At 50.7% G+C, this 60,948-nt stretch overlaps 1 protein-coding gene across 2 annotated transcripts; it reads left to right on the top strand.

Annotated features, from left to right (window-relative positions):
- The first annotated feature begins 5,986 nt into the window (after positions 1-5,986).
- Positions 5,987-50,955, top strand: CACNG5 (calcium voltage-gated channel auxiliary subunit gamma 5). Of its 2 annotated transcripts, XM_044745784.2 has the most exons (7): positions 6,028-6,172; positions 39,736-39,811; positions 41,879-42,111; positions 43,525-43,611; positions 44,533-44,673; positions 47,832-47,977; positions 48,265-50,955. In XM_044745784.2, exons 3-7 carry the CDS (start codon positions 41,916-41,918, stop codon positions 48,520-48,522), a joined length of 828 nt encoding a protein of 275 aa, XP_044601719.1. In that variant the 5' UTR covers positions 6,028-6,172; positions 39,736-39,811; positions 41,879-41,915; the 3' UTR covers positions 48,523-50,955. The 2 variants fall into 2 exon arrangements, with proteins under 2 accessions (XP_044601720.1, XP_044601719.1); XM_044745785.2 differs by lacking the exon at positions 39,736-39,811 and having other exon boundaries at positions 5,987-6,172.
- Positions 50,956-60,948: the final 9,993 nt, after the last annotated feature.

Genomic DNA, 60,948 nt, shown 5'->3' with positions numbered 1-60,948 from the left:
GAACAAACTTGCTGGGCTTACAGCCACAGGTCACTCTCCTCATGGGTGGAACCTCTGGAAGTTCTCTAAGGAACTGTGCATATGCCCCCTGACCTATTTACACCTTAGCCCCTGTGAATTCATGCTAATGGTGGCATGGATTAACTTATCAGATGAGATTGATGTCTCCCTGAGGCCTAAAGGCACAAGTCACCAAGCGGAGAATTTTTATAGGGTTTAGTAGAGAACAAGGAAAAGTCTAAGGCTATGAGGCTGTAATCACCTTTTGCAAAGATCCCCTGCTCCCGCATTCCTAAGCTCTACAGGGAGCTGTCCAGGTGCTGACCTGTTTGAGGACCATCTTCCCGGGCCACCTTCAGACCTTGTTGTCCCGCCAACATCTCTTTCTTCCCTATCCCTGCTGTATGCAGCCCCATCCAGGGCCTTCATTTCAATGTCATTTCCTTTGACACCCTGCAACTTTCTCAGCGGTCACAATGCAGAGGAGCCTTCATTTTATCGATGGGCTCCCCTGCTCTTGGAACTGTTGTATAAGCAATAATCTAGTTGCCAAGGGGACAAATTATGAGAGCAGAGGCTGAACAGCTGGTCTTAGGGGACAGGGAGGGTAGCTTGGAGAAAGGCCAGTTGGGCGTACAAGCGGCTGCTCGGTCACCCGGCGGGGACATGAACGGCTGTTTGAACACTCCCCGGTTTCACAGTCCACTGCATCAAAAGGAGGAGAGAGCACATTCTAATTGAAGAAAAGAAATCAGTTCTTAGCAAGCCACATATGGAGCCCTGAAAACACACTTAGTGGCTGTGGGCAGGAGAGGGGTGCTAGCTGGGGGCATGGAAAACAGCTCAGACTGAACTGAGATGGAACAAGAAGGGGCGTAGAGAGGTCTGAATGAGTGGGGGAGGGGTGAGACAGAGCCAGTGTCTCTGTCGACCCCTCTCCCATCAGCAAAGTCAACTCCAGGAGGGAGAGAGGCGAACCCACAGGACTGAATCCGCGGGGAAGGAAGAGCAGGTGGATAAGCAGCCCACCTGGAGGTTTGGCACAGCCCCCTTCTCGGTCCCCACCAACCTGCTAGAGGAAGCACTATTTGGTGACCCAGCCTCCCCCTTGAGGAAGAACAGAGAATCGGTCTTTTTTCTTGAACCCCAGTATTCCTCGAGCCCTGAATACCTGTGGCCAGTGACCCTGTCACTGGAGCCTTCCCTGTCTGCCCAGTCATCTGAATGTGTGGCCCCCAGCAGCTCCCTGGCTGCTCTGCTGAGACCAGATCCTGCGTGCCTAGGCCCTGACAGCCAGCCTAAAGGTTCTGGCTGCTGTGCCCACTCCCGGTGTGAGTGGTGCCAACGAGCATGGGGCCTGAACACGCCATTCTCCCTTGAGCACTATAATTTGGCCATTTCTAGGGCAAATTACTTCTTTAAGTCTCCAGTTCCTCATCTGGAAATAGGGGCTAGTAACATCCTAGCTCATAGGGTCCTTGTGAGAACCAAATGTGTTAGCACAGGGAAAGCACTTAGCAGGGGGTGGCATGTAATTGATATTAGATATTATTGTTATTAGCCAACCCTCCATCGGGGCAACTCTATATTGAGCTCAGTTCTCTCTGCTCTGGCCTTGCCCAGTTCTGCCCGTGGCCCCGAAGTCTTCACTGGGCCCTCTTCCCTCCCTCCTGACCCCCTGACACACACACATATACACACCCCACATGTCTTGAGGTCATGCCCATTTCAAACTTCATCTGGATCTGTTGAGAACCTCTGATTGCCTCCATCCCAACACCATCGAAGCTGCCTTCATCTATCTGTTACTGCTCATCCCTCCCTCAGTGTTGATGACCACCTAGACCTGGAGTTTAGGGGTCCCCAGCCCATCTCCTCACTGCACTGAGAGTGTAGCCCATATGCTTCTAAATGAGTGAGTCCGGGTGTCCTAGAAGCTGTAAGGAAGGGAAGGAGGGCTGAATCAGGGTCGACTGCATTCTATAGCAGTAACAAAAGACCCTCCAAGTTTAGTGGCTTCACTCAACCAACTTTTTGTTTTTGCATCTGCTATGTGTCTGTCAGAGGTCAGCAAGGAAGTTCTACTCCTTGTAATCACTTGGAGATGCAGAGTGACAGAAGCTGCATCTTGACTCATGTCTCCACAGTCCCAAAGCCAGGGGAAGTAGGATGGCAAAGCACTCAGTGGCTCCTAGGCGTCCATCTGGAAGTGACACATGTCACTTCTGCTCATATTTCATTGGCCAAAGCTGGTCCTCTGGACAAGCCTGACTTCGAGGGGCCAATGAGGGAAACTTCTTCCACAGGGAGGGCACTGATCACCAAAAAACACAGTCTCCTACTGTGGGGTACACGTCATGTGTCCCTCCAGGGCAGCCAGCCCCCACGTCCACCTCCAAGGGGCCTGGCTGGACCCTTCCTCCTCTGAGACATAACCAGGCATTTTCCTTGACATGAACACAAGGCATATTTGCAAGGCTGAATGTGCTCACGCGTCTGTACGTCTCTAATTAAGACCTAATGCACAAAGCCGTTAGATTTGCTCTGATTGGCCCAGGATTCAGAAAAAGCTGAGGTTTTATGAAACTCCTCAACCGAGGCAGAATGCATGAATTATTGAAAGGATAGAAAAAGAGACCCGGGGAGGAAGGGCTGTTCCATTATTCATCTGGCCCAGTGTCCCCAGGTCCCCCAGCACAGCTGCTGGCTTTGACACCTACAGCATTTTCCCACTGTGTCTACAGCGAACGTTTCAAATACCCATATTGGCAGCCTCCAAGCAGGGCTTGTGCCCACGCCATCCACTACCTGTCTCGTTATGGAAAGCCCTCCGCCAGGAACTGCAGGCTAAGGATGCTGGCGTTCAGTGCCACCTGCCTCGCCTTCAGGCCTCCAGGCCTGAGATCCAGATGCCTTTAAAGAAGCAGAAGGCCTTTCCCTCTGGCCCCATGCATCTCTTCAGTTTTACCTTCCTCTACTCTCCACCCACAGCCCGGGCCATTTGCTCTTCCCAGAATGTAATTTCATATTCTCTGACCTTTGCCCCCCACCTGAAACCCCCCTCCCATGCCTTCCATCTGCCTGCTGACCTTCTATTCATCTTGAAGACCAGGTGAGAGAAACGGAAGCTCACTTCTGTCAAGAGCCCATGTGTTAGATGTTTGTGCAAACAAGATCTCAGCAAAGTGTCACAGTAACCCAGTGAGGTGCGTGTTATCACCAGCACCAGCCACATAATTTGTGGGATTCAGTGCAAAATGAAAAGGTTCAAAAATGATTAAGAATTTAAGATGGCAAAAGCAGATCATTAAACCAAGCACAGAGCCTCTCTAAGAGGAGGTTCTGTGTGACAGCATAAGTCACATACCCAAGAAGTCAGCCCAGGTTATAGAGAAGTAAAGAGAAACTCAGAGAGGTCAAGTAACTTGTCCAAGGTCACACAGCTAGTTAGGGGCCCAATCAGGTTGAAGACCCCATTTCCTCTAATCGGAATCCCTTTTCTCTCAGCCACCCACCTTGTGAGGCCTCCCCACTTGCCTCAGGCAGAATGACTAAGAGGAGGCTGTGAGCATCCCTGGAAGCTGGTTTTTCTTTCAAAGGGTGCCTTCTGCAGGCAATGGGTCTGTCACTTCACCATGGGCACTGCAAGATGACCTGGAGAGCAGTGTCACACAGATCAAAGAGAGGACCAATTTGAGGAGCAAGTGGACATTCTAACATGCCTCAGTCAACTTACGAGGGAGGACAGCCACTGCCTCAGCCTCCCCCACCCTCGGGCAGTCGGCTTACCTTCCCCCAACATACTCTCCAGTTGTCTGAAGACATGACTGCTGCCCAGCAGAGGTGACCCTGCAGGACACAGGTCGCAGGGCAACCTCTGTGGCCTTTGCTGGGAACATCACACGCAGACCTTGAGAAAGGCACAGGTCCTGGCTGCCATGCTCACTTTTCCTCTTTTCACATGGCTGATCCAGCTCTGCCGGTGGTATGCCTGGTGGGTTTCCCCTTGATTTGACAGCTCTAGCCTTGGGGAAATGCATCCTGCTCACATTCGATCCTTCAGCAACTACGAACTCTGCACCTACTGTGTGCCAGGCCTTCTGCCTTAAGGAGCTCACAGCAGCTGGGGAGACTGACAGGAAACTCCCCGTTGCTATACTGGTGAGAGCCAGACAGAGGCTCCTGGGCCCGGATGAGAGAGGGAGAAATTCGTTATCGGGTCAGAGGCAGCGAATGAGTAAGGCTTGAAGGATTTATAAGAGTTTTCCAAGCAGAGAAGAGAGCAAGCCAGGCAGAAGGAACTAGCACAGTGGGAAGATGCTGAGGGTTGAGAGTTTGACAGATGTGGGAGTCCATCCCAGGTGAGAGTTGTGAACACCCATCAAAGGGGTAAGCAGCCTCTCCATCAGGGAATCCTGGGAAGTGGGGAGGAGCATTCCTGGGTAAGGTAGGAGAAGAGAGAGAAAGCTGGGAATTTTATAAGCTTAAATGCTGTGAATAGAAACCTCCTGTACCCTTTCCAAAAACCTCAGCTGTTCCAACTCTACACAGCCCCGTTCACACGTGACAACGTTCTCCCGTGAGGCCCAGGTCAGGAGGTCTTAGCGGCGCAGCGGCTTCTGCCGGGGGCTGCTGCATTACGGTTTTCAACAAATGTGCTCATCGCTGACGTCGCATTATTTGGCAACCTACTTCTGCCCCCAAACATCTGCATCCTCCAGGTCTTCGAGCACGTCCTGGTCTGCAGGGACTTCAGAGACAGTCTAGTGCAGGCTCCCACGGCCTGGCGGCCAGCTTCCGTCCTGTAGGCTCATCCTAGCAGGGCAGCCCTCCCGGCTCACAGCAGAGGACAGAAGCTGCTGGTCCACAGCAAGCCACACAAGCATGCTGGGCTAGGGTCGGGGTCAGGGGGCCGTTAGAGAGAAAGGAGGATGGGCAAGTATTCAGGCCAGAAAGAGCTGCCCATTGGGTTCCACCTCCAACCTGGCTGGACAGGCCACCCTGACTCCAGCTGCAGCCTTCAGATTAGTCACTGACTCACAAATATTTATTGAGCACTTACTGGGTATCCAGGGCTCAGAGAATAAAGGAGACAAACTGAAGACAGAGGAAATTTAAAATCTTAGTTGCTATCATTTATTGCACACATATTTCCATTTTATAGTTTAGATGGACGAACAATTTGCTTAATGCCATGCAGAAAGAAAGCAGATCGAGGCTTTAAAAGCACAGAGGCAGGTCGGCCATGTGGCCTAGGGATTAAGTTCACCGGCTCTGCTTTGGCCGCCAGGGGTTCTAGGCTCAGATCCCCAGCATGGACCTACACAAGCCACGTTGTGGTGGTGTCCCACATACAAAATAGAGGAAGGTTGGCACAGATGTTAGCTCAGGGCCAATCTTCCTCAAGCAAAAAGAGGACAATTGGCCAATGATAATAGCTCAGAGCGAATCTTCCCTATGGGGGAAAAAAAGCGCAGATCCGGGAGCCAGACAGACCCGAGCTGCAATCCCGGCTCTGCCATTTTCCACTTCTGCGTCCTCAGGCATATCACGTCGTCACTCTGAGCCTCCGATTTTTCATCTGTAAAATGGGATCGTTGTGAGGGTTAAATGACTTCATACATGCAAAGCGCTCTGAACAGCGCCTGGTGCACAGGTTGTGGTCTGTGAATACTAGCTGGCGTTGTCCTTGCGTGGTTGGTCGTTGCTGGTATTATTATTATTAAGCCGCAACAGCAACATCAGCTGGAATTTGCAGGTAAGTCTGACCCAAGGCAGGGAGGTCTCAGCCAAGCCCTCCAGGGCCTCCGAAAGCCCCCCCTCCCCCCCCCCCCGCCAACGCCCGGCTTTCCACCTGCACGCCCCCCGAGGGGGCTTCCCCGAGATGGGCTCGCCTCCCGGGGAGGAACCCAGCGGCCGCAGGGTCCCAAAGCCCGCCGTCGGCGCGCCGCGCGGGGGCGGGGAGGCCCCGCCCGCGGCCCCGCCCCCCGCTTGCCCCTCCCTCTGGAGTTCGGGGCTGGAGCGGCTGCGGCGGCCACGGGCAGGGGCGCGGAGCGGGTCGGCCGGACGCGACGGGGCGGGCACCCGGGGAGCCTCGTGCGGAGCCTGCCGCCCCGCGCGCCGAGTGGGCGAGCGACGTTCGAGCAGGTCGGGGCTGCGGCTGCTCAGCGAGGTAAGAGCCGGGAAGACCGGAGAGACCGGCTCGCCCCTCCTGGGTGGGGGACGATCTCCCGCTGGAGCCCGGGCTGCCGCGCCGGGCTGCCCCCCACGATCGCGCAGCCGGGGCAGTGGCCACATTGCCCGCTGCGTGCGCCATCCTGGTCCGGCGCGGGGAAGGAAGAGGCAGCTTGGGGGGGGGGGATGGGGAGGGTCTCGGGCAAGTGCTCGGGAGATGCTGACGCCCCTCTTTGCGGACGCTGCTGGTCAGTTCATGTTGCCCGCTCCAAAGCGGGGGGCAGACTCCCACGACGGACTTGAATGGGCTGCCAGAAATTATCCGGATAATGCGGGAGGGAAAGCCCACCACCACCTGTTGAGCTGGGCTGTCCGTGTACGCGGGTCGAATTCCTCACTTATCACAGTCTTTGGGATACGCCTGTCCGCCTGCCCCGGGACTCCTCCCGCCTGGCCGCGGGGGACGGCGAGGATGCCAGATCTGGCTGGGTCCCTGCCAGGTGCCGCGGAGCAGAGATGGACACGCAGGGGAGAAGGGGCTGGCGGCGATAGGGGACCCGCAGCAAGATGCTGAATGTGAGACAGCAACCCCCCGGGCACACCAAAAAATTTCCCCCATCACTCCAGAGCCCTTCATTTTAATTACTTGGTCTGTCTCTTTACCTTCATCCTGATTTGGCAGTTGATGAAGATGCAGTTTGTTAGAAAATTTTAAGTGAAGTCAAATGATCACATCCTGGGACTGAAAGGTACTCAAGAGAATTCCCCGGGAACCTGGCTGGGGAGGAAAGAGGCTCATATTCACCCCTCCTCTGCTGACCACGGTGCCCACTCACAGAACTGGGGCCATGTGCTCTCGTCTGCCCGGTAGAACCTACCGGGCATATCAGTGTCCCCTCATATGGCTGAGCGAGCTCTTGTTCAGAGAAGGGAAGAGATTCGCCCACTTTGCACTGGATTATCGGCAATTGGATAAGACCCAGGACAGAGTCCCCAAGTGGGAGCCTGTTTGACAGATGTCACTCTCCAGCTGTCACCAGTGCTGGCTCTTGCTCTATAGCCATCCCAGGGAACCCAAGATGGGATCTCCCGTCCGGGCCACCCCTGGCCCACTCCTTCGTCTCACAGACCCCAGGGTTTGATGGATTAACAGCCTGGATTACACTGGGGGTGAGGGTGGGGGGACTTTGTCCTGGATGTGATATCCTGGTTTCAGGACATCTCAGGACCACAGGCATCTTGGTGACAGGTTGGTTGCACCTTTCTGCTGACACCACAGCAGCCCCCACTCCCGGAGTCTCCTGCTGGCCTGAGAAGCCGTAGCTATGCCCCGCTTCTCTGCTCATTTGGCAGCTAGAGGTAGAGGGGGCATCCCGTCTGAGGACCAGGTCCCCAGGTGCCTAGAGAGGGTGAAATTTGTAGCTGTGCTTGAGACACCCCGCCCCAGACTTCTGCCTCCCTCCCGAGGGGCGGGGTGGAGCCAAGGCTGCCCTGTCCACACATGTCCAGTTTGTAAGAAGCCTGGAGTCCTGGTGGGCTGCACCCACGGCCCTGCCGGCCGGCAGCAGGCTGTGAGAGCTCGGCCGTTCTCAGGCTGTGCTTTGGGGTTCCATGACTTGGGGCTAGGGTGAGGGGAGGAAACGGGGGGAGGTTAGCCAAATTGTTCACACTTGGCTGGCGGAGGTGGGCCCTGTGTCGTGGTGGACAACATGGGCGCCAACCCCTGCTGGGTCATTGATTAACAATGCGACATTGGCCAAGTCACAGAACAGCTTGGAGGCTCAGTTTTCCCATCTGTAGAGTGGGGCTGGGGGTGTTGTGTAAAGCAAGGACACACATCAGTGGAGGTGTTCAGGGTTGGCTGTCTCTGCTTCCTCCTGCCCCCAGCCTGACTCTCAGACACTGGACTCTGGACTCGAGGGGAGTGACCGTGCAGTTCGGATCCCTCCTGCCTTCCTTAGGGCCGGGGAGTGGTGTGAGTTTTTTTTAACAAAGTAGCTCACAGATCGAGCTCAGATTCCCAGAAAGTGGGGATGGAGGAGTTGGAACCCAGTGTCCACCAAGCGCTGCCTCTGGGGGAGCTGGCGCTTCTGCCTCAGGCTTCTAGCCATGTGCTGGGCCTGCCCACACAGCCTCCTGGCTCGGTCCCAGGTCATCACTGGGCATGCGCCTGCTCTTTCATTTCATCCTGGGTTTGGTGTCAGCCTTACTCCCTGGCAGAATGGGGGCCAGCTACATATGACTTCAGGGACACCAGGAAAACCCCTGCTCGCCAAATATCATCCCAGTCCCCCAAACCTAGCTGTCTGCTGCCTAATATTCCACCGTTAGAGACTCATTCCTTTGGCTCATGGCCTAGTACCCAGTTATGCCAGCTAGTAAACATTAGCATCAATGACTAGTTTAAAAGCTTTCAGGACCTGTGTGCGAGGGGAGAGGGAGAAGACAGAAGAAGAGAGGGGAGGAAAGAGCAGGTGGGGAGAGAGGGGGAGGGGAGAGGGTACTCTGCCAGCCTCGGGGTTCTGCAGAGAAGGGCTGGGGAGATGGGGCGAGAGCAGGCAGGGGAAGTTGTGAGCCTCAAGTGGGATTTCTCTGTGAGACTGGGGGTGGCGGCCTGCTGAGCGGGCAGGTGATAGATAGAGGACTCAGTCCCCTGGCTGGGGCGAAGCCCCGGCAGCCGGTTCCAGAGGTGAAATAGGCCTGATGCCAAAGCATCCTTCCTTTTCACACTGCTCTCCCTCCCCTTGGAGCATGGCCACACGGTGTTAATGTATTCTATAGGCGGTGTTCCCTGCATGTGGAGAGCCTGGGCTGGTCGCTCTGGCTGTTTCAAACTGTCAGTCGTAATTTGTTAGGTCAGCAAAAGGCCACGGCTGAGCTCGGCAAGGGCGGGTTCCAACACCTGTGCCTCCCTCAACATCCCCCATCCCTCCTATGGCCCTTTCTGGAAAAGAGCAAGAGCAGCATAATTCGCTCAGACCTGTGAGTCTCCTGGCTGCGGGGCTTGGTGGGATGACCCTAAAAGGCTGGGGGACATGGTTCCTTGCCCAGCTGGGCACGAAGTCCTGAGTTTTCCAGGGTAGGGGCAAGTGTTGGGGGGCTCTGGGGTGAGAACTGATCCCCTGCCGAGGGGGCCCAGGGACAGGCTGGCTGTGTGGAGGGGCAGGCTGGCATCACGCCAGCTCTCAGAGGGCCTGAAACATGGACCGGTCCTGGCTCGTGATGGCCCAGCAGTGAGCAGTTTGCAGCCCATTCTGGGCGCTGCTTGGGCAGACCTCAGACCAGAGAGAAGTTAGGGGTCACCCATATGACCTGTTGGCCGTGAACTCCAAATGACATTCTTTTTCCTTTATTATTGAGACATCATTGACGTAGAACATTATACTAGTTTTGATAACCATGTTCAAAGATTGTTCTCAACTGTGTCTGTTCCTAAATAATACTAATGATGACGACAGTGGTGATCGCAGCTTTTCATTCTTCATCACAATCATTTAGGGAGCACCTTCTGTGTACATGCTGGCTATTGTTGTAAATAATGGGGACACAACTGTGGCACTGGTGGCATTTGGGACCAGATTATTCTTTGGGGGAGGGGCTGTCCCGTGCATTGTATGATGTTTAGCAGCATCCCTGGCCTCTCCCTAGTAAAGGCCAGTAGCGTCCCTCCTCCATTATGACAGCCAAAAATGTCTCCAGACATAGCCCAATGTCCCCAGAGGGCCAAGTCACCCACTGTTGAGAACCACTGGGGACACAGCTGTGAACAAAAGAAACGAAATTCAATCCTGTTCCCTTAGGAGCAAGCATTCTAAAGAGGGAGAGAACAGTAAATATGCTAAAAGAGGAAAATATATAATAGGCTGCACGGCGAAAATGCTAGAAAGACAAGGCAGGGTTGGAGGTTTAGAGAGTTGGGGTGGCGGTGGGGGTTGCCATTTTCAAAGGGGGCTCAGAAAAGGCCTCCCTGGCCTGTGACATTTGAGCAGAGGCTGGAGGGAGGGAGGGAGCCAGCAGAGATCTGGGAAGGGCTTCCAGGCAGCGGGAAGAGAAAGTTAAGGAACAAGGAGGACCGGCAGTGGCTGGGTGGGGGCAGGGCCTCGAGGCCACTGTCAGGACTTCAGCTGCCTCGCTGGGTTTAAAGGAGCACCAGGGAGCGCTCACTACCTGCTGGGGGCAGACACCATGCCAAGTGGTTTCCCACGCATATTCACAGTAGTCCTGTAAGGTGGTATTTCCTTACCTCGTGTTCCAAGGCCCAGGAGGGTTAAGTGACTTAGACGGTACAACTGGGACATGAACTTGAGAAGTCCACGCTCTGTATTATCTTACACCCACGCAGAAGTGAGTCCAAATCCCAGCTCAGTCACTTACTCACTCTGTGTGGCCTTGGACTAATCACAGATCTCTCTGAGCCTCGGTTTTGTGGCGTTTTTGTCAGGAGTGGTGTCTTGTCCTTCGTCCCCTCGTGCTGCCTGTGCCATCTCTCGTGCTCCCTCCCTCTCTGTGCCCACGTGCCAGCAAGAAGCCAGAGGGCAGGCAGCTCCCTCCATCTCTCCCAGCCACGGGCTCTTGTTCTGGATTTGTGCGTCTGTTCGCTGAGCTGCAGCAACGCCATCTGGTGAGGTCAAGGCCAGCCTCTCGGGAGGTCAAGGGAAGCTAAATGCTCCTCTCGCCCTCCGTCTCCCTCTTCCTCTCCCAGAGCTGAGGAGGAACCACCCTTTCCTGGTCACCGTCTCCCAGGCCCTTCGGGGCCAAGCTCGCCCGGTTCCTCCAAGGATGCTGGCTGGCCTGGCTTCTCCTGGGAGCTCAGCTGAACTGAAGCCACAGATCCGCTGTGAGCTTGGGCGGGGACTAGGGCAGCTGACATAGTGTCTGTTCTCAAGACTCTGGGACCCCAGAACCCCTAAGACTCTAAGTGAGAGGCTCTCAATTAACCCATTAGCAGGTTCTTGCTTTTCAAGTGACACATGTCAGAAATAGGTTCCTAACTGGAAAAGTGAGTTTAAAAATCACTCCAGATGATTGAGAAAAGAGAAACACTATGGTGTCCACAGAAGGCCTCCCACTTAATGGCCACTGTCAAAGGTCTTTCCCCCTCCACATGCAGGGATGTCTTCCCTGGGGACGGACTGCAGGGGTGGGGAGACCCCACCGGGAGTCCGTGGGGGGCAGGGTGTGTCGGTGTGTGCTCTGGGGGGTGTGAGGCCCCTCTCAGGAGGCATGTGTGTCTGCCCTGCAGTGTGTGGCTGTGTCCTGTTTCGTACCTGGGCAAGTGGCTATCAGAGGTGGCTCGGTCCTCCCCTGGTCTGTGGTTTCTGGGGATGCTGGGGTGTCTGAGGTCCTCTGACTTTGCTGGGCAGTTCTCATCCATGAGTGCACCCCGCACCCCACTGCTGGAATCTTTGATGCCCCTGGAGACCATGGCCAGTGTGTGGCCAGCCTTTTCTGCAGCTGCCCGGAGGAGCATCCTGCCCAGCTGTCTCCCAGCTGCTCAAGTCAGCAGAGTCGCGGAGAACAGCAGCATTGCTTCCTGCCCACGAGTCTTGTCGGGGGCTGAAGCAGGTAGAGCCCTAGGCTGGGGATGGGCGTCAGGAGACCAGGGTTCGAGTCCAGTTACTCTTACTGTGTGGCCTTAGGCAAGTCCCCACTCCTCTCTGGGCTGCTAGTTCCCATCTGTTAAAGAGTAAGATGGGAGAGAGGATTCGTTTTCTCCATACGTGTTCTGGAACACCTGCTGTGTGCAAGGGGTCAGGGATGCTTCAGAGAATAAAACAGCCACTCCCTCCAGAAGCTTCCAGCCACAACCCCTGAAGGCCTCCCAGCTCTGGAGCTCAGTGGGGCCGTGACTCTGAGGATAAACCTGGACACAGACACTGTTAAGCGGCAGGAGCTGTGGAGGGATGCAGAGCAATCAGAGGCTGTCTCTACTCAAAAAGCAAAGGCCAGGAGAGGGCGACACTTCCCTGGTGTGCTTTAGGGGGGCCCTCTATGCCCCTGACCCCCCACCCCACTGCCACCGCCTGCCATGCCCGCTCCCCATTGCCAGGTGGGTTAAGCTGGTGGTCTAGAGAGGACAGCTGTGAAATATGAAAGTGATTCCAGGGGTCGGGGAGTGGCTTACCACCGCAGCCAGCGGGGCGTGAGATGGCTCCCCGTCACTGCCGAGGGACCCTGACCAAGTTGCCTGCTCTCTGTCAGCGTTCCGCACTGGTAAAATGGAGATAATAATCATGTGGTTGGGAGGGTTTTCTGGTGGGTGTTTTTGTTTGTTTTGGATTTTTTCGGTTGCAAATAAAAGAAACCCGAGTTTCAGAGAGACTGAGAAACTGCCCACGGTCACCCAGTGAATAACTAGCTGAGCTGAGATTTGAACCCACGTCTCTCAGGGGCCGAAACCTGGGAGCTCCTTCTGCTCAGAGTAGCTGGAGCTGAAGGAGGAATTGATTAGAGAGGCCTCAGGCATGTCGGAGCCCAAGGATGGGCCTTGCAGTGCCCAGAACCTGGCATCAGGAGCTGGCGAGGGGGCAGCACCCAGGGTTCTCAGAGCCCCTCCAGGCCCAGGGCCCCCTGGTTGTGTCCTCTGCAGACCACGGGCCACCGGAGCCCCAGGCCACAGGTTTGACCTTAAAAAGAGCCTGAGTGCCCCAGGAGGAGTCTGATTGGGCCCACTTAGGTCAGGTGGCCACCTCTGGACCAGTCAGCTGTGTGTCGCTATAGCGACCTCTCTGGGGCAGAGAGGGCAGTGCTTGGAGAAGGGCAGGGGCCCTGGGCGAACAGACAAGCCACAGGGCAAGGAGAGGACCCAACAGCGGGTAGAGTATTTTCCAAAGTACTGTCTTCAGTCCCACAAGTCAGGCAAATGGAAAGAGGCTGATGTAGGGACATTTCCAGAAGATGGTAGCTAGCAATAGCTTCCACCACTTCGGTGGCATCTGGTTTATCCCTGGCACTTACTGCTCTATTTCATTAAATCCTCACAATGGTCTTGGGCAGCATTATCCCCACTTTACAGATGAGGAAACCAAGGCTCAGAGACATAAAGTAACTTGCCTAAAATCATGTGGTTGATAAGTGGCAAAGGAGTAGCCCTGGTGTGCTCACTTGGTGTTGTCATCCACCGGGGGGCTCCCCACCTCCCCGGAGCTCAAGCCCAGGCTGCCTGGACCGCAGCCCAGCAGGGATGCTGCAGGAGGCATCCTGCTCCGGGAGTCCGGACATCCAGGAGCCCTTCCCGGAGGGAGACAGTGTGCCACAGAGTCAGACCCGTGCCCGAGGCCCGAAGCCGCAGCAGCTGGCACAGGGCATGGAGGTTGAGTGGAGGGTGCTGCTCTTGCCTGGAAAGGAGCCAGCTCCCGGCCCGGCGCAGGTGGGAGGAGGGAGGAATCCCTGCCAGAAGCCAGTGTTGGAATCGCTCTCCCAGCGGGGGTTCTCAGGCAAACAAACGTACAACAGCTGCGCCAGGGGTTCTCTCTGCAGCTTGGCGAGGGGCATGGCCTGGCAGGAAGGAAGATCCTGACTCGGTGAGAGAGCCTAGGTCGGGGGAAAGACACCCACATGCCTGGGGTCCTGAGATGAGCAGACCTGTGCTGTCCTGCCAGGGACAGCCCCCTCAGGAGCCCAGGTCTGAGTGGTTCTCCCGTTAAGAGGGGGCATCCAGAATGACAGCACAAGTAAAAGCAGAAGCTAATGTTGATCGTGTGCTTATCACGTGCAGTCTTGTGTCAGCTTCCTGCCGTCTAGTCCTTGTGAGATGCAACCTAGTGTCATGTCCGTTTTGCGGACCGGGAATCAGGCTCACTGGTAAGCATGGACATGCGGACACAAAGCCAGGCTCTTGTCACTAGTCCCCTGTCCCCCACACTGGGCAGTGGACAGACTGGAGCTCGACCCTTCCGTGTGACCTTGGGCAAGTTATTTTACCTCTGTGAGCCTCAGTTCCTTAATTCTAAAATGAAGGGGAGAGCAGTCACCACGCAGGGTTGGTGCGATGATAAAATTGGAAGGGAGGCAACAGACATCAAGCAGCATCAAACAAGAGGGGCTCAATACATGGCAGCCGCTTGCTTTGTCTTCTTGGCCCTGTGGACACAGAGCCCATCACACCCTCTCGGTGACCTCCGAAAGAGGTTCTGCTAAAGTCTGTGGCTGGGAAAGAACGAAGCCAATGGCTCCTTGTAGGGCACCGTGTGGGTGGCCCGGCCCCAAAGCCACGGTCAAGTGTAAAGGGAGTGGAGATAATGGCATTAGCTCCTACGCATACCTCTGCTCTGGGTCTCCCGTGCTCAGTGCTCTACTGACCTTATCTGTGAGGTCCTGGTCATTACCTCTATCTTGTAGAAGAAGAAACTGAGGCACAGAGAGGTCAGGTAACTTGCCCAAAGTCACCCAGCTCATAAGTAGTAGAACCAAGACTTGAACCCAAGGAGCCCGACGTGCTTTCTGAGACTCTTGGAATTTGTGAAAGGAAAATATAACCAAATCCTTGGGCACAGGGTCTGACTTTTCCAAAATTCTCTTCTTCTTCCCTTCATTTAAAACCAAAACTCTTCTCCAGATAGGAACCGGGTAATGTAATGGGCTCAGCTCAGGTGTCATCTCCTCCCCGATGTTCCCCAGTGATGGGCCCTTGTCTGTGCTTCTGTGGCATCGCCTCCATCGGCTGACTGCCCCCAGCACTGCCAGCCTCCGTTCCTTTCCCCTGCCCCACTAGACCAGGGGCTCGCCCAGGGGGTGCTTGCTACCTGCCTGTTGAATAGCATTTGCTTCCGCTGGTCACTGAAATCAGTGCCCGGTGTTTCTTTGTTGATCTGCTCTGACCCACGAAGCTTGTGTTCGCCACTGCTAATCGCGGCTCCTTGCAGAGGCCGGTTACCAGGCGTGAAAGGCACGTTCTGCAGTTCTGTCCCTGGGGTCTTGGGCTGCTCCGGGAGGCAGCGGATCACTTGATCCACCATGTGCAGCAGCGAGACCTCGCAGACGCGTCCCGCCTGCCTTGCAGGGGTGCAGCGCGATGCAGTGGGTGAAAGGGCGTGACCAACAGAGGGGGGTTCTCCAACATGAGGGGTCCCTGGGGAGGCTGCATTTCACTGCGCCATTAGCATGTGCCCGGCTCTGTGACAAGCGCTTCCCATCTCGTCTCCTCCCCGGCTCCCCTCCCCCCATAATTGCTTATGTACATACACTTTTGGTAGGCGCTCCTTAAATTGTGATGAATCATATTCTTTGATATAAATAGATGCAATCTGTAGGGGGGTTTATTGTGGTAAAATACATATAACGTAAAATCTGACATTTTAACTATCTTAAAGGTACAATTTAGTGGCAACTAGTACATTCAAATGTTGTGCAACCGTTACCAATCTAGTTCCAGAACATTCTCATCACCCCAAAAGAAAACCTCCCCAGTAAGCAATCACTCCCCATTCCCTCCTCCCCAAGTCCCTAATCTGCTTTCTGGATTTCTCTATGGGTTTACCTATTTTGGACTTTTCGTATACATGGAATCGTATGACGTATGGCCTTCCGTGTCTGGCTTCTTTCACTTAGCATTGTGTTTTCCAGGTTCATCCATGTCGTAGCATGTGTCAGTGCTTCGTTCCTTTTTATGGCTGAATAATATCCCATTGTGTGGATATATCACATTTTATTTATCCATTTGTCAGTTGATGGACATCTGTGTTATTTCCGCCTTGTGGCAATTATGAATAATGCTGCTATGAACGTTCATAGGCAAGTATTTGTTTGTTTTCGGTCCTTTTCGGTCTGTCCCTAGGAGCGGAATTGCTGGGTCGTGCAGTAATCCTGTTTAACTTAGTGAGGCACCACCGAACTGTTTTCCCAGCGGCTGCACCATTTTACATTTCCACCAGCAATGCGTAAAGGCTCCAACTTCCCCACATCCTCCCCAAGACTTATTTTCCTGAAAACTTTTGAACTGTGGTTACCATATTTTATGAGCCCCACGTGGGGGCGCAGAGCAGTTAAGCAACTTGTCCAAGGCCACACAGCTGGTTGGTGACAGAACCAGAGCTTGAGCTCAGGGACTTTGCCCCCTGACCGCCAGCCTCTTCTCTTCCAGGGCTTGCGTGAGGCCGGGGTCAGAGGCTTGAGGCTCACAGGAGCTTCACTCTGTTCCTGGTTCCTGACCCTGCACCTGGCACTCCACTGCCCAGCACGGCTTGCCCTCCACACAGAGGCCCTCCCTGAGTAGCGTGCTGGGCCCCGTCCTGGCACTCATGGGCAGTAAGTATTCGTGTGCCAAAAAGCAGTGCCCTCCCCAGGGGGTAATACATGCAGACACCCCCCAGCCATTGCCCTTGGAGGCAGGTGACTTCCTGCATAAATCTCACTTGCTCTCAGAATCGGGGGCTGCTTCCTCGGGGGTGACCTTTGCTTGCAGCTCTTCATCCCAGAGGCCCAGGCTGCTCGGCCAGCCTCACCATGCTCTGCAGAAGGAGCATGCCAGGCGCCCCGGGGCTGGCAGACGCACAGCGCCAAGGCCAGCTTCCTCCTTCCAGGGCACGCGATGCATCTCTGACCGAGCTCAGGGGGTCCTGTCAGTGAGGTGGTCAGGAGCCTGCTTCCTGGAGGGGACGGCATCTCCTGGACAAGGCAGGTGGATCCACTCTGTGCACAGAAAGTGTCTGTCTTTGCCTTCTGTCTCAGGACAGCTTGCTCACTCTCCTCACCTGCCTTCACCACCAGCTCCACCCTGAGACCACCTGTGGCCTTGCTACTGCCAGAACAGTCATCTTGACCTGCCTCCTAGAGTTTAACCCCGATAACCTGGACCCCACAGCCTGACCCCCAGGACACGACCTCTGTCTAGGTGGTACCGTGGGGCTGCCGTGAGCTTTGTGGTCTCAGCCCTGGGCACAGAGCCCACACCCACCTGTCACTGTCTGACCTCAGGCCACTTAGGTTCCCTCTTTGAGCCTCAGTTCCAACATCCCTGAAAGGGGATGTCAAGGTGGCATTCATGGTCCTCGTGGGGACTGAGTGGGATTGTTGTGTAGAGAAACGCCTGGAATGCTGCTGGTCACGGCGGGAATTCCCACACTAGCTTCTTCCCCGCTGTCCCGCCTGGCCGGGCTCAGCTGCTCTGCCAGACCTGAGACACCCACTGAGTGGGCGCAGGAGGGACCCTGGCACCCAATGCCAGTCTCGTTCTTTCATCACCTGCCAGGTCTGCTTGTTGCCCTAGCCCCGGGTTAATATCTGAGGCCCTGGGGCCAGCCCTGAGGCCTAGTGGTTAAGTTCGGTGCACCCTGCTTCGGCGGCCTGGGTTCAGTTCCCAGGCACAGACCTACACCACTCGTTGGCAGCCGTGCTGTGGCAGCATCCCACGTACGAAATAGAGGAAGATGGGCACAGATGTTAGCTCAGGGCCAGTCTACTTCAGCAAAAATAAGCAAAACAAAACAAAATAAAGATCTGAGGCCCTTATTCCAAGCAAAGCCCTTACCAGCTATGGAAGTTGTAAGTAGGGTAGCTGGAGCCCTTTGGCTCCAACAGTCTGTAGCATTTGTGGCAGGACTCCTCCCCACCTTCAGATGCAAAAGTCTGCTGGGGGAGTTCCTGTGTCCGCCCCTGCCCAGCGCAGCTGTGTGTGGATAGAGCCACAGTGTAATTACAGTCAGAGCAAAGCCCCCTGGAGGGGCTCCTGTGTGCTGGGCCTGGTACTCGGTGAAGACGCAGTACTCGCTCGGCCCTCACTCAGCTCAGTGGAGAGGGGTCTTTTTTTGTCCTCCCTTTACAGATGCAGAAGCTGAGGTGCAGAGAGGTGAGGTGACTTGCCCCGGGTCACACAGCTGCTGAGTGATAGAGCTGGGATCTGAACCTAGAGCAGTTGTGAGGGAGGAACCCCTGGCTTGTGTCACTTCTTGGGACAGAGTCCTAAGTATGACCTGCAGTAGGTAGGTGCTTCCTTTGCTCTGGCGGCATTGATTGCCCCCTGAGGACACAAAGGACAGGGCCCTCTGGGGAACTCAGCAACCCTGGACCCTGTTCTCTGAGGGGAGGGGCTGGGCCTGATGTCCCCCTGCGTCCCCAGCTCTGAGTGCAGCGGCAGGCATGTGGGGGTGCTTGGTCCCCACTTGGCACTGTGTCCCCTCGGCTGTTTCTGTGTGCTGCCCCCCTCTGAAACCTTCCTACAGATTTCCAGGCACCCCTATGCCCTTCCCTCATCCCACTCCCACGGAAACTTCCAGAAGCTTGAGGGGAGCGCAGAGCCATGTGCCAGGAACTGTACCAAGCCCCACCTTTATCATATTTCATCATCTTAGCATCTCTACCAGGAAGTATTAGCTCAGATTCCAGATGAGAAGATGGAAGGCCTGAGGGATGAACCGAAACATCCAGGTGACAGCACACCGTTGGCAAAACAATTGTATGCCAAACAGATTGGGGGGCTGGAGGACCAAGGCCGGAGCTTGGCTTTAACAGCAGCTGATGACAGTGCCAGGTGTGGGCTGGGCCCTGTGCTTGAGTCACCTCCTGTACTCCTCATCGTGTCCCCAAGACAGGCGTTGTGACTGTCCCCATAGAGGACAAGACTACAAATTCAGACTAAAGTGTTACTGGCTGATAATCCTAGTTGTACCACTTGGATTTAAGCTCAGCTTTGAAGGTATTTGAGCCAAAGCCAGGTTGGAGTTTTTACCTCTGCAGGAGAGATGGGCTTGGGGCTGTGGTAGAGGCCCTGCTTGCCTCCTTTGACCTTCTCTCTCATCACCCAACCCAGCTGGTGACCCATGTTCAGACGCTACTGAGCAGGCCCCAGAGCTGCGAGCAGAGAGGAGCCATTAATGGGTGGCCTGTGCACATTGATTGAGAACTCGTTGTCAACCTGAGTGCCAGCAGGTGATGGCTAGCCATTAAGGGAGCACTGCTGGTTTCCCCCAGCTTCAAGATCCATTAATATCAAAACCACAGTCAACATTTCACTCCGTCGGGCCTCTGTGGAGGGAAATAAAGCACAGGAGGTACAATATAGAGACATCATTCTCGTTATCGATTTCCTCCACTCCTCGCTCTTCCCTCCAGAAGGGAATGTCTGTCTCCCTCCTAATGAACGTGTTGCTGTGGGAGGACGAGGAACACTCATCATCTCAGGGGCCCGGGGACACCGCCCTGGGGACAGGAAGGGCTGTGGAGGGGGGTGAGGTCAGCCAAGGGAGCCAGGCAGGAGGGGCGCGCTGTGCACTTGGAGGCAGCGAGAAAGCAGCACTGGCCTGTGGCCTCAGCTGTGCCTACCCGGGGTGGGGCAGATCCAGCATGGATCAGCTCGCGGTGCCCCTGGCCCCGAGTCCTGGGGGCCACGCTTCCTGGCTGAGTGGCCCCCAGGGCTCTGTCTTGGGGTCTGCATGGGGAAAGCCTCTATGGGGAGAATGGGGTGAACACAGGCAGAGGACTGTACCCCCAAAGACATAAGATCAGGTCCTGCCCTAGCCTCCCTGGGCAGCTCATCTCTCTCAGCCTGTTTTCCCGCTTGCAGGATGAACCATGCCATCCATAACACGTCTCCCTAGGCTTCATGGAAGGATCCACGTAAGGTCACAAGTGAATATGAAAGCATTTGATAAAACATCTTTCATGCTAAGGGTCAACGTCAATGCAGTCAATCAACAAACACTCCTGTGTCATGTGGTTTCTCCCTTTTGACCTGATGACTCACCCCATTGTTTTCCAGCCTCCTGGGTGTGTAACCTTTGTGGGGTCAGATGGTCAGAAGATACAGTTTAGATCACTGTGAAAGTCTAGAAATTAAATAATGAAGAAAAAAGATGAGGAAGAAGAATTAAAACTCCTACGTGCTCCGGGAGTGGGTCTCAGGACAGCTCCCTGCCAGTCTGGCCAGGAGCTGAGTTCAGTGAATCATAAACAAGCCAGTAGCGGTGAGAAAACAAGTCGATAGCCCTTCTCCAGCCGCACCAGCAGCTCAGCTCCTGAGTGCAGGCTGCAGTGGCCGCGGCCCGCAGGTCTGCACATTTTCTTCCCAGCCCTCCCCTGCTGGTGGGCACTGCCTGCCTCGCTCCGTCCTGGGTTTCCCCTGAGTAGCCCCAGCCCCACCCCTACCCTCTTAGCTTCGGACTGAAGTTGACTGGGGGAGGGCGCCTGAGGACCCTGTGAATGGCCCCTGAGCTCCGTGTGACTTGGGCATTTGCAGACGGAGGTCAGTTGTCCATTAAGCTATGGAACTAAGCACTCCACTTAGCCGTGTATATGGGACACAGTTAAATAATGAAAACAAAAATAGAACATTGCAAAAGCCTGGGGCAGCCCGGCTTATGCCTCAGGAGGAAGCAGGGAGGGCCATCCTGGGGAGAGGGGAGGGAATTCATACTCAGCCTCCCTCTGCCGTGAAGCTGCTCTGGTTTAAAATATATTTTTTTTCTTCATATATAGGTCATCTTTTGTTAATTTTTAAATTAAAGTTTATACACACACGTGCGTGCACACTCACACACACCCCCCAACTGGAGAAATAATTTGTGCTCGTTATAGCACATTGGGAAATACAGAAGAGTAGAAAGAGGCAGTCTTCTCTCCTCTCCCCAACTCCATAAGGCTGGGTAGGGGTGGGAGAGCTCTCTGGTGCCACCCCTAGCAAAGAGAGGGGTGAAAAGTAGGCACTGAATTAGAGACTTCCAGATTTGGCAACACCATAAGCTCAGCTAACGTATACCCATCCAACTACTAGCACTTCAGAAGGTTTTTAAATACATAGTTGACTCATAAGAAAGACAGAAGTCCTCAGAAGCTCGAACTCAGAGCCTTGAGCGTGTGAACTGACACCAAGGAGGAGCAGGGGATAGGGGACCCAGATATGGCCATAGTAGCTCAAGTCTAGAATCTTAATGTCCCGGACAGGGACAGGAAGATGTGGCCTTGGGCCCTGGCAAGGCCAGAAGTTGCCACTGAGACCATTCCATGAACAAGCTGCCAACTAGTAGCCTAAGAAAGCTGCCAGGACATTTAGCTCTGTCCAGATGCTCTAGGTAGGGAGGAAAATGTCTCCTTCGAAAGACACCAAAGGCAAAGACTGAGCTACCCAGAGATACGAAGTCTAAATTTGCAACATACCCAAGGGGGAGGAATCCTGAGCGAAGAATTTAATGCAAAAATAGGTCCTGGGCTGATGGAACCCCTAGCTTGCCCAGCTGAATCAAATTCGAAACTGCTTTCCAGGGACTCTTCCAGGACCCAGAATACAGAGGGTTCCCATGGGGAAAAGGGGCCCTCCAGAAGATGAGCTCACAATAAAAATGACGAACCACACAGGACCTGGTTCCCCGTGAGGCGAGTTAGCACAAAGCAAATGTGGAAATCAGCACCTTGATTGGAGAACTTGAACTCGATTGTAGAACAGTATGAAAAGTCTGTAAGTCCAGTGTGTTTAAAATAACCAAGAAGATACAAGAAGGAAGAGAAACCATAATAAAGTAACAGCACAGATTTCTCATCAGCGATGACGGAATAAGGAGGAACAACAAAATCCAGAGCTGGTTCTTTTTAAAAGGTGAATAAAATATCTGAAACTATGGCAATATCAGAAAGGAAGACAGACAAACAAAAGACACAAAATACTAGGAATGAAAAAAGGGACAAAGCTATATGTGCAGTAATAATTGTTAAATGCATGAGCATCATGAAAGAGTTTATGCTGATGAGTGACTTTTTAGAAAGTGACTCAAGAAGAAATAAAAACTTGAATAGATTGTAGCTGTTAAAGAAATTGAAGCAGAATTAAAGTATAGCCACAAAAAGAAATAGACCCACATGGTTTTACTGGTAAGTTTACCAAACCTATAAGAAGTTGATCATTGCTGTCCTGTTTAAGCTCCTTAGGAAGCTTTAGGAAGCTAATATAACTTTTAAAAGTATACTTTACATACAGGACAACCTGCCAGTTTTGTGTACAATTTGATGAGTGTGTAATCATGGTAGAGAACATTTCCAGCACCTCAGAAAGTTTCCTCGTACCCTCTGCAGCCAATTCCTTGCCCACACCTTACCTGCTTTCTGTCTCTGGGACCACTGATCCACTTTCTGTTCCTAGAGTTTTTTGCCTTTTCTGCAATTTCATGTAGAGGGAATCGTACAATACCTAGTCTTTTGTGTCTGGACTCTCTCACTTAACATAGTGTAGTTGAGATTCACCCATGTCGTATGTATCAGTAGTTTATTCCTCTTTACTGCTGAGTAGTATTCTATTGTATGGATGTACCATGGAATTTTTTATTCATTCACCAGTTATGGATAGTGGGTTGGTTCTAATTTGGGGCTTCTATGAATGTTCAAATAAAAGTCTTTATGTGAATATAGTTTTCATTTCTCTTGTAGTCTCACGTAGGAGTGGAATTGCTGGGTTATGTGGGAAGGACATGTGTAACTTTGTAAAAACTATAAACTGCTTTCTAAAGTGGTTGTACCATTTTGCATTCCCACCAGCAATGTATGAGAGCTCCAGATGCTCCAAATCTTTGTCAGCACTTAGCATTGTTTATCTTTCTAATTTTAGCCATTCTAGTATGTGTGTAATGGTATTCATTGTGGTTCTAATATAACTTTGATGATGAAACTAAACAGGACTGGGGAAAAATTACAGGTCAATCTCACTTATGAATATAAATACAAATACCATAAATATAATTGTAACAAATTATATGTAAATATAAATTTATGTATATACACACACACACCTATATACACATCCATATATATCACAACAAAAGCAAGATTTACCCCAGTAATGCAAGAATGGTTTAACATTAGAAAATCCGTTAATGTAATTTATCTCACTAACAGATTAAAGGAAGAAAATAAACATATTATCTCAGTAAATGTAGAAAAGATGATAAAAATCAATATGATTATAAAAAAACCAAACAACCTCATAGCAAACTAGCAATAGAAGAGAATTCTGTTACCCGGATGAGCTATATTTTCAACAAATATCTGACTTGATGGTAAAATGTTAGAACCATTCTCTTTCAAATCAGCCCAGTGTGTCTCCGTCACCTCTTTATATATTGGAGTTCCTTGACAGTGCGCCAAGATAAGAAATGGGAATTATAAGAATTGAAATGAAAAACTATGAAACTGTTACTATTCACAGATTGTATGATCATATATATAGAAAATCCAAGAGAATTTTGTTTAGCAAAGTTGCTAAATACAAGATCAACATACAAAAATCAATAATAGTACAGTACATTCAAATATATTTAAGAACTTCTCAAAAGATACCATAAAGTGAAAAAAAAAAAAGCTACAGACTGTGAGAAAATGTTTTAGCACATAAATATGATGAAGAGTTAATATCCAGGCTATTTCAAGAACTCTGATAAATTAGTAAGAAAAAAGATGAAGAACACAATAGAAAAATAAATGGGAAAAAGACATGAACAGACATTTCATAGAAAAGAGAACAGGATGTGACTAGATGTGAAAAGATGCTCCATATCACTAGTAATCATGGAAATGCAAGTTAAGATGACATGCCATTTTATTCCCACTGTGATTGACAAAGATGAAGAAATCCAACACCACCAAGTGTTGGCGAGAACACGAAGCTATGAGAACACTTACACGCTGCAGGTGGGAGGGTAGCTTGGTGCAACTACTTTGGAAAGCAATGTGGCATTATATAGTCAAATAAAACCCATCTCCTTGGTCTCCTGTGCCCTTTCGTTCTTCAAACACCCTGCTTACAGGCATTGTATTATTGTCACCGTTTTATTCACATGCAGCGGTAAGAAATCATACAGAGAGATCCTGTGTAACTTTTACCCAGTTTCCTCCAATGATAACATTATTACCATTATAGCTAAACTATAATTATAGCCCAGTGAGGCACCACCAGGATCTTGACATGGATGCAGTCAAGATCCAGCACATTTCTACACCACAAGGATCCCTCTCGTTGCTTTTTCATAGCCACACTGGCCTCCTCCCTTCCCGACTCTGGTCCCTGATCCCAGCAACCACTAACTTTTCTCCATGTCTTTATTTTTGTGATTTCAAGAATGTTATATAGGGCCAACCCTGGTGGCCTCGTGGTCAAGTTCAGCATGCTCTGCTTTGGCTGCCTGGGTTCAGTTCCCGGGTGCAGACCTACACCACTCATCTGTCAGTGGCCGTGCTGTGGTGGTGGCTCACATACAAAAAAAAAAAGAAGAGGATTGGCAGTGGATGTTAGCTCAGGTTGAATCTTCCTCAGCAAAAAAAGAAAAAAAAAAAAAGAATATTATATAAATGGAATCATGAGGTAAAGTTTTAAGGAAAATTATTGTCAAAAAACAGAAGAAACAAACTCAGAAATAGAAGAACTATAGAAAACAGATTTTTGAATTGGCTAGTCTCTGACCCAGCATTGTCTAATAGAAATATAATATGAACTGCATAATATAATTTGAAATTTTCTAGAGCCATGTTAAAAAAGTATAAAGACAGATAAAATTAATATATTTTATTTAGCCCAATATACCATTTCAACATGTAATCCATGTTATAAAAATCATTAATGAGGGCCAGCCTGGTGGTGTAATGGTTAAGTTCACGTGCTCTGCTTCAGCAGCCGGGGTTCCCTGGTTTGGATCCCGGGCACAGACCTACACACTGCTCATCAGGCTATGCTGTGGTGGTGTCCCGCATACAAAATAGAGGAAGATGGCCACAGATGTTAGCTCAGGGCCAATCTTCCTCACCAAAAACAAAAAACACAACTCATTATTGAGATATTTTGCATTCTTTCTTTGTACTAAATCTTAGTACTGACGGAGTGTCTCAATTTAGCCACGTTTCAAGTGTTCAAGAGCCACGTGTGGCTAGCAGCTGCCACATTGAATTGCTCAGCTCTAGTCCAAAGTCAACTGAAATCAAAGCATGAGTGAGGGGTCTGTACATCTCCAGGTTTGTGAGGGTCCCCATGTTGGCTGGTGGATCTGAACCTTGGCTGCACATTGGAATCACCTGGAATTTTTAAAAAAATATTGATATCTTGCCCACCCCACCAGAGAGTCAGATGTAATTGGTCTTGGAAGCAACTGAGCTTTGGGATTTCTGTAGGACTCCCCAGGTGACACTAACAGGCAGCAGGGATTGAGGTCCACGGGTATAAGGGCTTGGGGTGGTGTCCCGTTGGATCCTGTCTGGCCGGGGGGATTCTGGGAAAGGTCCTGGAGACGCCGTTCCCGCTTCTCTCAGCTCCTGACCTGATCCCTTGAGAGCAGGCACTGTCCTCTCTAGCAGTTCCCAGAGATTTCTGCACTTGCCCTGCAAAGTCACATCCCAGTCTCTGCCTTGTTCAGTCAGGGACAGTCAGCAAAGCTGGTTTTAAAGTGAGATGCACACAAGCCTTCTCACCCATTGCTCCCACCCCACCGGCGCCATCTTGTTGCCCTGAGTATTTTCCACCCTGGGGTCACCCTCCTCCGTGGCCAATCCTGCTTCCTTTCCAGACAAAGGAATGAAGATGAACGTTTGCTGAGAGCCCATGACCTAGTTTATGTCACAGAATCCTCGTGGCCACTCTGTGAAGAAACAGTCATATTTTTGATAAGACTCTGAGGGGCTGAGTGAGTTGCCTGAGGTCCCTGCTCCTCCCAGGCAGAGGCAGGACTGGACCAGATGCTGGGCCCAGGGCCCCCGCTGCGCATGCGGCCGCTCGACCAGACGGCCGAGGGTGTCAGGAACGGAGCAGGGAGGGCAGCAGCCCTTGCCGCCCCCTTCTGTCACCAGCCATCCCTGGGCCCGGTGACCAGCGAACCCTCGCTCTTGGCCCTGAGTTCCCCCTCTAGGCCTTGAGTTGTGTCATCCAGTCAGGAGATATTAAAATCTCTTTAAAAGCACCGTAAGTACCTTGGCTTCATCTTCAGTCGTGAGGCATCCGCTGGGGCACAGACTTGTGGGGTCAGCGGCCCCCTTCCAGGACAGAGAGAGCCAGTGGACTGAGGCGGCCTTGGGCCTCCTCACTCCCAGGGAGGGGCCTGCTCGGAACCAGGCCCCGGGGCCTCAGGTTGGCCCCACCGTCCTTCCATCCTAAGTCATGGGGTGGAGGGGGGAGCGGAAAGCATCGTGTTGAGAACTAACCCCTCAGAGAAACACATCAGCCCCTGTCGTGCTTTTCTCTCCTTGTCTGTCTCGTTCAAGGCTCTTGCCCTGAAGTGGCTGGCATGTCATCTTCCTTTTTGCACTAACATTGGGAAGGCTGGGACTCTGGGCTTGTGGGTGTTGTTCCTGGACCCACAGCAACCTGTCCAGCTCTCTGTATGAGCCAGGGCTTGGGACTCGAGGGGGCAGGGCTGGGACAGGAGGGGGCAGGGCAGAGATACAGGGGGATGGAGAGAGGGGCGGCTTGGAGGTGTGCTACATACCATTAGCATCCTGGGTTATGGTCAGCTGTGCTGGAGGCAGGGACACGGTGCTGGCACGGGGTATTTATAGATGCACATCTGTGCTTTGTAACCTGGCCAGACCACACTGCCTGTCTTGCAAGAGTCCCCGGGCAGCAGCCGCAGCCGCAGCGTTCAGAGGGGCGAGGGGCGTGCCTCCTGCGGGGCTCTGAGCTGGCCTCCGTGCGGTCCAGGAAGCTTCTCCAAAGCCAGACTGGGTTTCCTCCCCGGGGTCCCCTGCCTCCCTCCTCCTTTTTCCCAGAAGGAAGAATCAGCAGAAAAAGAGATGTCTCTCTTGACACATAAGTACTGACTCTAATGGTGGAGGGGCTGGGCGCAGCCAGGGTTTCTCGGAATGTCCAGCAGGAAACGCTCAGTTGCTTTCTTCTCCTCTTCCTCCTCCTCCTCCTCCTCCTCCATAATCACTTTTATAAGGAAAACATCTGGTTTGTCCATCTACCCGGGTAATATAAAGGCCAAGGAGAGGACTTGAAATCTTCCGCCCTCTTATCTTAGGCGAGAGGCTGATAATGTTGAGAAAAATTAGGGTGAAGTTTCCATTCGACAGTCAAGAATCTCCACTTGTCGGAAGCGGGGATTTCCAAGGTGGTGAGCCGAGCCCTGTGTGGACACTCCCTCTGCCGCTGCAGGAGAACCAGCAGAGAGAGCACGAGAGGCAGCTGAGCTTAGCAGATGATGGGGCCAGATTGCTGGGTTCAGATCCCAGCTCCCCCACTTTCTAGCTGGGTGACCTTGGGCAAGTGGCTCAACCACCAGCCCCCTAATCTTAAGGTGGGGATAATGACCACGGTTAAGGGTAACTATTGCACTTACTGTGTGCCAGGCTGGGGTTCCTGTTTTAAGCTGGTTGCATGTGTTAGCTCATTGAATCCTCATAACCCAGTGAAGAAGTTACTGGTATTATCCCCATTTTAATAATGGTACCTACCACAAAAGTTGTTTCAAGGATTTAGTGAACTAAGGTGTGTAAATTGCTTAGACGAGTGTCTGGCACGTGGTCCTGGTCCAACAGCCTGCAGGAATCGGGGAGACAGTGTCCATAGGTGAGAGAAGCAGCAGACCCCAAATCCGGATGCTGTGGAAAGGAGGAAACCCTGGATCCAGCTCTATCCACAGGCTTTTGCAGCCTGGATCTGATAGATGGCCAGTGTCACCAAAATTAGATCAAGTCTGAACATTTGTCCTGTCTACACATATTAAGATACAGCGTACGAAGTGGTTTTTCATTTCTCACTGGCTTTTACCATCCCCAGTAGCCGCAGAGGCAGTGATGTTACATGCTGGCCCCCGCTGCGGGAGGTGTGGGCGGGAGGAGGTGACCGCAAAGCAGGCCTTCTAATTGCCACAATTAAGACGTCAAGCCGCCGAATTAATGTCATTTGCGGCCCCCGTCACTGTTATGTTTAAGTGATTTTAAAGGAAGAATGCAACTCTGCCTTTCCTAAAGGGTGTTTTGGTTTCTGCAAATGCTGCAAAGTAAAACTCCATTTCTGTTGGGTGGAAACTGGGGAGGTGGTCCCCCTCCTCACGGGACTAGTGTTAGGGCTGGCCAGGGCGTCCACTGGTGAGCTGGTGCGTCTCCTCTGCTTCCGGGGCCCCTGATGTGCCCCATGGCTGGGGGGTGACTTGGCGGGGCAGAGGGGAGGGTGTGCCTATGGTTCATGGCTGGTGGCAGTGCTGGGAGTGATGGGGGTCACAAGGACAGAAGCTCCAAGGTGCAGACACGTTTGCTCAAGAACCCACCTCTGTGTTATTGAAGGGAGGAGGCAGAATGTTTTAAATTTGTGGATTGAATAGAGGAGAGCGCTGGTCTCCATCGCCGCACAGCAGGAGAAGTGCACAGAGCCTGGGCCTGGGGGCCTGACACACCTGGGTTTGAATCTAATCCCCGTCACTTATGAGCTGGGTGACCGCCATGTCTTCAGCCTCAGGTTCCTCTATGCAAAGAAAGAATAATAATGTGACCTTGCAGGGTAGCTATCAGAACAAGGTTATGGATGCTCAGGAGATAGATGGTCCCCAAAAGTATTGACTATCCTCCTCCCCGTCGCCCTCCTCCCCCTCCTCGCCATTCCTAACACTGTCCTAATGCTCACATTCTGTGAGTCTTCAATGCACGTGTGTGCCTGGCGTGCATTTGTAATGCAGGCACGTGAAATGCAAATCATAGTTTCCGTTAGTGCAAAGCTCGTCAGTCAGTCTTGGTGGTGAGTGTCCTACACACCCCTTCTGTATCAGGTGCTTCCTTTCTAAGTGCTTTGACATGTATCAGTTCACTAGTCCCCGGAACCGCCCTGTGAGGGAGCATTATGAGAATCCCATTTTCCAGACGAAGAAGCCATTCAAGTGACTCTTTAAGTGAAACAGTTTATGAAATCTGCTGACAGCTCGCCCAAGTGGCTATCCCTCCAGCCGGGAGTTGAATCTGAATCTGTTTGATTCGTGAGCCACGGTGGTGATGGATGGCCAGAAAAAAAAGAATGGAGGAAGTGGAGCCCTTGTCGCATCTCAGCCCCCTGGGCAGCCTCGGCAAGCAAGCAGAGGTGTAGAGCCACTGAGGGGGGGAGACGAAGAGGAGAGCACCATGTGCCCATGAACCTCTGCTGGTCCCCTTGTCAGCGCAGGCACGACACTGTCCTCCCCCTGCTCAGCCCAGCTCCTCTTCTCTTCAGGCTGCACTGAAGGCGGGACCTCAGCCTCCGAACTACCCACACAGGGAAGCCGTCGTCATGGTGTTCTTGTTTCTGCCACATCAGGGGTGGATCGAGAGCGAGAAAGTTGCCCACAGGGTGGGAGAGAGGAAGGGACGTTTGTCTCATTCTCTTCCTCCTCTGGGCATTGCCTTAAAATGGGAGTTGCTGATTTTTAACCTGAAGCCCTGAACACACAGACTTGTGGGATGTAGTCACAAAGTGACCCTCCCGCCTCTCTCACGTCGATTCAGTGGGGCTGATTCTTCCCTCGGCTCTAGAGGAGCACCCTGATGACCTCTGTGGGCTCTCTGGTCTCTCAGTAATACAAGGGTCTCCGGCCAGTAGAACCTCTCTCTGTCTGGTCCCAAATGATAGTCAAACCTTCTGACCGTAAGCAAAATGACAGCAGCTCTCCAGCCCTAGCTCAGCTCTCTTGCGAAGCCCTGGAGAGAGGTACAGCTGGTCTCTTTTCTCCTTTGCTGCCCTCCTCCCCCACGCTGCAGTTTTGGAGAGGGAGCAGGGGAGTTAGATGAGGTAGAAGAGTTCTTACTTGACTGGTAAAGGCATGAGATGGCACAGACTCTCTCAGCTTGGGGCATGTTCAAGGCTGGGTCTTTCTCCCATTGAGCCTTTCTTGGGTTCTCCAGAGACCCCTCCATCCCCAGTGCTTTCTAATTGTAGTTCCCTTCTTGTGGGTTTTGCACCCTTTCATGGTTCCTTCCTCAAACTCATGGGAATCCAGTGGTTTTCCCCCAGCTTTTCTTTGCCCAGGCTCCTTCACCCTTCCTTGCAGCCATCTTGGATGGCAGCCATCTTGAATGGGACCTAAGTCACTTCCATGCCAGCACTCTCAGGCTTGGCTCACTGGTCTATGGAAATGCTCCTGTCTCCCTTGCCCCAACAAACTCTGGCAGTGCAAGCCAATGGCAGAGCAGCAGCAAACTCTCCTTCACTCCCACCACCTGAGCAAGTAGCCAACATCTCTCTCCTTTTAGATTTTCTAGGCCATAGTTACACATCAGGCCACTGGGCTCCCAAGATGCATTGAATCCTCTCTCACTAAACTTGAGGTTTGGGGCAGGGATTTCCCCCCTCCCCACCTTCTGTGGAATAAAGTTTTTTGGCTGAGGAAGATTTGCCCTGAGCTAACATCCACTACCAATCTTCCCCTTTTTGTATGTGAGCCACCACCACAGCATGGCCACTGATAGATGAGTGGTGTAGGTCTGCGGCCAGGAACCAAACACAGGCTGCCAAAGCACAGCATGCTGAACTTAACCACTAGGCCACCAGAGCTAGCCTGGAATAAAGTATTTTTAATAACTAGGGGCACATCAGAAGCCCTTTCACACATTCCTCTTCACAAATCTCTTACAATCTTCAACTCAATTAACAGTCTCACCATCATTGTGAGTGAGCTCTTTAGAAGTCATGAATCCAGTTCACCATCACCTCATTACTCTAAGTCTTACACGGTGCTCTGCTTACAATTTTGGAATACTGTATAGTATCTGCTGTCTTAGGGATCTCTCTCTCTCTCGATATATATATGTATATATATAATTTATAGATATAGAATATATACATATGCACATATATATAATACATAAAATGCTTATATAGTATATATGATTAATTTTTTTACCCAAGAGTATCATACTATAGTCAATTTCCTGAATTTTTGCATTTATCACTTAATTAATCTTGAAAAGCTTTCTGTATTGAACATGCAGAGCTTCCTCATACTTAATAGTTACAGAGTATTCATTCTATCATATGGCTGAACCCTAGTTTATTTAACTGGTCCCCCATTGGTCATTTAGGTTGCTTGCTGTTCCTTGCAATTGTATATAGTGCTGCAGGCATCTCCTTCATGTGCATCTTGTATAGTGTTGTGAATATATCCATAGATTACATTCCTAGCCATGGAATTACTAGGTCATGGAATAGTTGTGTTTTGAATTTTGGTGAGTGTCACCAAATAGATCTGTACACTCACTTTCACTGGTGAGAGTGCCTGTGTCTCACAACCTTGCTAGCCGTGAATAATCATTCATATTTTCTCTCTAAGTCTGGCTAGGGAGTTACAAATTATACTGGTGAATTTTCTTTACTGTATGCTTGTTTTCTTTTTGTTAATTTCTGCTGTTATCTTATATTTTCTTCCTCCTATTTGGGGAAAAGGATTTCATTGGCATTCCTCTTTCATCTTCTTGAGATAGGTAGTTAGATCATTTACTTTCAACTTTTCTTTTTTTCGAATATATGCTCTTAAGGCTGTAATTTTCCTTCTAAGTTAACTTTGCTAGTCCCTGACAAGTTTTGATAAGCCGTGTTTTCATCACCATTCAGTTCAACAGACAAAGAGAAAATCTTAAACTGTCAGAGGGAAAAAAGTCACATTAGCTTCAAAGTAATTCTGCATATATTTTAAACCCCAAAATAGTATTATTATTCCTTTTTACACTTACTATTTAGTTTTACCCACATAATTACCCTTTTTATTCCTTTTCCTCTTTATATTTCTGTGCTTTAGTACTGGATCATTCTGCCCGAAGCATCTCTTTAGGATTTATTTTGATGCAAGTTTGCTGATGACAGGTTTCCTCAGTTTTTGTTTGTCTGAAAATATTTTTATTTTGCCTTCAGTGTTGAAGGATATTTCTGCTGGGTATGAAATTCTAAGTTGATTCCTTTCTTTAAGCATTTTTAAAGTGTCATCATATTATGTTCTGACTTTCATCATTCCTGTTTCTGATGTCTTCTTTTTTGTCATAGTCTTGCCTCTTGATATGTCTGGTAACTTTTGATTGAAGACTAGAGATTTGTATGGAAAATTGTAGAAGCTCTTGATGGTGTTATCTTCCCCCAAATAGGATTTACTTTTCCTTTTGTCAGTCTGTTAGGCAGGAGAACATTGCCTACATGCAGTCATGAATTGAGCTGATTTGAAGATGGTTTCAATTTTTGTGAAGGCAGATCTCTTGTTTGTTCACCTAGAGTGTGAGCCTTTCTAGGTCCTCACTTTGAAAGACCTGGGATGTTTGCCAGATCTGTCCTCCTGGGTGAACACTCAACTCTAATCTTTTATCCAGAGCATCATGAGTCTTCTGTAAGAGCTTCACAGCCTTTTTCTCAGCCTCTTGGACCCACACTCCATATGGACTGGCTCGTGTTTCAAGTGGAAAAGTTGTACAAAATGTCAGGCTTGTGTCAATGCATTTCCTTTAACTTCAGGCCTTAACCTCTAAAATCTTGGTTTAATTGATTTCTTTGCAATGTCCACAAAGAGATAGTTTACATTTTATCCAGCTGTTCTAGTTATTTTCAACAGGAGGCTGGGTCTAAAATAAGCTAGTTCACCATAGCCAGAAATGGAAGTCTAACCTCTCTTTTTATCCCATTGATTGATTGATTTTTTTTATCAGCATTAAACTGTTTTGATTGTTGTAGCTACATAATGCATATAACTATCTGGTAGTTCCTGCTCATCTATCTTTATTTTAAAAGAATTTTCCTGGCTCTTCTCAGTGTTGCTTCCTCTAAACAGACCCTGGAATCATGTGTCCTCTTCTAAAGACAACTCATTGCATTGAATTCATAGATTAATTTAGGGAGAGTTGACATTTCTATGGCATTATGTTCCTATCTAGAAACATGATATATTATTTTATTTATCAGTCTTATGTCCTTCAATAGTTTTAAGGTTTTCTTTATATAGCACCAGCACATAACTTGTTAAGTTTATTCCCCTATAGTTTACCATTTTGTTGGTGCATAGATAGGATTTTTTTCCCAGGCATTATATTTTCCAACTAGCTACTGTATTATAGTTGTTGATTTTTTTATATGTTATTTTTGTGTCCACCTATTTATCTCAACACTTACATTATTTCTAATGGTTTTATCAGCTGATCTTTTTTTTTTTTAATTTTATTTTTCCTTCTTCTCCCCAAAACCCACCCCCCCCCCAGTACATAGTTGTATATTCTAGTTGTAGGTCCCTCTAGTTGTGGCATGTGGGACGCCACCTCAGCATGGCTTGATGAGCAGCGCCGTGTGGGTGCCCAGGATCCAAACTGGTGAAACCCTGGGCTGCTGAAGTGGAACATGGGAACTTAACCATTTGGCCATGGGGCCGGCCCTCAGCTGGTCTTGATCTAGGCATCCATATGTCTTCAGTCTTTCACAACTGATGATGATGATGAACCTCAAAAAAGTCTCATATCACTGATGTAAGAAATTTTGCTTTATATATGAGGCCCTGAAATTTCCTGGAGCGTCATTGCTCATATAGAAAACTTAGTCTTGAAAATCATGTTGATGTAGCAAGGAGAGCAATCAGGGCTGAGCAGAGCCCAGGTTCCAAAGCTTCCTTTATTCTCAGCAGAGGTAGGGGAGGAACTCTTTCGAGCTGGGGCAGTTTGGAATTCTCTGTGTCTATATAGGGGGACCTTTGTTGTACCTTAGGTAGCTGGGGTGATAATGCCTTTGAAACTTTTGAACAAGCCCTGACAATACTTCTAAGAGTGCTAAAATATTTCATTTCCTTTAACCCAGAAATTCCACCTGCAGGAATCTATCCTGAGAAAATACTTGCAGATGTCCATGGATATTTAGCTACAAGGATGTTTATTCATCGTTGCTTACAACAGGGAAAATTTTGGAAACAATCTAACTGTTCAGCAGTAAAGAAATGGTTATATCAGTTCTGGCGTATTCAAATCAGAGAATATATATTTTGAAGATATTAAAAATAGTGCAGAAAATATTGATATTACGGAAAGTGAAATCAGGCTATACTATGGAGTGTGCAGTATGGTTGCATTTGTAATGCATAGAAAAATGTTAATTTGCATAGAAAAGTTCTGCAAAGAAAATAATATTAATGATATGGTTACTATTATCACTACTTGGTTAGTGTTCCCTGGTTAGCTGTTCTCCCACGTTACTTGGTATCTGTGGCCATGCCTTTGGAGAAACATTGTGGACACTTCACAGGGCATTTTGTTGGGTTCTCAACAAAGTCTTGGTCAGCAATGTCTCCAGCTGGACTTCTTTTTCTGGCAAGAGCAGTGGCCTTTGGTGGGTGCCCATGATTCCTCTTGGTCCCCTATGGAATCTAGTCTACCATTAACCTCTTGCCAAACCACTAGTGAGAGGAGTTTTAGTAGACACTGATCTCGGTCCACTCCAGGAGGTTTGGGCACACAGTGTCAGAGGTGTGCCAGAGCTCTGCATCCTCAGCTCTGTAGCCTGGACTCCTGGCAGACAGGCTGGCTGTGGCTTTGCTCTTAGTCTTGAGCAGGGAGTGCTTGAAATGCAGAAAGTGTACTCCTTGGGTCTTGCTATTGTCAAAGGACAATGAGTCCTTGCCTGGCAATGCTCACATTCTCCAAAGGGCATCAGCATTGTGGCAGAGAGGGCTTGGTGGGGCCAGCATGGAAAACGGGCTACTCCTCAGCCCCCAGCCAGCAGCCTCATGACCACTTGGTGGAGTGTCTCCAACTAAGGGGGATGCCAAAATTGGGAAAGCAAGACAGTAATGACACCTAGAGGTCTCCAGGCTTCAGGTGACACACTCCCTTCTGATGCTGCACCACTGTTGGGCTTGACACTTAATAAGCACTTGACATGTTTGCTAACATTTTATTTGTTATCTGTGCCTATACAGATGCCACTCCACCCACCACAATAACACTGTTTACATCATTATGTGGAGCGGTTTAGCTCCTCAAATTATAAAAACCTACAATCTCTCCAATCCAAAAGCTTTAGTTGATACGGAGGTGAGAGAGGAGATGGGAAGGCTGAAATTTGGCAGAGGTGAAAATGAAGAAAATTTTGCAGGGGACAACTGCCATGAGGAGAGGGAATTTGCAAAGCTGGATGAGATGAGAGAGTCTGGGACATTTTGTCCCTTTTCAGGGGAAAATTTACCCTATTAAATCTTCCCTTGGCTCACTGCTCTTTGGGTTCAAGTGGTCTTACTTTCTGATTGCAGCATAGTACTGAGATGGCACGAGGTGACCCAGCCTTATTCGATTACATTTTTGTAAGTCCTCATGACAACCCTTATTAAACTCTCCCTGTTTTACAGATGAGGACACTGAGGTTCAGAGTGGTCATGTGACTTGCCCAGGAATGAAGAGAGAACTGGCATTCCAACTCTGATTTGCCTCATCCCAAAGCCCGTGTGCCATTCACTCCCCAACATAGCTGTAAATTCCAGGGATCAAAGTATGACCTCCAGGCCCTCCATCACTAAGTTACATTCTGGACAGTCACACCTGGGATTTATATCATAGTTAGGTGGTGTGAAGAAGATGCTAATTAAATGAGTAAGAAAGTTATTTTGCCAACTCCCACTGCATAACAGATGACCTCAAAACATAATGGTATAAAATTTCACTCATAATTTTGTGGGTCAGGAATTTGGGAAGTACTCAGCTGGGTAGTTCTTGCTTGGGGTTTCTCATGCAGGTGCAGTTAGATGTTGGCTGGGGCCACAGTCATCCAAAGGCTCAACTGGGCTGGACGTCAAGGATGGTTCAATCCCATCGCCGGCAGCTGATGCTGGCTGTTGGCTGGGAGCTCAGCTGGGCTGTCAACCAGAGCACCTTTGCATGGCCTCCCAAGCAGTGTTCTCAACCAGGGGCAATTTTGCTCCCCAGGGACATTTTTGTGTATTACAACTGGGGTGCTACTGGCAGCTGGTGGATAGAGGCAGGGATGCTGCTAAACATCCTGCGGTGCATATGACAGCTCCCCACAACAAAGAATTATCCAGCCCAAAATGTTAGTAGGGCTGAGGTTGAGAAACCCTGCTCTCAGGGGAGTCAGACTTCTTACATGGGAGCCGGCTTCCCCCTGAGTGAGTTCTCAAGAGAACCAGGCAGAAATCGCATCTTCTTTTATGACCCAGCCTCCAAAGTCACAGAGCATCACTTCTTTCTTGGTCTAAGCAGTCACAAACCTGCCCAGACTCAAGGGGAGGAGACATGCATGGACCCCACCTCTCAATGGGAGGAGTGTCAAAGAATTTGTGGTCACTTTTTAACCGCCATACAATGTAATAGGGATCCGCACAGTGGGAAACAGGCAGAGCCATGGGGGTTGTCCTCTGATCACCAGCTCATCCTGCTGAGAGCTGGCCACACTGATGCTGAGTCACTAGATAAGCTCATGGGAGCAGCTGCTGTAGCTGGCTCAGAAGCCCTGTCAGGAACCCCTGCTCCCCAAACCCTTCATCAAGCACTACTGGGGTTTCCCTGGGCTAGTAGGACATGGAGACCGGGATGTCTGTGTTGGATTATCCTTCCACTCTCTTTTTCCTTTTCTCCAGTTAAACCCCGTCCATCCTCCCGACCAGCCGTTCTCTAACTGGGCTCTCACTCACGCCTGTAACCTCACCTACCTGCAAGCACCTAAGCACTCGATTGCAAGTCCTTTCATTATAGGCTTGGGCAGGGAGATGTGCCGTTAGTCATTTAATCTCCACCAGACATTTCTCCTTAATTGCTAGTCATGGATGATAATTAGCAACTGTTCATTCCTGATAATTAACAAGCTAATACTTAGAGGTAATGGCACCTGGGTAATCATCTTTCAAGGCTCAAAGCTGCTGTGTCTCTGGGCCCCAAGCTCCAAAGGATAACACCACATTTCAGAGCCCAGGAGTCAGCTGGGGCCCTGCATTTTTGCTGACGAGGGCAGAGATTGGAGAATTGACAACTCTGGTCTTTAATTTCATTTTCTTCTCTGGATATAAAAATAAGACATGTTCTTTTAGAAGCTCTGTCGAGCACAGAAAAGTATACAGGCAATCAAATATACATAACCTTCTTACCTGGAAGCATCCACCGTCAACATTTGCGTTTATTTCTTCCAGTCTATGAATTCGTTTCACGGTTGAGTTCATGTTAAATGAACATGTGGTTTTACATCCAGCTTTATTCGTCTAATATTATAGCGTAAACACCTTCTCTGGTGTAGCAGCTTATAAGAATGTCTGCCTCCCCCATCAGAACATCAAATGAACGTTGTAGATGAGGGAGGGGACTTATGGGAGGAAGCCGCGGCCACCTAAAAGCGAACGCTTGGCCAAGGGCCTGACCATGCGGGGACCAGGAAGTCATTCCCGACCAGAGCGTCTTCAAGGGGACTCCTGTCCCTGCCCCATCAACTGAACACACTGGGTGGGAGGATGCATGCACCACATGCGTGGTTATGTAGGAAATAAGACTGGGTGTGAACTAAGATGTAAATGATGGCGTTGTTTGCAGAGTGGGGAAATACAGGTAATTTCCATCTTCTGCCTTGTAATTTTCTGTGAGGTACAGAGGAAAAAGCATTGGATCAGCATTCAGAAGATTTCCAGTTCACACTCTTGTCGGTCCATGGAACCAGCTGGCTGATCTCAGATCAGCCTCCCCTCTGGACCTTGATTTCTTTATATGCCGTTTAAGGGAAATGCGAGTCTTTCTGCCCTAACAGGTAGTTTTCAGAATCAGAAATGCTGAGTCAGCGCACCTCCATGAAACTGATACGAGAAGATTTGCCAGGTGTCTCCTAATAGTCAGCCCAGTAGGCTCAAGAGACAGCCCTGATGTAACACTTGGCCATTGACAAAGACAATCTTGCAAAACATTGTGCCCTATGCATTTCTAGATTCCCTAGTGACCTACCTTGGCTGTACCTCTTCACCTCAACACTTCTTGAACCCGTTGATTTCTTTGATAGGGAGATGGTGTAGCAGGAGCATAGACTTTACCGAAACGTAAACCTGGGTTTAAAGCCACGGTCTGTCACCCATCTGTGACGTCCTATAGGCTACTTAACATCTCTGAGCTTCAGTTTCCCCGTCCACAAAATGGGGCTGAATACTACCCACTTCTGGGGTTGCTGTGAGGTCCTGATGAGCTACTTTACGTAAAGGGCTTTGCGGTAGTCAGTCAACAGTATTAGTTATTTATAAGTAAATGTGATTTCAAAATAGAAGCATACCTACAGTTGTGTAATGAAGAAGAGTGTTACTTTTCACTCCGTGTGGAGTTCCCTGAATTTGGTACATGCTCTGGAAGGGGGCTCTGCAGTTTCCCGAGCCCACTCCAGCCCCCACGCTCTGCTGCTGTAGCGCTGGCGGCCAGTCAGCTTAAGCCTCTTCTTTTATTTCCTGCTTTTATAGATTCAGATCCAATCTTCTCCCCACTTCATCTTTCCAAACCCCTAAGATCTGGATCTTTTTTGTCTCTCTGCTAAGCTTACCATTCAAATTGGCGGTTCAGCTCCGGCCTCACACCAGCCGGCGTGTTTCGGAAGCCCTGATCCGTCTGCCCTGCAGGAAAACGGGCTTATTTAGCCCAGTACTGCTTACTCGTAATTCCTTATACCAGGATCATGCTTCAGATTTTTCAAAGCACAGTCATATCTGCCTTTGCGTTTGCTCTCCCAGCAGTTTGTGGAGTGGGCAGGGCAGGGCTTGTCCTTCTTCCTGGGGTGCAGCATCGTTCCCAAAGTGGATTTCACAGGACAGGACGCCATTTTGTGGACAGATAAGTTTGCAAAACACTGGAATGAGCACAGCTAAACAGGCTTTTCAGGCTTTTCACATATTCATGTGCAATGTGATTCTTCAAGACCTCGACGCGGTGCTTCCTAAGCTTTTTTTCACCAGCGTCCTTTTTGCTAGAATATTCCATGGAAGTACTGCTCCATGGAACCCACTTTGGAAAACACTCCTAGGGGTAGCACAAGAAAGGTCTTGAGAATAAGGCGGGGTGAGGTTCAAATGCAGGCACCACCACTTGCTAGCTGAGTGACCTTGAGCAAGTTTTTTAACCTCTCTGATCATCAATTTGCTCACCTATAAGATGGGGATGGTAATAGAGTTGTAAGGATTAAAATAGAGAGTCAAGTGCTCAGCAGAATGCGTAACAATGATAAACACTCAGTGTACTTTAGCTTTTATTATTATTCTCTTCTTTGTGTCACCTGGGAGAATAATGGGCTGCAGAAAGGTTAGTGGTCCACCGTGACACAGCTTTAGTGACAGAGCTGAGTATGAAGTCCAGGCCTCTTGCCTCTCAGTTCAAGCCTCTCTGCAGCATGTGGGGCTGTCACTGTCATTCGGGCGTCTTATCCATTTCTTCTCTCCTTCCCTGACCTCCACTAACCATCCTTGGGGTTCTAATTCCCTTCCCTCTGGCAGATAATGGTGGTTTGCAAACCTCAAACATAAGTGAAAGTTCTTAGTAAACCACTATAAAAATCTTGATTATTGTTATCCACATCACTCTGCATCCCACTGACCATGTAGCCATCTCCCTAGGGCTCCTCCAGGCAGCCTGCCCTGCCCGCCCCCTCCTCCTGGGGACCCAGGCTCCGTCTGTTGTGATGCTGCCCCATCTGTGTTATAGTCGTGATGCCGTTGTTTCCTGTTTTCCCAGCTGGTGAACTCTGCAAGCAACAGTGCCTCCGATTCCTTTGCTCCTCTGCAGCAGCAAGCACAGGACTCCACCCATAGTAGGTCCTTTATTAGATCCTTGTAACCCAATCAGGAGCCAAGCCGTCCCGCTCCCCACCTTCTTCCCTCCCCACCTTCTCCCCTCCCCACTACTGCAAGGAGAATGACTTGGCTTGGTGGGGAGGGCTGGCTGTTTCGCATTTCATGTTTCCGTTCTTTGTCAAAGCCAATGCAGAAGGATTGGCTTGGATTAAACCCCCATGCCCTGGGACCTGGAGGACAAGTGCCTTTGCCTCCACGCACTCACACACATCTCCAGGAAGCCAGCGTGAGGCTCGTTCTATAGATCAAACTCTCCCATGGTCAGCTGACGGGGCAGGGCCGGTGCTGTGGAATCAGGGCCAGGATGTGCCCCCTTCTTGCAAAGAGCACCCATTTTCTTCCACTTCTCTCTTCTCCGCTCCTGCAGCGGGCTCAGACTCCGCCCATGAATCAAGCCTCCAGACTAGAGTGAGGCTTCTGTCCCTTTTCAGCTGGCTCAGCCAGGATACACCTGTGTCTTAGCTGAGATATGATGCCTTGCCTTGGGTGGGGCTCCTGGGTCACCACTGGGGCCCCAAGCTTCGTGGCCCCACCTTCCATCACATGCACTGTGGCACCTGATGCTTTCCTGACCATTTACATCTTGTTTCAAAATTTCTGACTTTGTGTTATAGCAAGAGGCCAATGAGAGATGCTGACAGCCTGGCAACACTGCGAGCATGACCGCCTTAGGCAGGACCCACTGTTTGAGTTGCCCTAGGCTCCACCCTCTTCTAGAAATGGCCTTGCTGCCCCCTCCTGCCCCACTGGATGACCTCTTCTGGGCTCTCATCGTATCCTGGATGTTCCCCATCATGGCAATTACAACACCGTCGTGGAGTCACCTGCCTGCTTGGCACAGTGCTTCTCAGACTTCGGCAAATATGCAACTCACCTGGATCTTGTTGAAATGCAGATTGTGATTTAGAAAGTTGGAGGGGCCTGAGGGTCTGCATTTCTAACAAGCTCCCGGGTGATGCTGATGCTGCTGGTCCACAGATCACACTTTAAGTAGCAAAGATCAATTGTTCTCAACTTGGGCTGCACGTTAGAATCCCCAGGAGCATTTAAAAGATGCTATTGCCCCCATATGAGCCCGGCTGCACTGGAATCTCTCGGAGCGTCACCCAGGCATTAGGGATTTTTAGACACTCCCTGGGTGATTCCAGATTGCAGCTGGCGTTCAGAGCCCTGAGCTGGGCTGTGGGCATCCATCTGCCTTGCTCCTCATTTTTGCTCAGCTCCGAGCCCAGTGCCCAGCCCTGGCAGGTATCACTAGGTGTGCCCATGGCTCACCTTGTGTAGACTCTTGGCCTCTCCCAGAGGTTCAGAGCTGGCTCCTGCCAGTAGCGCATGCTGAGCAGGCCAGAGTCAGACGGTTTCTGATTCGGGGGTTTAGAAGGCCCGCTGGACTTGGACTGTGGTGTGGCTTCTTTAGGTCGACCCAGAGCTACAACTGATTAGAGTGCACGAGGAAGACACCTTCCCCAGAAGCTTTCTCTGCCCCTCCACCTCTTCCCAGAGCTGCTGCCACTTCCGCTTCTGGATCCTGCTGCTCTCTGGCAGTGTGCACTTGAGCCTCAGAGTCCTTCTCAACACAGAGTCCACCCCAGCAGAGTTTACGCCCCCATTCCTCCTGGCTGCTCCCTGAGCTCTTGGGCAGATCTCAAGCTGCATTTTGATTGCTTAGAGGGTGCCTTTGTGCTTCTAGACAGGAACTCTTCAGGAGCAGGATAGTGTTGTGTCCATCTTATCTCCCGTGTCGGCACAGTGGTTTACTGAATGAATGAATGGACGGCCTTATCCAGCAAGGGGGACTCCCAGAGAGGAAAGGGGGCCCCTCGTAGTGGCCTGTCAAGAAAGCTGTGAATTCGTGACAGAGAGAGGCAGAGGGTGGCACCCCTGTCTTGGTGGCAGGGCATCCGGGGCGCTGGCCTGCTGGTCTTCATCCATCCATTTAGCCGGGTTACTGCCCAAGGCCTCTCATCTTGTCCCCCTCTGAACCGTAGCTGCCACTGCCTGCTCCCCCTCTCTCTTCCCCGCAGAGCCCTCCCTGCAGGCCACCCACCGAACAGCAGGAAGATGAGCACCTGCGGGAGGAAGGCCCTGACGCTGCTGAGCAGCGTCTTTGCCGTCTGTGGCCTGGGCCTCCTGGGCATCGCTGTCAGCACCGACTACTGGCTGTACCTGGAGGAGGGTGTGGTCCTGCCCCAGAACCAGAGCACAGAGGTCAAGATGTCCCTGCACTCGGGCCTGTGGCGTGTCTGCTTCCTCGCAGGTAAGGGCACCGGGTTGGGGACAGCTCTGCCCCTGAGTGAGGAGCAGCCCCTCCCCCAGGGAAAACCCGCCCAAGAGGTGCCCCGCTGGGGAGAGGTGCCCTTGTGGGAAGGAGGCAGTTCACCACGGGCAGTCCTCTGGGCGGTGCTCCCTGCAGTAGCCAAGACCCATTCCAAACCTGAGCCCTACTCGCGACGTCCATTTGAACAAGTCCTCCCGTCTCGCGGGACCTGGCTCTTCCCATCTGGAGGACCCACGTAATCACGCCTTCCCCACCCTCTGCCTCGCAGGCTGGATGAGGCTGACCTCGCTCAGGTCCGAACATGCCTTTGCATGCCTTAGCTCCCTGAATTATTGATCTCAGGCCTCCCCACAACACTGCCGGGCAAGACTTATTATTATTTCCATTTTACAAGTGAGGAAATGAAGATTCAGGGGGCAAAGGAAGTCTCCTTGGCTCCACGTCCCTTGTCTTCACTAGTTTACAGGATGGGAAATACTTATTAGTTTCTCTGCTCCTATTCCAGGAAACAGCAGAGAGAAAAAGATGCAGGTCCTTCTGACTATGCAAGATGGTGCTGGCCTTGATCCTGCCTCTCTGGGCCACCTGCCAGCTTGCCAGGGCCTCTCTGGACTTTTGAGTTGTTACTCCAAGGGCTCTGTCCTTTATCCCTTTATCACAGCCCGAAAGAGCATCTCTGTGCCCGGTGAGACTGGCCGCAAGCCTGGGCTGCCAGAATCGCCAGTGTGGTCACTGAGCCCTTCCTGGAAGGCCCTGGAACCTACGTGTGCATTGAGCAGAGGGAGCTCTTGGTCCTCCCAGCTTTGGGGAGAGAGGTGTGCTTGGTACCCACCACTACTGAGCAGGGAGGACCCCTGCTTGTTGCATCTGCATTGGGAATAGCATCCAAGACTCACCTCCCCTCCCACTGCCCCAGACTGTGTGGCTTTGGTCTCTGCTTAAATCTGAAGCAGAGTTTGAAGTCACTGGCTCCCAAAGTGGTTGACCAGGCTTTTGGGGTTCTGCTCTATGATACCCACACTGGGGAATCGAAGCCAGCCATGCACTGTCATCAGCTCAGTTGGTCCCAGGGTGACAAGATGGCCACCAGGAGTTTTGCTCAACCTTGCGTTTGCAGGCTGACCGCTTTTCCTGTGGCTCTCGGTGCTTGGGTCCATCTTCACAGATGCAGTGGTATGTCTCCAGCAAAGGTGTGATGTCAGGATGTGCTCCCAACCCTTGCTGTGGGCCATCAACTAGGGACGGGAGCCCCTAGGGTTTGGATCCAGCCCAGGTGCAGATACACAGCGGGTCAAAGATTCTGGTAGCATTTGGAAACACCATTTGAATATACTAACTTCAAATCCATGTTCAAGAAGAACCTGGAAATGGAAATGATTCTTATCTTCCTAGGTGAGGAGCGGGGACGCTGCTTCACCATAGAATATGTGATGCCTATGAACACCCAGCTGACGTCCGAGTCCACGGTCAACGTTCTAAGTAGGTGCCTGGGACTTTCCAACTGGGCCACTGGCTGGACAGAGCGAAGCAGGGCAGAGGGAAGAGTCAGGGTGACCAGCTTGTTTCTTGAGATCTGAGGCCCTTGGACTCGGCTGGTTGTGCTGGCCAGAGCTTGCCCTGCAGATTGTTTACCCAGTGGTGGTGACAGGCTGCTGGAGTCTCCCAGTCTCCTGAGCCAGGCGAGTGAGAGGGCGTCCATCCCCAGTGTCTTAGTCTGTTGGGGCCGCTATAACAAAATGCCACAGACCGGGCAGCTTATAAACAACAGAGATTTATTTCTCTCGGTTCCAGAGACTTGAAGTCCAAGATCAAGGTGCCAGCACAGTCACGTTCTGGTGAGGCCGTCTTGCTGGTTCATAGCTGGTGCCTTCTGTCTGTGTCCTCACGTGGTGGAAGGGGCGAGGGGGCTCTGTGGGGTCTCCTTTGTAAGAGCACTAATCCCATTTATGAGGGCCATGCTCATGACCTCAGCACATCCCAGAGGCCCCACCTCCTGCTACCATCAACTGGGCATTAGGTTCCAACAGAAGATTTTGAGGGGACACAGACGTTCAGACCAGAGTCCCCAGGGAACTGAACTCAGCTCCCAGTGAGAGTGACTTCCCGGCCTCAGCCTCACCAGGGCTGGTTCTGAGCCCTGGAGTGAACTTGCAGTACAATTCTGACATTAATCACCCCGAGTCGGCACGGACTCCACAGGCTAAGGGCTAAGGGCCAACCATCCTGTCAGCACTGGGAGGTCCCAGGCCATCCAAGGAGGGGCTGGAGCGCAGGGAGCTCATGCCCCGTGGGGGCTTTGGGGACCAGCTGGTAGATGCTGCCAGGAACACTCGACCCAGGAGGGTGAGTGGTGAGGAAGGCCAGTGGGAGCTGACAGCATCCTTTTGTCCCCTTGATTAGAAATGATTCGCTCGGCCACACCGTTCCCTCTGGTCAGCCTCTTCTTCATGTTCATCGGGTTTATCCTGAGCAACATCGGACACATCCGTCCCCACAGGACCATCCTGGCCTTTGTCTCCGGCATCTTTTTTATCCTCTCGGGTAAGCTGTGTTGTTTTCTTGCACACACGCTGGACTTACGCAGCTCTGCTCTGGGAAGTCCTGGTCACGGCTGTGGGTCCCTCCTCCCCCGCCCCGGCACCGGACCAGCTGAGGCGGTGACCCAGGCAGAATTGAGTCAGAGCTGGAGGAGACTTCTCGTGACCTCGGACCCACCTGTTAACGCTGGGGGAGGAGTGACCTGACAGGCTCACGCTGGGGCAGAGCTGGGGTTAGAACCCGGGTTCCTGCCTCACCCTTCACCATCACGCCCACTTACTTTTTAGTTGCCACTGATAATGAGTATTCCTGTTCTTGAAGGGGCTACGTCTTTGTGGTTTTTCATGAAAAATGAATACTGTCTGCCTTTGGAATAATGGCCCCTTCACCTCCCAGCCCTCCATTATCCTCAGGTGACTCCTGCTGTCCCCTTCACTTTCCAGTCACACCCCACACCCTGGGCCCTCCCAGGGCCCTTCAACATGGACCTGTCTTCCTGGACAGACACCAGGTTATGCTTCAGCATTCATTCTTTCTTTCATTCGTTCATCTGTTCATTCATTCACGATGTCTACTGGGCCTTATCCTGGGCTCTGGTGTCACTGCCCACAGAGAGGTCAGTGCAATGGGAGACACAAACACGCCCACAGGAAATGTGACCACAGCATGGAAAGGGCTGGGAGGGCCGTCAGCAAGGACTGTACTGGGGCCAAGAGCAGTGGCTGAGACTAAGGCCAAGAGTTGGTCAGGGAAGACTTCCAGGAGAGGGTGAGCAAGAGTGAGTTAGGGAAGTGTGGTTGGGGTGGGGGCAGGGAGGGAGCCTGGAGGAAAGAAAGAGGATGAAGCGCTGGGGAGACTAAGCACAATCACTCCTCATTGGGTCAGGAGTGTAAGGAGGGATGTGGTGTGAGGAGACACGGGGGACGGCCTCTCAGGTCGCCTTATGGATTTTGGACTTGTGAGAAGCCTCAGAAGGACTAAAGCTGAGGAATGATGTGATCAGATCTGCGGATTCTAGAATGACCCCCTGGGGAGTAGAGTGGGAGGGTAGAGCAGGACAGGAGGCAGGGGGACCAGGCAGGAGGCTATTTGAGTGGCACAGGAGAGAGGTGATGGTGGCCCAAACTGAGGGGACGATAGTAGAGAAGAGAGAAATGAGAGGATCCAAGTGACATTTGGGAGGCTATCTCATCAGGACTGGGACCAGGCTTTCAAGGGAAGAGTCAAGGGTGAGTACCAAGTTCTTGGGCGCTGGGTGGATGGCGCAGCGCATCACTGATCTGGGGATTACAGGAGAAGGAGCAGATTCAGGGCAGAGGTCATGAGTTCGTGTGGGCAATGCTGAGTTTGAGATGTCCATGGAACATCTGGGAAGAGGCGTCTAGAAGGCTGCTTGAGGTCAGGGTCTGGGGCTCATGGAAGTGGCCTGGACCAAAGAGAAAGATTTGGGAGCTGTCATCCTAGGGAGTAGGAGGGGGAACCATGGATGTGGATGAGGTTACTCACAGGGAGTGCATGGAGTGAGAAGGGAAGGGAATGTAGTAAGTAAAGTAGGCTCTTTCTCCCCTTCAAGGTGACCTGTGCATTTTCATCAGGACCCTTTTTTGGGGAGATAATTCCTCAGGCCAAAGGAGTGACTTTCTGGGCATGTATTTTAGGTGCCCTGGAGCCCTGGACTTGTTGATAAAGGGAGGAGATGCTCAGATGGAAGATAGGTAGGTGGATGGCTTGAGTAATGGATGGATGGATGGATGGATGGATGGTAGAAAGAGGAGAGGAAAAACAGCTCTTGGACGCCAGGTATTCTGATTGCCACCTGACTCCCAAGCCAATTTAGGTTTCTTTTCCCAACATTTTCTTGACAATATAGCTTGGGAGCCAAGTGGCAGTCAGCATGCCTGATGCCCAAGAGCTTTTCTTCCTTTCTCCTTCTATCCATCCATCCTTTCTTCCATTCATGTCCATCAATTTTTCAGCCCACCCACCCACCCATCTTCCACTCATTCTTCCAGTTATTAATCCATTCATCCACCCTTCCATCCATCAATCCAACAAATATTTCTTGAGCACCTGCAGTGTCCTCAGCCCACCCTCTGCAGGGTGATATTTCCACCTAGTCCAAAAGGTACCGACCCAGGGTTAAGCAATTCCTTTCTTTTCCTATGAACTTCACAAAAGTCAAGGCTATACAGTAGCTTCGAGGCACCTGAAGTTTCTCAGGAGCAGGCTACAGGATTAGAAATCTCAGATTGAACTGGGCCACGTGAAGTTATTTTAATGATAACAATAGATTTATGATTAGTATAACAATAGATTGGACCAGCAATGATTCAAGTACGAGTTTAACTGCTGAGGATGGCTTGAATCACACTTATTTTCCTTTAACGTTCATCCTTCAACATGCCCTAGTTTAATCATGTGAATGGAATTAAACCTGAACAGCTCAAAACAGAGTAATTAATTATGTCCTGATTCAATTACAGTCACTAATTGGCGAGACTGATGGCCTGAGGCGGTCATTTGTACAGTGGCGGTAGGAGTTTGGGTCCCACTGGCCTCTTGATTTAATGCTTGCCAGAATCTGGACAAACTCTCTTTACCTCTCCCGCCTAAATCTCTCAATAGGCCACACCAGCGGTCAGGTGGGAGGCATAGACCATGGGCCACTTGGTCTCCACAGTGATGTCACCACCCACTGCTGGAGACAGCGATTGGAGGCCCCGGCTGCCTCTGCTGAGGGAGGCTATTTTATTCCTCAGTTTAGCAAAAGCCACTTGCCAGCTCAGTGGTTCTCGCTCTTAGTTACATTAGCATCACCAGGGGAACATTTAAGACAATACAGTGCCAGGAGCCCCGCCCAGGCCAAGTGACCGAGAATGCCCAGGGCTGGGGCTCAGGCGTGTATGTCTGACAGGCGATTCTAGTGGGCAGGTGGGGTGAAAGGCATCGGGCCTACCATGGCTCAGGAGGTGGCGGTCAGGGAGCTTTCTTACCTGCAACTATTGCTTTCTAGAAGGTAACGGTCTAAACAGGGACTTCAGGAGGAGAGTATTGTTACCACAAGGCCGGTTGCTTTCTTCTTGTACCCCAAGGGGAGGTGGGTGCCCCCTCAGCAAACTCCCCAGGCCTCTTCACTGAGCAGCCCCTTGCCCTTGACCCAGGCCTCTCTCTCGTGGTGGGCCTGGTGCTCTACATCTCCAGCATCAATGATGAGATGCTCAACAGGACCAAGGACGCAGAGACCTATTTCAACTACAAGTACGGGTGGTCGTTTGCCTTCGCTGCCATCTCCTTCCTTTTAATGGAGGTAAACCCCTTCCCACAGGCTGGGTGGGGAGTGGGGCACTGCCCGGGCTGAGCGGGAGGAGGGAGACGCTCTACACACATCCTGGACCACCCACTTGACTGCCCTTCCTCCCCAGAATGTGTCACTGTCTTACCTTCTGGGGTCTGCTCCATCCAGCACGTCCCAGCGCCCTGCTCCTGTCGCCAACTCCGCATCCACTCCCCTCCCTCTCCAGCTGCTCTCGTGGCTGCGTCCTGCACAGACAGGCCCCCAGCAGTGAGCTGTCCTCTGCTTTCTCCTCACTGTAGAGTGCTGGGGTGATGTCTGTGTACCTGTTCATGAAGAGGTACACCGCCGAGGACATGTACAGGCCTCACCCAGGCTTCTACCGCCCACGTCTGAGCAACTGCTCTGATTACTCGGGCCAGTTCCTGCACCCGGACGCCTGGGTGCGGGGCCGCAGCCCCTCTGACATCTCCAGCGACGCCTCCCTGCAGATGAACAGCAACTACCCAGCCTTGCTCAAGTGCCCCGACTATGACCAGATGTCATCTTCCCCCTGCTGAGCCTCGCTGCCTCCGTCCCTGGACTCTGGACAGTGGACAGCCCTTCCCATGCTCCCCTGCTGGCCTGTGAGCCCCAGGCCCTTGGTGGACAGGCCCAGGCTGCCCCTGTGCTTTGCTGTCGTCACTTGACCCATGTCGCCTCCATGCTTCCCCAGCGTAGCTCTAACTGCCCCAGGGAGTGTCAGGGGTCGGAGCCCGCGGGCAAGCTGATTGGCTGAAAGCATGGGTGTAGCCCCGCCTGTTGAGTGCCCATCTCCAGCAGCTCTCCCCTTACCTGGGAGAGGTGTTCCAGCTCTGTATTTGTCCCTGCACACCTGACCTCATGGCCCCAGGCCAAGGCCAGCTCTAAGATGCCAAATTCCTTACACACACCCAGCTGGACTTGTGTGCTGGCCAACTGGCCTGGCCCTCACGTTCATGATCTGGGCCATCGGGTCAAAAGGTGACTGCGATATGGAGGTCTGGCTGGTTTGGAATCGTCAGGCAGCGTTCCTTGTGAAATCCTTTATTCTTTTTTGTCACCCACATCCCCCCATACAAGACAGCTGTCCATGCTCTCCGCCTCCCTTGCCCCCTCCGCCCGCGCAGGCTGTGAATTTTTCTCCTTCTCCTCTCACCAGAACTCAGCTGCCCCTGCCTTGGTCCCTAAGGGGCTATGGGTGTGTCTGAAGCCACTCTGATAAAGTCACGAATAGGTGTTAATGGCTGATGAAGTCTTAATATATATGGCCCTTGATAACATATTTAACAGGGGTCTTTAAAGCCTTACCCCAAAGAAGTGACTCTGACTGAGAATTTCAGAATTTGGCTGGTCTGAGTTGATATTACCAGGCACTGTTTCCAGCCCTGGGGATACTGTCCCTGCTCGCATGAGCAATATTTCTGGTCCCAGGCTCTAAAATCTAATCATGTAGACAGATGTCTATACCACCTAGATGGAAGGCAGCTTTCAAAGAGGCTTCCTGGGATTTGGAGCCGCATTTGCCAACACCTGGTGCATTTTGAGTCAAAACAAGCCAGATTTGGAATGATCCAGCTGCTCTCCTGAGGATGCCCGTGAACATTTGGGGGGTGCCAATTTAATCCTAATATAGGGCAGTGTCTGCTTCCTGGGCACGGGACATATGTAGGCAGATAGATGCTTCTAGAAGATGAGGCAGCTTGAAGCCTGTTTTCCTGGGAGGAAACCTGAGCTGGCAGGTGTGACGCACCTTCCGTGAGGTGAGGGGGGATAGTGGAAAGGTCACTGCAGGACGTGACCCCCTTGGTTCTCCAGGCGTCTTCTCAGCTTGAGCATTTTCGGTTTTGAGATTTTGAGTAGCAAAGCAATGCCGGACTCTCGCCTGTGTATTTTTGCCGTGCCCGCTTTTCTTTCTCCTGCTCTCTTTAAGGTGTCACGAGCATCTGGTGCACAAAGCCATGGTGAGCTCTGAGCAGGAGTGCAGAAACCCACACATCTGGCACGTGCAGCCTTCGGAAGGGCAGTGCGTCCATCTGCTCGGGCCACCATAGCAAAGGCCACAGACTAGAGGACTTAAACGACCGACATTTATTTTTTCCCAGTTCTGGAGGCCGGAAGTCCGAGATCAAAGTGTCAACAGATCTGGTTTCTCCCAAGGCCTCTCCTTGGCTTGCAGATGGCCAGCTTCTTGATGTGTCCTCATAAGGTCTTTTCTCTGTGCACGTGCAGGCCCCTGGTGTCCAGATTCCCTCTGAAAAGGACACCAGTCAGACTGAATGAGAGCCCACCCTAACAAACTCCTTTTAACTTAATCACCTGTTTAAGGGCCCTGTCTCCACATACAGCCGCATTCTGAGGTACTGGAGGTGAGGGCCTCAGCATATGAATTTGGGGAGAGGGGCACAGTTCAGCCCGTAGCAGGCAGGTTGCTTGTAGCTGGATTATTGTATTTGATTCACAGCACAGTAGGGGGGAAAGATAAAGGAGGCCGATTCTGGTCCCGGTTTAGCTACTCTCTCCACGTGGATCCTTGGGCAATGCTTTCTGCCCTGAGGGGCTTGGCCTGATTTATTTCCAAGCCCCCCTCCAGCACACTCACTCCCAACTCTAATGATTCAGCCTCATGTAGAAAGCTCCAGATTGCCCTCATATGTGACTTTTCATCCCTCGCCTCTAGAGCCCCAATTTTCCCCTCCACTGGCACCTGCAATGACTGTTGTACTCTCTGGTCACTGTTTACAGAATAGCACGGAAACCACATTCTCCTGGCACAGAGGAGTCGGATGGTGAACTTGGAGACCATTAGGTAGCGTTTCCAAACTGGACAGTTATTTAGATGAGCTCTACTCCAGTTCTTGTCAATGTAATGAGCTCCTCAGATGCCCTTTTCTCTCCCTCCAGCACTTTCTCTGTCACTGTGCCAGCCTTGTTTTTGTGCACATGGAAAAAATAGAATCTACTCCTGCACACAAGCTGACTGTTGACTGTGACATCATTAGGGCCTTCGGTGGCCTGGATGCTGAGCTGCTAAATCAAGCAGCTGGTACCCAGGAACGGGCAGTTTACACTTACCTTCGGGACAGGTTCTTGGTCGTTGTCTTCCCTCGTGGGGGAGGGGTGAATGTATCAATAATTGTGCAGCCACTACAGTTTTCGTTCTATCTGTAAATTAATCTCAGAACTGGGGTCTATTTGCAGCCTTTCTACAATAGAAAGACTTTTATCAGATATTAAAGTGTGCAAACTCAACTCAGAAATCATAAATTAGGGCCCCTTCCTCAATACACTTTCCGATCTTTTATTTCCTCAAGCACTTAAAAAGTACATTGATAAGTCTATTTTTTCACCCCAAGAAAATGGGAGAGGGAGACTAATACATCTCAGTCTGATGAGTTATGGGATAAAATCACCCGGTCACCAGTCGTCAGGATGTTGGCTCCCTCCCACCAGGAACTCACCAGCCTCCTTTCTGCCCCAGGGGTGAGTCAGTGAGGCCCCCCTACTACCACCATATGGATGGTCTATTATCAGGGCTGCGCATGGAGTGGAGGCCAAGTGGTCGGGGGCCCTTCTGGCAGAGTAAGGTCTCTGGATCCCACATACCGCTGCGCCAGGAACCCAGACCGCTGCTCTGCGACCCTGTGTAAGTAAAGCCTGATCTCCCTGTCTGCTCTGAAGCTGAGATGTTCTGCCTGGGCGGCCCTGCCCTGGCTATTTGCATATAGCGGGCCGTCTGCTCCCAGGCCGGCCATGGACCCCACTGTTCAGAGCCCTGACAGCCCTTGGGACCTCAGTTTTTTCATTCATATAATGAGGGAGTTGGATAAAATCATCCCCAGGCTCTGTCCCCAACTCTAAAGGCTGCAAGTTTTACAGGCAAAACCCAACCAAGCCCCAGTGATGGACCCACAGGCCCTGCCTCCTGCCAGGGGCACCGAGACGACACCCCAAAGAAAATGAAATTTGGATAAGAGAGCAGAAACTTGGGGGCCCCAAGGAAGAACAAGGTTGTATATAATGAAGTGCAAATAGCAGGCCCCGAGAGTAGCAGGAGAGAGGAGCAAAAGGCCGAAGGCAGAAGTCAGCTGCCCCGTTCCTTCCTCTCAGCCATAGGGGAAGGGGGGAGGGGCGAGCGTCTGCACCCCATGTCTGCCCTCCTGGACCATGTATGGGGAGTGAGGCCCTGCTCCAGCCAACTCCAGAGGTTTAAGAGCAGATTCAAGGTCAAGAGGCACCAGTTTCATGCTAGAGGAAAGGCAGAGAGATGCTTTCTGGCTGAAATATACCCAAGATGTGACTATGTATATTAGGTGATGCAAATTCCCCAGGTGGGAGTTGGGTGAGGGGAGGGAGTTGATGGTTTCCTGGAAAAGCTCATCCAAAACTGATGTGGAAGGCTCAGCCTCAGCCTTGGATCAGCAGGCGAGTCTTTTTCTCTAACAAGCTTCCAGGCGAGTCAAGGCTGTGCCCTGCTCTCGGCTCTAGGGACTGGGTCCCAGCCGTCTGAATTCTGTTAAAGTTCCAAAGGTGGTTCTAATGGGAAATGAGGGTCGAGGACCACTGGCTTAGATCTACCAGGATTTACCCTTGGAACTAGGGATAAAGCCCCTTCTCCTGAGTCTAGTCAGGGAGTAGTGGCTTTCCAAACAAAATGCAGGAGAGGAAGGGGAGATGGTGCTGGGTGGGCAATGGAGGATGCTGAAGGCCCAGGCGTCATCCGTGCTCCCTCCCAGCCCACCTTGGGTGAGATGTCAAGTCCGTGGGCTCATGCCCAGTCTCTGCTCCTGAACCCTTTCCCTGATGAGCTGGTGTTCACTGGGATGCAGCAGGAGCCTGCCCTTGAGAGAGAGAACAGCAGCGCTCAGCATTCTGGAGCCAGCGTGCCCTCTGCCCAACTGTCAGGGCCCAGCGCTGGACTTCTGGCCCCGAGGAGGCCTGACGGATGCTCAGACATGACCTTGCAGCCTCGGGGCTCTGACGGTGGAGCTTAAACCAATGTTCATCACTGGTCTTTGAATAATTCATTTTACACTCATAAATTCTTTTTACACTCAGCAATCATAAAAAGGACAAGGCTTGAGGGCTTTGGAGATTTCTGATCAGACAATAAGGAGGCCATGTATCACAGTCTTCTCAGAAGACTGGACTTGGGTCAATTTTTATCTTAAATCCACCCACGTGCTCATATCTACCTCCAATCCCATTTCACATACAAGAGAATCTGTGCGAAAACACTACGGAATCTATTTTTTGTAAACTATAAAGTCCCCCCTCAGATTAAGTTATTTTCATTAACAAAATGGTAAAGAGACTAAACTAAACCCCATAAGAGGCTCCAGGAAATGCCATATATTAAATCCAAACCAATTGTCAGTGCCTTAAATGATCGAGTTGGACGGTGTCCGCAAGGCCAGTCAGAGGTTTGGGGAAAATAGATTTGCCATCTTGAATCAAGACACAGTTTCTTGTGAAGGTCAGTGTAGACACTATGACTTCAGCTTCAACTCCAGCAGAGGGTCCTCACCAGATGTCAGCATCAGCAACATGCATGCAAAGCCCTTATCAGAGTGCTTGGCACATAGCATAGTAGGTGCTTTGCAAGCACTATCTCATTTAACCCTCTCAATCCTGTACACAGAAGGACTCTGAGACCTAAAGAGGGTTAGGGACTCGCACACAATCACATAGGTAGTAATACTTGCAGTCTCTGCACGTCCTGTTTCAAATGTTTGGTATCTGCAGTTCTAAATGCCCAGCATGGCAAACACACCCACCTCCATAATCAGTCCAGGTTCCCATCCAAAGACAGATGGGGAAGGAAAGGTCCCAGTAAGTGGGAAAGAACAGTGAGGTATCATTCCCCTGAAAGCTCTTGACTTCTTAGTCTCGACTCCTTGTCGCCCATCTCTACTCATGATGCCAACTTGTGTAAGAAAAACTCACTGTTTCTTCCTCTAGTCTCACACACAATACTTCTGACACCAGATGTGTGGGGGTTTTCCCCACTCCATGCAGTTCTCAGTGATACCAGCTGTGTGTCCTACAACTCAATTCAATGATGACACTAACCAGAGTTAGCACAGACCACACGGGTTAAGGGCTCAGTCCCACAAGACTGCCCCCGACTTCAGATGCCAATCACAAGATGTAGGTCCCCAGGTTACCCCCAATTTCCATCCAAGTTGGCTACAAATCAGAAGTTCCCATGACTCCCTTCCTTGGATCTGATAATTTTCTGGAACAGCTCAAAGAACTCATGGAAACACTTACATTTACCGGTTTATTATATAATAAAGGATATGATAAAGGACACAGATGAACACCCAGATGAAGAGATACATAGGGCGAAGCCTAGAAGGGTCCTGATCACAGGAGCTTCTGTCCCCATGGAGTTGGGGTATGCCGCCCTCCCAGCATGTGGGTGTATTCACCAACCTGAAAGCTCTCCAAATCCTGTACTTTGGGGATTTTTTTTTGAGGCTTCATCATGTAGGCGTGATCAGTTATTAATTCAATCTCCAGCCCCTCTCCCCTTCCCAGAGGATGGTGGGGTGGGGGGGTGCTGAAACTTCCAAGCTTCTAATCATGGCTGGTCTTTCTGGTGACCAACCCTGATCCAGGAGCCCACCAGAGTCATCTCATTAGAACAGAAGATGCTCCTATCACCCAGGAAATCCCAAGGAATTTAGGAGCTCTGTGTCAGGAACCAAGGCCAAAGACCAAATATTAGAACGAGAGATGCTCCTAGTGCTATTATCACTTAGGAAATTCCAAGGGTTTGGGGAGCTCTGTGCCAGGAACTGGGGGCAGAGACCAATATATGCACTTTCCATTATTTCACACAACCAGTGTTGGAAATGACTGCAGAACAATCTCAGATTTTCCTGTCTGAGGTCCGGTCAGTGGTGGAAACTCACCACACTGTCCTTGCTTGCTGGCAACAAGAGGAAGAGTGACTAGTGGCCAGGGGTTGTCTGTCGCATCCCAACAACCTGATCCAAGCAAAGTGCTGAGGAGTCAGGCTCTGATCCTGGGGACAAGCTCACAGCACATTCTGGCATCTAGATTCCATTTTCCTGCCTGAATCGCAGGATGCCATGAAGCAACTGGCCAGTGGGAGTGCCATGGGAGGGAAGCCCCCAACAATATGAAGCCTATCGGCTGGAGAGGAAGAAAGCATATTTCCGTTTGTTCAACAGAACGTTTACTGGAGCACCAACGTGTGAGCTCCCATGCTGGTGGCTGTGTGAGGTGTAAAGAAAGAAAGTGTAGTGAGAATGAATGTTACTTCACCACACTTAGATGCGACAAGTGTCACCTTGTTTTTCTAAATCAAATTAAAACTGACTCTGAGCGCCCACTCAGCTGAGGGGTGGGGAATTCAGTGTTCCCAAGGGCTGCTCAGGAATCCAATTGAGGGCAGGGGGCAGGGAACACAAAGCTACCTGGGAGCTGGAAATCCACAGGCCAGCACCGTGTAGGTGGCTAGTGTCCTTGCAGAGCCAGGACCCTGATGCCTGGTGTCCAATGTCCTCAGAAACACCACTCTACCCTCCCTCTCAGGGCCTGTGAGGGATTCTGGTCCCCATCACTCTAGGGACCCACCAATGGCACTTCCTTGTTCATTTCCTTCCCAGGCATGGGGACTGTCCCCAGGTTGGCTGTCATTCTTGACCTCTTCCAAGGACTTCCTTACAACCTGCCACCTTGGGAGGAAGTTCCATATTCTCCTTCGGTGGGTCCTTGAAAACTATGGTGGACTCTCTTTCCTGGATTGGGGGAAGAAGAAAGAGATCGGGGAAGAGGCCAAAGTATTCTTAATAATTTACCGTATATCCTATTAATAATAACTAAATTGGTACTAATACATTATTTTGGTTATTGCTACCATTTATTTAGCATCTCCTATATGCCAGCTTCTATCCTAGTCTGTTTAACCTACGTGATTTCATTTTATTTATTTATTCCAAACCCCAGAGCAGTGTCTGAGTTAATTATACTCTCCAGTTCATGGTGTACAGCTGTCATTGGTCCACGAAAGGCTTGGCTCTTGGTTTTTCATTCATTCATTCATTTTTTCCTTTCCCCTCCTACCCTAGGCGCAAACATTCAAATGTGTTTAATATGTATCTTTTTGTTTCTATGTGCTCCTTAAAATGTGTCTTCTTGATTTTTGCATGTAAATTTGAATTTGAATAAATGATACTGTATTAGATATGTTGTTCTCTTTCTCATTTGGTCCTTCAGCGTTACCTTTACGATGTTTCTGTTTTGCTCCAAGAACATGCAGTCCATTGTTCTAACGACCACCTAGTAATACACTGCATTGGGCATCCACTGCCTTTACCTAAATCTCAGCAAAAATCTCAATGGCACCCACCAGGAAAATGAGATCAGGAGGCCAGAGTCTTGAGCTCATCTCCCAGCTGTGACCCCGATTCCTCCAGCACTTCGCTGGGGTCTGCTGGAGTCAGGCAGCCTCCAACTGACCCCAGTCATGGACAGCGATGCTAAAATATAGCCAACTGTCTCCCCTTAGAGATCTGCATGACCCATTTCTTTGTGGTGTACCAAGGAGTGGAATTCATGCCTCCCAGGATATGTGTGCACTTAACTTGACCAAACAAATCCCAAATGTCACAGTGTTTCTTCTTGTAAATATTTCATAGTGTATCTGCAAAAAGTAGATTTGTTTTAAAATCACAATGCCAACAATAGCATGCTTAAAATGTTAACACTAATTCCTTAATTTATCAGATATCCAGTTTGACGTTCAGATTTTCCCCATCATTATCTAAAATATACATATGTATCTGTGTTTTACAATTTATCAAGATCCATATAATATCCCTACATAGCAGGTGCTTTTCAGGTCTCTTACATTGCTTTTTAGCTGTACGTTTCTCTGTCTTATCCGCATGATTTGACTCATAGAGTTTCCCGCCACCTGGATTTTTCTGACCATATCCCCATGGCATTGAGGAATGTTTTCTTCTATTCCTTCTATTTGCTATAAATTGGTGGGTGGGTCTAGAGGTCTGATCCGAGGCGAGTCTGATCCGTCGGCAATGACCCTCCTTCAGGAGGCACACGACATCTGGCTGTCTTTTCTCTGTGAAGTGAGTGGTCATTAATAGTCATGGCCCAGGTCCATTACTTATCAGTGGTTGAAAAACGCTGGTGTTCTAATCACTGTTTCTTCATTGATGGGCTGGAATACTGCTGTCCAGAGAAACTTCCCGCCGTCAGCTGGCTGATTTCTGTACCTCAGTCGTAATTCTGTTCTGTGGCTGCCTATGCCCTATTGTATGGATTTGCCCAGTCTCCAGCGTATGCACATTTGGGTTGTTTCCAGCAAAAACATCCACTCGTAACATTTTGCCAGCCCTCCTGCAGAAGCCACTTTTTGATCTTATCTTCATTTTTAAGACAAATCTCCAAGTCGTGAATATTAATGTTGTCATTCTTTCTGGCCCCTGTGCTTTCCCTCTGCTCCAAGGACATTAAACAACCACATGACAAGTTCTCCTCTAAGAATTCTGCCCTGGTTAAGTGGCTCAGGAACGGCCACTTCCTGGCCAGCTTTCAGAAAGGCCCGGAGTGAGGCTGGAAGGCCATTCCCAGGGAGGCTGGACGAGTTTCAAGTTCGCCTGTCACAGGGTGACACTGCCAGGAGCTCCCGCCCCCACGTGGAGAGGGGCCTTTCCTGGAGGCCCCCTCCAGCTGTGAGTCACTAGCTCCCCAGCCCCAAACCCCATGGAAAAAATGCAAATGGATTCTGGCGAATAGGGAACTAAAGCCCCCTCTGTGTGGGAGAGGATGCTATAATATCAGGCTGTCGCCAAATTAACATTATTACACAAATGTGCAAAAATAGCAACCATAATTACTCCTATACAGTAGCTCAATCTGGAGCTTTCAGTGCATTTCTGTGCCCCCTAAACACAGGGCTGTCGCTGCTCCTTCTCGTTGAGTCCTTCCTCCTTCCCTCTCTTCAAGATGCTGCAGAGGAAAGAGGCCCCAGGCAAGCTCCCAGAACTTCTTTGTTTCCTTGGGAAAGAAGACAAGGATGAGAACTAAGATTTCTGCAGCACTTGCTATGTGCCAGGCCCTTCACATACGGAACTCCAGTTAACCCTCAGAACAATCTAGTGAAGGAAGTGCTATTAATCCCATTGGACGGATTGGCAAACTGAGTTCCAGAGAGGTCATGTAACTTGCCCTACAGTCACTGGGCTTGTAGATACGAAGGCCCGGTTTCCACCAACTCCAAAATTGATGCCCTTTGCCATTTGCTCTTTGTCTTGCTGCTCCAAATGTCCCTCTGATCAATATCTCCACAACCTCCTCTCCCCCGCCACAGACCCCTCACGTCCAAGTACCTACCCACGCACCATGGCTTTTAAACTTGGCTCTGTCCCAAGTGAGTGCCATGTATCCAGGCCTGTGGTCTGTCCACTGCACCAGCTCAGCCCCCGTGCCAAGCTTGGGCCAGGATCTCTCCTAGGAGAGCAGAGCAGGCAGGATGGAGACGAGATGGGGCTCAAGAAGAGGCTGGCTTCCTGGCAAGTTGGCATGAGGACATGAGGTCGTGGTGGGCGACCAGAGGCTCAGGAGTGGGGTGCCCAAGCACAGATCTGGTCCCCAGGCTGGCTTATCTGGCCAGGATGGCTGCATCATCATGGGAGCAGGCACACTGCAGCACACAGCACCCTGTTCTCACAGCAGCAGCCTGGTCCTCGCTCTGACTCAAGTAAATCACTTCACCTCTCTGAGCCTCCATCTCATCCATCAGATGGAAGTACTGATGCCTGCCTCTATGTTACATGTCATAAACATAACACATCATGCAAAGGATGTATATAAAACGTGGCTATTAGTCCAGAGGATGCATAGCCACTGAGGGCTTTCCCAAGAGACAAGCTCTGGGTTGGAGCTGGGGATGAAGCCAGCAGTGGTCCAGCCCAGATCTTGTCCCTTTGTTCTCAAGAAGCTCACAGTTGAGCAGAGCAGTCGTGATGATGATGATGGTGATGGTGATGACAGTGACAGTGATGACTATTGTTACCAAGTGGTGGACCCACGAGCACCACTAGGAGCCCCCTTCCATGAAGGACTTGTCATTCTTGCTGCTGGCAGGACCATGGACATACCCTCAGCCATCAGCCCCTTCCTTTGGGAATTGCCTCAGCTACAGAGAGCCACCTTACACCCACAGCCACCCCCTTCCCAGGGTGGCCCGCATCAGTGACAGCTCCGTTTGGGAATATGAAGACCTGGCTATCCCGGGCCAGTCTGCCTCCAGCGCCCCCTAGGGGTGGAGCCTGTGCCGCAGCTGAGCTCCTCCGCCCAATCCTGGGCCGGCTCAAGGACACTCTCCCAGCTCCCGCCAGCGCGCCAGGTCTTTCTTATGGTGTTTCCAGATGAATCCAACCTGCAACGGGCTATCGCTATAATTGTATAATTGCTGATAAAATATCCCAGGGGTGCTTGCGAGTGAGCCTAGCCGACAGGATTCACAGGTGGCTGCGGGAATGTGCCACAGAGGACATCTTTCATTTTCCTCTTCCCACCGGTGTGGCTCCCCTTCTGGCTAAGGAGTGGGCAAGGGACTCAAGCTGGGCCGTTAGGGTCCCTCACACCGGATAGGCTAAGGTGGGGAGCTCCGCTGCCCCACTGCCCCACTGCCCCACTTCACTGAGGGCAGCTCACCTGTCCGGAGGTCCCGTGCCAGGTGGATGCCTCCCTGTGTAAGTATCTTAGGCAACCTGGGGTTTTCGTCCCCACATCATGTTGACTTTCCCCTGCAGAGGGGGAAAGAGGTGATGCTCTTTGCTGCACACAGTTCTGTCTCTGCCTCTAGTCAATCTACTAGTTTTGCTCTGCCCCTGGGAGCCGCAGCAAATAAACCCTGCTTACAGCTTCACATCTAAGAGTAGTTATCGGTCCCCACTGACTGGTCACCTCTTCTCCAGGCAAACTATGTCCACGTCCCCTGCCCAATCTGTAGGTGCCCTGATTTTGAGATATTTCATCACCCTGGTCACTGCCCTCTGTATGAGGCAATGTCTAGATGGCAATGTCTCTTTACATGTGATTTCCAGAATTGACTCAAAACTCCAGCACCAAATGCTGGAAACTTCACTTTCCTTGATGTGGGCATTGTGCACCTGTCTGTCTTGTTTGTTAGGAAAATGACATAAACCTGTAACCGAAGGTGCTTTCCAGGCCTTGAGCAGTCCTTAAGTCAGTCTTTACCAGCCTGTCCCTGGAAAATTGGGTTTTGGAGTTGAAAGTCAGTATCTTACATTTACCTCCTCCTTTTATCAAATTATGCACTTGTCCATTCAACCTGGATCTTGCACCCACAAAGCAGCTTTTTTTTTCCTCAAATTTTGAATGCTTCCTCAACTTTCTAAGAAAAAAGCTAACAACTCTGCCCTCTTGTGGCCAATTTATTGTTTTCCTCTTCTTTAATACATTGCCTTGGAATAGACTGGAACAAGCTTATTCCTTTCAAGGTTTTGACACTGCCACACACGCATTTTCTTCTGAAGAACACATGTCTGCTCGTGGAAATGCAGAAGAACCTATTATGACATGGCTGGTGACGGCAATTGCAGAGGCTGGCTTGCCCACCCCTGCCATCCACCTACAACGCCCGGCAGCGTGTCGCTGCCCTAGAAGGCAGGAGAGACTGCTGTCCACAAACAGCCTCCAGGAGGACTATGAGCCAACCTCAGTGCTTCACATTTTATTTTGAAATAATCTGAAATTTACAGAAAAGTTGCAAGGCCAGGACAAAGAACTTTTTTCGAGACTAGAGGTTCCCAACTTTTGTGGTCAATGGCACCCTCTGTGTCTCAGTGAGGTTTTCACGGCACTCCTGGGCCAAAGAAATAGCTGACAGTTCTAATTACTAAGTAGTTGTGTGCCCTATTGTATGGATTTGCCTGGTCTCCAAC

The sequence above is a fragment of the Equus asinus genome, chromosome 13 (genome assembly GCF_041296235.1).
Source record: "Equus asinus isolate D_3611 breed Donkey chromosome 13, EquAss-T2T_v2, whole genome shotgun sequence".
NCBI lineage: Eukaryota > Metazoa > Chordata > Mammalia > Perissodactyla > Equidae > Equus > Equus asinus.
The sequence above is the reverse complement of the archived record's forward strand: the minus strand, read 5'-3'. Positions and strand labels throughout refer to the sequence as shown.

Coding starts and splice junctions, on each gene's coding strand:
- CACNG5 (XM_044745785.2), top strand. CDS start 41,916: ATGAGCACCTGCGGGAGGAAGGCCCTGACGCTGCTGAGCAGCGTCTTT. Junction 43,612..44,532: donor GTCCACGGTCAACGTTCTAA/GTAGGTGCCTGG, acceptor CCCCTTGATTAG/AAATGATTCGCTCGGCCACA. Junction 47,978..48,264: donor TCTCCTTCCTTTTAATGGAG/GTAAACCCCTTC, acceptor TCCTCACTGTAG/AGTGCTGGGGTGATGTCTGT.